The following is a 72,089-nucleotide window of genomic DNA, read 5'->3' on the forward strand; positions in this document are numbered from 1 at the left end:
AAGAACATAACAATAAAAAAAACATTACTATATTATGAAGACGGAAATTAGTGACCAAAACATGCAGAATAGATTGTAAAATGGGTTAAAAAACACACACACAAAACATTTATTACAGACTACAATAATTGGATCTCTATAAAATGTTTACATTTAATAATAAATCACTTTCCAGCTCCATTTTACATGCTACTGATAAGAAAAAGTTATATAAAATAAAATATGAGAATGACTTTTGCTTTTTAAGGTAAATCCCTTTTAAATTACCCAATTCTCCTTTTTGACTGATTGCTCTTCAATGTGAATACAGCCAGGCTATTAATACAAACTTTCCTAAATTTCTCAGCCATTATTAGACTATATTATTTTACTTTTATGACAACTTATGGTATATATTTTCAAATGCCACTTTCTGGTGATTTAAAAGGTTGAATGTATAGTCAGTATAAACATTAACTGAGTCTAGAATGTGCTTGTACACTCACTTCATTAGGAACACTACTGAAACGTAATGCGTTCTAATGTAACAGTCCAGGACAAAAGCTTTGCTTCATGAGGATTATGGTGTTCAGTATTTCTTTAAAATAACTGTAAAAGCCGCTGACTTGACTGTGTTTTCATTTTGGAGGCTGTGGTTTGTAGTACTATTGAAATGTATTGTCTTATACCGACACGTGTTTTTATTATTTTGACAACCCTATTTTAGTCAGTGGGCTAGGCTGAATAACAGAAACACTTCATACAGTTTATCGGCTCCATAAACTACATCCTCCAAAATGTTCATACAGTTGAATTACTATGTTTCCTACGCTGTGTCAACATAAACTGAATATTATAACAGTCATGAAGTTAAGATTTAGTGGAGGACTCTTTTATTTGAATGCATTAGTTTTCACTACAGTACCAACTGTTTTATCAAGTGTGTGTATCCATACTAAGAAGTGAGTATTGAAGTATTTGAAGACTGAAAAAAGACAATAATGAGAACTGTATTATTTTGTCAATTTGTCCAAGATCAGAGTTAAATTTGACACTTGATATTTTTTCGGTAAATCAGTTATTACACAGCAGGTGAAACGTTTCTCCAGACTGAGAGACTGCTGTGAATTGAGTAATGGAGGAATATTAAACATATAGAAAAAGGTTGTCTCAGGAATAGCAGCAATCTCTGAATAGTTGTTTAACACTCCATAAGTCTATAATGGCTTAACGGCAAGAAAGTAAATCTTGATAAGCGAGACTTTACATAGTTTAACATCTGACATGTGATTTCATTTAGGTGAACTTAAATCCTAGTCATCATAATCAGCTCTTCAAGAATGCCTTGTACAGTTTGACGTGTGGGTGACAGACAAGAAATGTACATTTTAAATTGTATAAATTATGAAAGAAATTATATAATAAATATAAAAGACATTTAGTCAAAATAGCTAACATTTCTTGTACTTGATAGTACACAAACATAATATTGAATAGATTGATTTCTAGTAGTTTGTTTGTGGAAATAATATCAGCTCCCAGTAAATGGGAACTCCAGATAATACACATATTTAGGTTTGAATAAAAGGATAGCCTCTGTATTGAATACTGCTCATAAAAGTATTCAGGTAAATGAAAATACTGAACTTGTCTAGAAAATGCTTCATTACAACTTAACTTTATTTTACTCAAGTGGGCTGTTATCAGAAAAAAATTGTTGTTATGGAGCATGACTGCTGTCAAAATGTCATGTATATTACTGTATTATTATTACTGATGCTCGATCTTATGCTTATTGTAAAGCATTGCCTGATTTTTTATAAACAAATCACATGGTTTGTGTTTGAACTCTTTATTGCAAAATAATATTTGTTGCAATAAAGAGTTCTTCATTTAACTATTAAAAAGTAATATGACATATAGAGCAGCTGAAAATGTAACACTGAAGTAAATCAAAATACATACAGTAAATAATGATATTTTTAGTTCAGGTGAAATTTGGCCCACATCTGCACTTTGACCTGTGTTTCCATGGCAACGAGAACGCGTCACTCACAGGACTCAACCACAGGCGCCGGTGGTTCGGTTTCCGGTTCTGATTTTCCCTGCGAGGACAAACGGCTTCAGCGGCGACACTGAACATATTTACCACTTGACAGCCCTCCAAAAACGTGGCCTCCGTTTTGTGTTTTGGTCTCCGCTACCTGCGGTTTAACTGAAAATATGTGTGACGGCTGCGTGTGAATGGATCATGCCGAGCGGAGTAGCGGCAGCAGCAGCCAGCCAGTGTTAGCTAGTGGAGTCAAAATGGCGTCTTCTTGTCCACTCAACGCTCGTTTAATCCATCTGTGATTAGCCAGATAGCTTCATTCAGCAACCCGTGACTAATTTATAGTGTTTCGATTTCACACGCTGGTAACGTTGGTGTATATTCCAGCGTCATGTCGGACTCGGAGGAGGACAGCCAGGACAAGCAGCTTAAAATGGTAGTGATTGGAGACGGAGCGAGTGGGAAGGTGAGACCATTCCAGACATACACTAAACTATGTAAACGCATACACAGCGTTAGTGAAGAAGACATTCGAGTGGGGCATTTACACGGCAGCACTGTGTGTTTTTATTAGGTGCACGACGGTTCAGTCAGTTTCCTTCTGTTAACGGTGCTCCTGCTGACATTGCTCTGTCTTCCTAGTCACCATGGCGACCGACGCTAATGTAGCTAAGTCGGCTATTAGCTAAAAACACCGCTAGGTTGCACCGCTGCTAGCAAACACAACAGCACAACACAATGGAGGAAAATTAAAGTCAGATTTGTAGCTTCGTATTATAACATAGGCAGTTAAAGTCTGTCTTAACCTTCTCTGCCATCCTTTAACGTAATTTTCTTTGTCATGTGCTGCAGACATTTAAATGAAATATCCACACTGAAATTGGACCCATATAATGTTAGTTTGTCCCTGAAATACAAACATAAGAGAAAGTAATTTGCTTGTAGTGCTATGTTTTTGTTGTCGTTTGTAATGTGCTGTCTGCTGTTAAGTTACGAGTTTCATATACACTTTCATATATTTTTTAATGGTTCTTTTTAGTTGATACAACATGGGATTGATTTCATCACCATTATAATTTGCCAATTATTTTGTCTGCTGATCAGCTGAGATGACATTTTCAAATGTCTTGTTTTGTTTGACATTTGGACAAACAAACAATCGGAAGCCGAGATAAGCGAACGGGCTGGTCATCTCTTTTTATGGCCTGTTACACAGACCTGCAGCTTCACTTTGTTGACAGTGACTATGATTTTTAATTTTTATTTTTATTTTTTTATTGCTCATCTGAACTTAATACGTTTATAAGGGTATTAATGACAGCCGGTGAGACAGGAAGAGGTTGACAGCATGTTAACATGAATGATTACGACCGGGAGAAAAACGTGGGACAATTAGTCCTACTTTGTGTAGGTCAAAATGATGAATTTATTATTATTAGTGGGCTATTAAATGCATAACCTTTGCGTTTAGATTTGGATGATCCTTTTTTTTTTGCCTAGTTCTTACAGTTCCGTATGTTTGTGACCTGTTATTCAACAGGTTGTTTGGTTATATCACTCGAGAAATACACTTTTGAGAAAAAGAAAAGACCTATCACGGACAGAGGATAATCATTTTGTAATTTTTGTATTGCAAGTTGTAGGAAACCCGATGCCAGCATTATACAGTGAGAGTCCTGCAAATGTGACAAATGTGGACAGAAAACGCGGTGCTGTGCTACTTTAAGTTCTGACATTACATTTACTCTAGCTAAGAAAGGATTTTATTTGCATGCAACAAATGACTGCTACACTAGTAAATAATGCACAGCTCTTTTCAACACAAATAACATCATACAAAAAAATCTGTGATGAGAAAAATTATTGACACAGGACATGTGGTTATGTTTTTCTTACAAGACGAAGCCACCTAAAGCCGTGAGTGGTGAAATGTACATGTCAGTTTTATTAATAATACAAGGAAATATTGAAGCAAAACACCAGATATTAGCGGAATAACGTTTCTAAAACAGCACCATGCCCTGAAACATAGGCAGAGCAATCTAAATAGGGCTTTTCTAAATTAGGAGTAAATGCAATTTTTCTGCAAGTAACTCTTATTCTGTTCTTCCAAAAGGAGCTTTTTTATCAATGTTGAGTCAATCGTACAAATCCATCAGCTTTTTTGACGAAGTACAACCATTAGTTTAGATTCTGTCTCAAAGATAGCGTAATGGATTTAAATCTGACACAAATCCATTGTTCTAAACCTATTAAATCAAACCAGTCCTTAATCCACATTGCATGTGTTATTGATTGACTTGTAGGCTACGTGCCTGTGTAACTGAAACTGTAGAAAAAATGGTTGTTTGTGTTTGCATTCGGAGAGTCTAACTACTCATCCAAAGATGCCTGCTTAAATGAATATATATGAAACCCACGTTTTATGTCTATGGCATTGAAGTGCCCAAATTTAACAGACACACAGAAATTACACTTTTAAATCAAACACAACCGATCAAATATCCTTTTTTTTTAAATTTTCTTAAGTAAAATACTTAATTTCACTTTCTGAACAGTAAGTGAGGCTGTGATGATGAATTTCCACATTTGTAATACGCTTTGGGGTTTCTGCTACTGCTCAGTGGGCAGACGTACTGCACTGTACAGCATTATACGGAGAGTGACAGTTGATAAAGAAAGGCTACAGTTTGCTTAGCCCGGCTCCTGCAGCTGGTGGTTGTTTTCCTTCAGTATACCCCTCTTCTCCTGGCCAAGGACCCCATATGCATTTGGTTCCAGAGGGAGGCCCCATTTAAGAAAATTGCATCTGGACAGCCCATATGAGAAATGTTGCTGTTTTCTCAATTGATAGAATATAATACGTGATATTTCTGTTGTATGTATGTCTGAGGTGTGAACAAAAATAGCTTTTGCCAGTGCATTGTCTCTCCTGGCTATGTCGACACAAGCTTTAGCACTGCTTTTATTCCGGGTTTCCTTTCAAAACTACTGGACTGAATCATATTCATTACAATCATTCTAAAGACTTGGAATAAGAAGGTCTGACTTACATCAACAACAGTGGAATTTTTCCTAGTTACACCAAACAATCATTTGCAGCAAAGCAAGGAGGTTGTCATGACAATACAGCCATGTTTCTTCTTCACTGCATCTCGAATACCCGAGTGAATGCGAGTGTAAGGCAGGGATGTCAAGTGCTTTTCAGCTACACATCCCCTCTTGTAACTAATCTCTGCTTCCTCTGGGAGAAAGAAAATGAATGTAGCAGTAATGGTGAGACCCAATGAGAAAAATGAATGTTCTCATTCTGGAAAGTCGACATTTTCTTTTTGGGGGTGGGTGTGCGTGTGCAGAGAACACACACAACTCAGTTCCCAGTAGATACGCTACATTAATAACCCTCCTCACGCTGCTGCCAGGTGTCAGCTCGTCACTGTCTGAATGACTTACCTGCTTGTCTGTTTTGGGCAAAAAACAGGATTCCCCCCTCCCCCATTTTGAGTAGGCACCACTGACTGACATCTTGAATGCCGTTTCCCCCCTTATTAATGTCAATTTGCTGAGCAAATTGCAATCGGATCAGTTTTTCTTGGACAGCCTTTTCAGTAGTATTTTTGCTTGTGGTTGGTTGTCCATTCAGAAATACAGGGAGATGTGGGAAGGCTTGTCCACCTGAGCGAGATGTTTTTAAAATATGGAATCTCACATTTAGCCAAGCTCTTAAGGCGCTGGGCCTTGCTCACACACAGGTCTATTTTTCAAGGCACTTGGTTTTTCCTCAATATTTGCTGTTCTCTGGCCCATAGGGTGAATAGGAGCTTTAGGTTCAGGCCCTGTACATCAATAGCACCTATATCTTAGCAAATCTTTACAGTCCAGCATCTTTTAACCAGAATAAGGAGCCAGTTTTGATACCATGCCTCTGCTCATATGAGTTGCATCACATGGTCATAGTCAGCTTGCCATATTTTTTCCCTCTCTTCCAGTTTCTTGTTTCAGTTGAACTTCCCTCATTTCCCGGCATCGGTATCAGTGGTGACCCTGTGCAGTTCTCTGTTGGAGTGTCAGGATTACGCCAACTTTTTACATTCCCTGTTTAGTTCCAATTGTACGTTGGAAAAAAAAAAAGGACTACGTTGAGGGAGGAGAGCCAAGCTACTGGAATGCCAAGACAAATGGCCAACGAGGCCAACGTGAGCATGTGGAATACATTTTTGCTGTCCGATCTTGTTATTCCTGTGTTGTCAGTGATTGTTTGGGCTACTTAAATGGCCTGATTTTCTCCTTGTTGCGTCAGTCACCTCTAGTAATTTTTCAGTCACTCTTGAGGCTGACATATGCTCTGTGGGGTGAGATTAAAAAACGTCTGTAGATTGTTGAACTTTTTGAGAATTAGAAAGATCAAATATGTGTAATTCACATGAAATTATTACATTTTAAAACCCAAGCTCGACTACAGATAAAGATTTTATATTAATGTCACATCCAGAATGACAAACTGAGTAAGTTAAGAAAACCAGCTCTTTTTTTTAGGTTTCCCTGTTTTATTCTAATTTGACAGAAATCCTGCTTTATTTTAAACATCATTTGGCGAAACTGAAACGTTCCGATCGTAAATGGAGGTAGATAAGAGCAGAGGCTCAAGTGAAAGCTTAGTGGATTGAAAGAAAGTATCTAGTTTTAAATCCTCTAACCCTCAACGATTGTCGAGTACCACATTAAAATGCATTTGCTGCCACACGAACACTCAGGGAATCCCATCGCTTCACTTTTCTGTTGTGTTTATGTAAGCACACTGCTCTAAAGATAGCTAATAGACATTCAGCACTTCATTTTTTTTCCTATCCTCATCCATCAAAATGAATTAAACTTGGCATGTCAAGCCTGTGCTTTGAATTCCCATGGATTTCAAGACAGCCCAACATGCTTTTTTTCTCTTCTCAAACACAACGGTGACAGTGATGGAGGCTTTATAATTTGTGGCAATTATTAGGTCTTCAGTCCGGAGACATGACACAGACTCCGACACCTGTTTTTGTAATTCGCGTTGATTTTCGCTGTCACACCCGCAACGGGCAAAGGAGGCAGACAATTACATCAGCAGCCATTCGAGTCAGTCACAAAGTATCTGAAAGAGCTTAAAAAAGGATTCGAATGATGAAACCAATGTGCACTTCAGTACTTGAATTTTTACTTGTGGCTGCATGGTGTTGTGAAAAAGAATCACACAGAAGTGTTGTGATATGATAAATGATAGCTCTGTATTTTTGTAGAAATTTTAGAAAATAAAAATATTGTTGATCTCTTAGTTTGGCATTTGGACAGTGTCTATGAAATCACATTTTTTATTGCTCACTGCCGAAATATCACTTTTTCAGGAAGTTATTTAATATACTGTGTATTTTCTCTGGAAGGACTTTTGCAGCATCCTGCATTTTGTGCTGGAGCATGGTGTGTATTTAACTTAGTTTTTATGTCTAGCATAAATGTGTATTTATTATATTAGACAAATAATATGCACTGAATGAATCATAATTAACACTTAACTGCTTTAAATGTGATACTTTTAGTCCTGCTGATCGCTGCAGAGGCACTCATTCTCCACATCTCTCCTTTTGTCTCCGTTTCAGACATCACTCGCCACCAGGTTTGCACAGGAGGCTTTTGGGAAGCAGTACAAACAAACCATCGGCCTAGATTTCTTTCTGAAGAGAATAAGCCTTCCAGGTGAGACATCTTCTTAATCTTTTGGGAGTACTTGCTTTTTCTGAGACACATGCAGACGTGTGTTGCACAAGTGCGTATCGGCACTCTGCAGATTTTTAAAGTCAATAAATTCTGAACATATGTATTTGCCAACATAATACATAGACCGATTTAGTGGTCATATTAGCTTTAATTTTACATATGTGTTTTGAAAAAAGAACATTAATAGAATCAAACTCTAACAAGAGGCCTCTTGTTCACCACCACTTTCTCTTATATTTGTATTTCTCATTTTTTCTTGTCCTGCCTTTTCCAGAGTTTATCCTTCAGGTTAACTCAGGAGATGAATGTGTCCTTTCTGGTAGCTCCTCATTGTAGAGCGTCTGTCACTTCTCAGGATTATTCACTCTGAATGTTCTTCTTTCCAGAGCAAACAGCACACAAGGCCAATGGACAGGTTACGTCCAAACAGGCGAGCCTTGCTCATAATCCTGTGGGCATAGCACAGAGTAAATACATTAACATTTTATATCCATATATTGCTGATCTCCAAGTTCAACCGTTCTTTGTCCTGCACCGCATAAAACTCTGATGTTGTTATTTGTTTATCTTCAACCTGCGGAAAAAAGCTGCGCTCTGTGTCGCCCACTAGATACGTAAAATAAATGTTTATTGACTAATGCTATATTTAGACGAAAGCACTCCATTTTTACTTCCTACCATGTGAAATGGGGATTTTCAGCATTTTAAAAGGCATTTCTCAAACTCTGCCAAAGCCAAAGTTCCAGAAATCTGCAAAGTGGCTCCATTCTTTCATTACTAATAAAACAACATTAAGCAAGGGCAAATTAAGTGCTAAAAGTAAAAGTTATGCTGATTTGTGAGTTGGCCCTAGGATTCTATTTTGATTTTGTGTCAGGTTCAGCTTATGAGACTTAGGAGAACTAAACCCCCAAAAATGTTGTGGTGGAGTGAGGATGAAAAAATCTAACCATAAGCACAGACTGGGTTCAACTCCTTAATACAAACTCGAGCGAGTGCAGTTAATCGTGTGACTTCTCTTTCCAGTAAGTTTCTTTCCTGAAATAGCCACTGATCTTTTCAGTGTGAAACTGTGAGCTTTGTTTAAATATAGTGTACATGTGTCTTTATCAGTGAGGCAGCAACAACACTGGATCCAACACCAGAGTTGTTAAATGGCCCATTTTCTGGGGAATTGGGTGTTGATGAGCTGATGAAGAGGAGGGTGGCTCTGCGAGCTGGGTGGTCTTGAACTTTGTTAGGACCCCCACCCTGCCTTGTACTGGAGAGGTTGTGTGGTTCTCCGGGTCTCTATGGGGCTGTAAGGGTCTTTTGCAGCAGGGGGGAGAGTAGCCTATAGCCAGCGTTGGCCCCTCTCACCATGAAGGCCCGGCTTGTCAAACTTAATGTACATTTTCCAACGCAGGGAGAGGTGAGGCGAGGCCGACTGGCACACAACAGCCTCCTCTGTGTGTGCTTTTTATAACAATACCTCTTCCAGATGTCCCTGCCAAACCAGTGAGGTCCAGGCGCTGAAGGGGATTGACTAGAGGTGAAATTTACTTGATAAATTCTGTTAAACTCCATCTTTCAGAGGCTGTTGATCTGCATCAACTAAGCATCACTCTAAGAAGACAGTTATATTATCAACATGCTATTTTTTCTGACCATGCTATCAGTTTTAAGGTGTATCTGTTGGTCTTACAATTGCAGTTTCCAGTTTTTGCAAACCAGAAAAAATGTCAGCACTGTTGAGTCAGCGTGAATCTTTGAAACACAAATAAAGCTAGTGTCTGAGCGCGGTGGATGGGTGGGGATGGCTCTTTATGACACCAAAGAGCCGTTATTCATTACACTCCTCAATGTAGCTTTACATTGACACTGTATAGTCTAGATCTAGTGACTGTGAACCTCAGCGTTTCCTTCCTGTGCTTTAAAAAGGGGACTTATGAAGGGGTTGAGTCGTCCAGCCGTGTCCACAGCGTACGCTCTGCTCCAGTCCAGCGCAGGGCCTTCATCACACCAACATAAACTCTGCGCTGTCTGGTCCTCCCTCCTCCTTTTTTTTAAACTTTTTTTTCACCTACCCCTTTCATTTTCCAGAGGAAGAAAATATTTATTTGGATTTGTTTTTTTGTGCCTGTCTTTTTCTCTCTCCCTCTCATTCACTCATTCTTTCTCTTTCCAAGCAAAAGGACAGCAGTCCTCTTTTCCTCTTATTTTGTGTTTAATTATTGCTATTTTCCTTAACAGCACATAATTCTCCTCACTTTCCTTACTTGGCAGGATATGGCACAATGCAAACAGCTCTTCCCAGGCTAATAAGAAGTCATTTTTTTACTGCCAGGGTATTGAGAATGTTTAAATTAGAGGGTGAGCGTACCTATTCATCCCCCTCAATCTCTGGGCTGGATATTCTTGGATGCGAGGTGTAGGTAACCTGCCAGTTCAAGAGCGCTTTTCATGAAAGATTAATCGCTGATTTATTGTTTCCATTATGTATATCAACAAAGTTGACTTTTATTAGAGGAATCGGTCACCCAAAATACAGGCTCCAGTTACAGCTGAGCCATTATTTCCACAGGATTTTGAGCTTTGTGAAAACAAACAAGTTAACGATAAAAAAGAACAAAAAGCATCCGGATTGGAAAACCCACATATGCAGCATCAATACTTTTTACTTCATTTTTGCAGATTGTGTTAATTTAACTGAAAAACAGACAAAGCTTTTTTAGAAAAGAAAGTGGAAGTCTAAACTCTGAAACACCTATTCCCCATATTGTAGGGAGGATTTGTATGTTTGATTTGTTTTGTTGTCAATTTTAAATGTCTCCCCATTTTTTTCCTCTGTAGGCAACTTGAATGTGACCCTACAGGTGTGGGACATTGGAGGCCAAACATTAGGAGGGAAAATGCTGGATAAATATGTGTACGGAGCTCATGTAAGGACACACACACGCACCCAATAAATTATCTGTTGCTTCTTTTTATTCTGCCTAAATTAACATAGATATATATATATAGATCTCTGGTTTGTACTGCAGCTTTGCTCTTTCTAAGAAAAAAAATGGAAGAATTGGAAATTGGAAAATGTTATAGATGTTTGTCACAATGGGAATAATAAGTCACAAGAAGAGTTAGTTTTCAGTTTCCTAATACTTCAGTGTTTGTGACTGTTCATGCTTGTTGTCACTGCCAGGGCAGCTTCATTCAGCGTCAGCCACTCCCTCCTTCTGGGGCCAAATCATAATAAACTGTCATTTGGATTCACAGGGTGTAATGGGTCAGTGGAGCTTTAACATCATCATATCTTTACTTTTTATGCAGGTGTTGGATTTGAATGGTATGTGTTATACAGAACAAATGTTGACAGTATTGTATGCTATAGCTAAACTGTGTGAAATAAAAACATTCAGAAACTACTTTCTTCAACCATTTTGTGTATAAACTCAAAAAAAGTTTACATGATTGCCAAATAAAATATAAACTCTTTGCTTCCTTTTAATACTTGTCCGGCGGAAAATTCAACAATGTGGAGATTAAAATGACAGACAAGCTTTGTGCAAACACTGTTATTTGTACAAATTGTGCCAGCAACATAAGTGACCACATGTAGCTGTGTTGCTGTGGATGAGTGCCATCTGTCACCTCCAGGACGCCTCTTGTTTGAAGAAGCCTACTTCAAAACTATTCTAGTACACTGTAGAACAAGATCTAATATTTGGGCACATAAACAAAACTTGACAAATAGTAGTTGGAGGTTTTAATTTTCTATTTTGTGCATTTTTTTTAGCTATTTTTTTTAGGCCGGCTCTAAACTGCGTGCTCGTATACCCTCCATGTCTGCAGCCCTTTCCCATTACAACACTTGGCTTAGGAAGTTTGTCGTCAGCGGTGTATAGAACTTTCACACCTATTGTTGAGCACTACGCGTCCTGTAATCAATCATGGCTGTTCAGAGAGGCTCGCAGTAATTGTCAGGAGCGTGAGCTGTCGTCACCGAGCTTGCATGTTGTGACAGTGCGTGTCTGTCGAACAAAAAAGCAGCAGACACCCCTTCAGTCGTGTTGCATCATGCAGTTAAAGTTGATTTCGGCTCACGTTCAGTTCTTGCCCTTTAAACTACTAAAGCTGAAGTAGCGATGGTTGAGCTATGTGATTGTTATTTGTCTTGAATTATCCCAACAGTTCGGGTGTCTGTTTACTTTTTGATTAATTTATGTGGTGTTCATGTAAACAGGTCCTTCTGACCTGAGGGTTTGCTCAAATGGGGCTCTGGTATTGTTGCATGACTGCATACAGTTTTAAGGATTACCAGGGGAGGAGAAAAATGTCTCAAAGCAGACAGCCTTCATTCATTAGCTCAGACAGCAGATAACCAAACCTGACCTTTATTCTGCAATGAATTTGGAGAATGCTTACAAAACTGAGAATTATTTATGTGCAAACCCGCTATTTCCATCCACATGAATCCACAGAGCCTTACTTGAATTATAATGGTAACCCACCTCAGGGGTTATATTTGAGTGAGCGTGTCCCCTTATATATGAGACTGTCCCTGACTCTTCGAAGAGGAGCAGTGCCACCTACTGTTACCTTTCTCGCTCAGTCTTATTCATTAATGAATATGAGGTCAAAAATAAGCAGTGTACTCATGTCTACCATCTCCCAGTGGACGGGTGTGAATATGAGGTGCTCACATGAGAGGCTGATAACATTACCATTGTTTGTCTCAACTTTTTTCCATTTAGGGGGTTCTCCTTGTGTACGATATCACCAACTACCAGAGCTTTGAGAATCTGGAGGATTGGTTCAGCATGGTCAAAAAGGCCAACGAGGAATCGGATATTCAGCCAGTTGTCTCCTTGGTGGGCAACAAAAGTGAGTATTATATACATAGAAATACACATATCCTAAGAATAATTACAGTGCTTTTCATTAACTATAAAATTTGGGAATTGCTTTATTTTCCTGCTAATTCCATCTAGATGTATTTTCATTTTGCGTGTCTGGGTTTTGTGGAGGAGTGTGTTTGATGGTAGCAGATGTGATTGTTAGAGCACAGGAAAACTGATTGGCGTGATAAGGAAGATGATAAGCGTGTGTAAGGTTTTAGAGCGATGGGAATGCTGATGTTTGTGAACTCTTGGGAGGGACTGACAGTGATTTAATATCCCTGGGCCAGTGGACCCAGGTTACCTCTTATCTGCACCCCTCTCCCTCCCCGTCAGTACCCGTCTGCCTCCCCACCTTACCCTCAGTCTGAGCCTGCTCTCCTGTCCCGAGTAGCTGGTTAAGGTGAGGAATTCGATGTTAACCAGACGGCTCTGCTGCTATCAGCCCACACCCATCCCCCCATCTCCAAAATAAAGACCAATAATGATGACTCTTTTTAAACATCCCCTTGACAGATGTGGAGTCATGGCTGCCGCTGTGTTATTGTAAAGTGAGGCGTCAGTGTGTGTATGTAATGGTGACTGTCCACCTTCCCAGGCGATGATGAACGGTCAGCAGAGTGGTGTCTGCACACAGGAAGCTCTCGCTAATGTTACTCAATGGGGACCATAGGTCATGGTTTAATTCGCCTGTCTAGAGCGGATTCTCTTGTCTTCGCATCCGTTGCATCTTCTAATGCCTCGGCTTTAACGTTGGGCGCCTCTGTATTTAGGCTAGGTTTTGGGTGTGTGGCTGAGTGTGTGTACTGTAATATTTAAGTAGTGTACATCCCGCTGTCAGGCTCTGCGCTCCCCCCACTCGCTCAGTCACTCTCCCCCTAATGGCTCTATTGCTGAGAATGGTTCATGTGTGTTTTTTTTCTGTTCCTACAAGCTGAAAAAAGAAAAACAAAATCCCACACAGATTGCCCCACTAGGGCCATTCAATTACCCTGTGAGACTTTATGAATCCCTGAACCCTGCCGTGGACTCTCTGTTTTTCAGGGTGCCTGAAGTGAATCAGTCTAGATATCTAGCTGGAAATGTCTACAGCTACTTTAGCTTTTACTTTTTTATTTCCCCACTGAGTTCTTCAAACATGTTCAAATATTATAGCTTTTTTGTCCATCTTAAGTACTTGGCACACATTAACAATAGTGCTGAGCACATGAATACACTGCATTCTTGTGGGAGTTTATATTTCTTTTAAATGGTTCCCATGCTGTTGGTATGAGTGAGGCAACGTGTTTGTGACAACTGAAATAGAAGTATAGACATAACAAGGAGCTTATAAAAACACGACAGATTTATGTCTCTGTGAGGGCTTGTCTTAGGGGAGATTGTGGTGTTTCAATACTCAGACATTTTTAGTGTTTTTACATAAACTTAAGGTGAACACTGGTCACTGATGTCATGAACATAGTAGTACTTACTTTAGTTGACCTGTTACGGTATTTTGACGTCCCGTTTGTAACATAAATTGAAAGCTACAATCCAGTTGAATCGCGTAAACAGAACATGCATTTTCAGAATTATCCCGTGCCATCCTTCTAGTTTATTTTGAACACTGTCTTCTTTACCCAGTGTACAGTAATTGAGCCCCTGTTCCAGGCAGGTTCATTAATGATGCTGTCCCCTCCTTTCCTTACTGTGGCCTGACTGCCCTCCTGCGCCATGTCACTGCTGGGGAACAGCCTTTCCTTTCTTTGGCCTAGCATGGCCGGCTGAGGTTAAGTGTGCTTGTTAAGCATCAATATGCTGCACCCCCGTGCCCTCTGTGTGCTGCCCAGAGCCCTGTGTTAAATAATGGCACCACTTGTAACAATTCAGTGGAAGCCAATGAAATGTTTTATTGAGGGCATACATAAGTGCACACAATTATTTATGCAGTTGCACACACACGCAGACCTTCACATAGAAACATGCACTTAGTTTCTGGGAACACATGGGTAATGGAAGAATGCTTAACTCTTGGTCTGTCTAAACATACTATAACTGTTTATTACAGTGCAGCCTCATGTAATACTGTATGGTACACAGGAACCTCTCAAGAGAAACGTTGGCTTGTTGCACAGTCATCCTCTCCACCGCAGAGTGTTTCGTTTTTAGTAGAGTAATAAGTGCTGTGTGTTTTGAAAGGGCTCCAAATGATAAATTCTGTTGCTCTTTGCTTCAGCTGCATTTGGCCTATTAGTGACTTTTTGCCTTTTAAATCAGAAAGTGTCTGTAGTCTCCAACATAGAAATTATAGTACAGTATTAGAAACCCTAATCCATATTTTGAATCTTTTTGTTACGGACACGTATTATTTAAATAGGACAATATAAATGTTTTAAATGGTTTAGAATCAGCGCACATATTTCTTTGTAGACATTAAGCCTGTGTCATTTATCAAACAAATTTGTTTTTATTAAGTGGGTATCACAGGACCCCTGCCCGCTCCCCACCCATCACCCTTCCCTTTGCTAGTGCTCTTTCCCTCAGGAACTCCAGAGCATCCATCATGGGCTTGTACAGCCCTTATTTGGGTGACTTAAATGGGTTCAGTTCTCTTAACCCCTCCTCATCACTCATGGGTTTTCCTCAGAGGTTCTAACACTGTTCACTGTTGATCCACTCAGGCCTGCCATGGGAAACGTTCTCTTCTGCAGGGAGATAGAGTCCCTGCATGGAGACAATTTATACACTCAATTATGTCTTACCTGCCTTTCTCTTCTGCTCTTTCTCTCTCTCTCTCTTTCTTTTTCTCTTATTCCCCTTTCTTTCCTTTCCAAGCCCCTATCTTGAACCATCTCTCAAACATACTTGTGCATTCATTTTCATCCCTGTGCAAACACTGAGTCTTTCAATCACACACTTAAACCTACTCTTAAAGCTTATCTCTCGCATGCGTAGACTAACACCTCCGCCTTTACTTACAGTAATGTCTTTTCATTGGCTCTGTGGCTCTGTTGTGTTAAACAACATGCGTGTGTTTGCTTTCTACACGCTACGGCAGATCTCACCGCATACCGTTACCCGACGCACTTCTCTCTCCCCAGTTTTCCATCGAGCCATGTGAAAGTTAAAGCGAAACATGGATCTCCCCTAACTCTTGATTCTCATGAAGCATGTCCTTGCCACCAACATTGTCGGTCTTGAGTTGTTTGCCATCTTGGCTAGGCCTTGGCCGAAGCTAAAGCCTCCCCCTTTCCAGCTCTCTCACCCCTGTCACCTCCCTACACCCGTAAAGCTGCCATAGTTCCTGTCTGTTCAGTGTAGGCCTGCACATTTCTTAATAGAGAGATGCTCAGAAGCCCAGGAGTGCAGAGGAGCTCAATGCGCTTCTGTTTTTGGTTTAGCTCAAAAATGTTTTTCCTGGCTCAACCCACTCGTACTTAGGTCCTCTTACAACAAACTAAAAGGTCCTAATTGCCCCCAAGGGAAAGGTTTAGCCACAATAGACATGTGGTGGGACAAAAGCCCAGTACTCTTACCCCGGCACCCTCACCCCTCCCCAGATAGGAGGGATGAACACGTCAGCAGTGTCTGTTTTGCAGTGTGGGTAGCACGACCACAAGTTCAACGCTGTAAAACATTATATATACAGTATATAGACCCAGTAAGGCATGGTGTATGGTCGGATAGAGATCAGGAATGTTTACAGTTTACAGCAAATCCAGCGTTTCCTGTTTCTTTTTTTTTAAGGTAAAGGGTCAGACTAAATGTCTGTATCAAATTGTCTCACTAACCACACTGACTATAGCCTGCTGTCTATCTTTAAGTGTGGAAAAGAAGGGGAAATAGAGAAACAGAGAGGTGAATGAATTACAGCTGTACTGCATTGCGGCTGATAAGTCATTGTAAAATCACAGCTGCAGATGCTGTGATGTAGGGTTTGGTTTGGTCTATACTGGTGGCCTTTCCCACACAAAGCAATGCAACAAGTGCCAATCTGGTGCTTCTTGTTAAATGAAGTACACGCAGAGATTTAATTGTAACAACTTTTGACCCAGCTCTAGTCCCTGCATTCATCTCTCTTGACTCTCATGCCTGTTGAAACATGGAAGGTCCTCATTCATTTTAGTCATCCATAAAGCAAATATTGTTGCACATGCCATAGATGATCAGTCTTCGAATACCTTCTTGTGTGGTAAGTCATGGGCCATTTGAGTTGCACAGCACAGCTTAGCCACCTGACCAGAGTGCAGCCTGGAAGCCTCATCACACTCAGGCTATACTTTATTTCTTTGCTGCTCCACAACATTGATATGGAGGAATTCCTGGAAGGGGCCTTGCTGACACAGGACTGGGTAAATAACCAATTGATGTGGATCCACTGGCATATATTATAAATGTTTGTGAAATATCAACATAGTTTCCCTCCTTTTTTGCTAAATCTACTTTTTTGTGGTGTGAAATATTACATCACATGCTTCAGATTTTAACTTGGACGATGTTTGTTCAGGCAGTCATGAGCAGAACTCACTTTCCACGTTACGGATCGCTGCCGTAGCCTGAAGTTGAATATGTATGGCCAGTCTAACGCATCATTGCCCATAAGGAATACTTTATAATTATGAATAGACTTATAGTGATGCGACACATACAATTATGAAGGCTCCCCTGTGCTCTGTATAATTATTATAGCTCCTAGTTACGGTGCTGCTCACAGAGGCATGTATTACTGCTCTCCCATAAAAGTCCACTTAGTTTAACAGCGACAGGAGAGCTTGGAGGACATGGCCAGTGAAACCCCGGGCAGCGTCTTGTGCGGTCGGCTTAGAACTGGGCCTTTTGTTCACTTTTCATGAGTCCTGTGAGCCCGTTAACCCGACCTGCAAGGTACTCGGCCCCATGTTTTACTGTAGCATTGACAGCCCGGTTCTCCGTCTCTCTGCCTGCCTGCAGAGCTACTGCTGGACACTCTGTGTTTTACATTCCCCGACCGGGGGGAAGACCACATTGTTTTACTAGCCGCTGTGGAGTATCTGATTATGTTTTAAAGTGTGAATGCATGTGTGTATGTGAACGTGTGTGTTTTCATGTGCGCGTGCGTCTGCACATCGTTTCGCGAAGAACGATCAAATGACAAGATGAGCTGTGATCAATGAGCTGTCGACAGAACACTTCTGACCTAGTGGAAAGCGAGTCCCCTGACGGTCCTGGCCCGTTTCAGGCCACCGGGGCAGGGGCGCTGCTGCACAAAGAGCGCTCTGTCTCTGTCAGGATTCCCCCGAGGACTCCTGCACGGGCCCCGCTCACCTCGACAACACCCGGCTACTAACAGCGCTTCATCTGTCTGTACTCAGAAAAGTCGTGATAATATTATTACCTTGCCTTCAACCTTTAATAGACTGATAATTATTTCTAATTATTCTAGATTGCTGCAATATTATGCAACTAATTCTCAAATTATGTATTCCTGTACTGTAAGAGGCCGTTGAGGCCCAAAATATGTTTACAATCATTTTTAGTTTCAGGTACTTTTGCAATAAATTTAGATGTCCAGGTCTTTAGAAAATAATCAGTGCAAACTATAAATAATATCTATACTGTTATGGTCTAATGAAATGTGTATTAGTGCCATTACTTGACTTCTTAAGGATTACATAGTGTCTAAAGGGCAAAGAAAACTTATTTTGCAACAATTCTACATTATACTGTATTTCTGAAAAAAAAAAAAAAAAGAAAATGGGTACAAGCCAGTACTTTTTATATTTTTTTGCCTTTACATTGTGTTACATATTTATAACACAGGTCCAGAATTAACTTGCCCTTCATATTTCAAAACCCTCAGATTTTATGAGCTCTCTTTGAGTCGTGTAAGCCAGTTGGACCCAATAATTTAAACGCTTCACATAAATTCCACCAGTCATTTTGTTTTATTAGCCACTTGTGCTGTGAAAGTTAAATCAATGTCTAAATTAATCAGACAACCCACAGAATGATTTATTATACTTTTATTGACTTTTTTAGACTGGTAAAAGTTTCCCTGTATCTTGTACCAGAAGGTTTATGGGAAAATAAAATGCCACTCGCAATTAACATTACCTGTTCATTATTAGACTTTGAGGAAAAAAGTATTATGCTGCTTTTCCAGACTCCAGTAGTTCAATATTAACTGAGATGTTTAAGAGTTAAACTGTCCATCTACTTAATGTTATTTTTGTTATGCATTTAGTTTGTTTCTTTTTACTCGACTACGACCTTAAAGTTACCATGTAGAATTGTTGGCCACTAGTGGCGCTAGTGAACATTAATATAATGTGCATTTGTAAGAAGCGCAAATGTGATGCATTGTATATCAAGAATTCGTGATGGTATTGGGCATTAAAAGGCAATGGGGTTTTGCAAATATTATCAGGAGGGAAACACGTGTGACATGTTGAAAAGGCCTGTTGAGCTCTTTGCAAAGGAAACCTGATCAAAGCAGAAACTACAAGTTGCAAACAAAATGGCACAGAAGAGATAAAACAATCCATAAAACAGTTGTCTAAACTGCCTATTCTATTTTTAAATAAAATTTCTTTGAAAAGTATTAGGGATAGATAGAAGTAACTGTATATTTGTTCTGATTTGAGATAATGATCAAAGGAAAGTTATGTGGGTAGTACTCAGAGACTGCTCAAGATGTATAAGAAGGGTTCCTCATTCAGAAATGAGAACACTGTTCATTTGCCATTTAAAGCAACGGTTGAGGCTTGCAAAACCCTATTAAATGTCGGAGCTGCAGAATCGTTTTGGGATGTTTTTAAACTTAGCGGTGAATGGAGAACAATTTGCCATACGTCATTTCATTAGGAGCTGGACTTGGTTTGATAATCCTTGCCCTCAATATCGAGTCTGATTTGATTCATGGTCGTCAATGAGGGCAAACTGAGGCAAAACCTCTTAACAGGGTCTTAAAGGCACAGTGTGAGGTAATGTTGGAAGTGATAGGTTCTCCCCTGGGGTTGATTAGGCTCAACCCTGTAACTTTCGCTTAATGGGATATGACCCCTCAGAGCCCCAAGTCTCTGACAACGCACACACACCCGAGCATTGCTACCACACACAGACACACACTGTTCACACATTCCAGTCTCAGCCCTCACGTTCCCCAACGCGCCAACTGCTCTTTAGTTTTAAACGAGGCTGCCGGCAATTAACTGTGCAACGTCAAGCTTATTCTCTGGCTGTTACTAGTTGGATAAACTACTCCAATTGGTCCCCAGCAGCCGACTGAGTAGAACAGTAAGTAGGTGTCTCTGTTATCACAGCATGGTTTTAAAAAGCCCTCTGAGGATTACTCAGTGCGGAGTAGGATTTCAGGCTGGTTAGTCTGCGTAGACCTATTAGTTTTTTGTTTTGCCTCTGCAATATGTGTCAGTGAACTCCTAGAGAATCCATCTTTGAACTGTCACAATGTCCACATTTAGCCAGTTATTGTGTCAATGAAAATAATAAATCAGTGTTTGGAAGGAATGTTGCCAGTATCATTTGATTCATCCCCCCTTTAAAATATAAAAAAAAAAAGAAAAAGAAAAACATAAACGTTCATGGCGCTCATGGTCGCTAATAGTCGAAGTGGTGTTTAGCAGAGGTTGTGAAATGGGTCTGTTACTTCATAGTATGCCACATAAAACAATCCTTTGTGAAAACAAGAGAATAGAAAAGTCATAAAATCATCTGATTCAGACAACTGATTCATATTTTGGAACTGGTTATGGTTTCTGAATGTAGTTTGTCCAAGTAGTAAATCTTGAGGAATTTCTTCCTCAACTATAATTGTTTTCCTAAACAAAGCTGTTAATGTTGTTTTAAACTGTTAACAGAGCGTAAACTGTCCAGTCATATATAACGTCTCTTAATTTTAACTCTGTTCTTGTGTCTCAAGTTGCTACCTGTATTATGAACAATGACCAAGGCATGAACCAGGTAGTCTTGGTGTTGCTGTCAGCTGGTAACACAACAATCAGTGTCACTGGCCTTTGCCCCCAGAAGTAGTAAGGGCACTGGTTTAAAAGCATACTCTCCACAGATCCATCCACTAAGTTGGAGTTTTTAAGTGACATCAAAAACCTCTCCAAGTCTGTCTGGTTTCAGGATGATCAGGTCTGCCAGTGAGAGGATTCTTTCCATGAAGAAGTTGAACTGAAATCCCCATAGACACTAACTTGCGGAGAGGAACATCCATATTTTCTTCTCATTTGGTTGCGTTCCCATTTAATAGGTCACCGCAATAACAATCCAATTATTTACGGTAAAAGCCCAATTTATCCGCCAGATATTAATCTCTAACTGTTGTCTTGTAACTCACCGCAATGACAGGCAGACTTTTTAAATAAACACTGATGGTGACCAGAGCGAGGGAGGGCCATCGCTCTTGACGAGTGATGATCCACTCCACTATCTCTATGCGCTCAGAGGCCTAAACAGTTTATTTCGTGTTTGCAGTCACTTCCTAGGGGTTGTTAAGCTGATGTACAGTTTGACAGAAACAGAGGGAAACCAGATCATTGGAGGAAGATTGTTTTGACCTGATAAGTAGAAATGGGTACATTAGGGAGAAAAATGGAGCAAAACACTAAAACTTTGGGATTAGTCTTGTATTCAGTTTCCACAGACGGATCCCACATGATGAAAAATTATTTGCGTGAGAAAGTGGGCCCACCTACAGTACTATTATGTGACTAAAGGAGCTATGTATTTGAGTTTACATAATGTTAAAGTTTGCACAGTTGTCGTGGAATTAAATCATTTAATGAGCAAACATTTGAACTTTGAAATTTTGAACATCTATAATTCTGCAACAACTGAATCAAACTTAATGTTTGTGCCTTTATGCACAGGGGCTGCACATGGAGAGCAGCTAGTCAGAAGCATCTGCTGCTGTTTGCTGAAACCTCGTATGTCTATAATTCCACTATAATTGCTTTAATTTTTCAGTTCTGCATTTATTTCATACACATTAACCAACAATTTCAGGCACCTACAGTGCTTCTAGTGCCTTTAGGGATTGCACGTTAGGTACTCGTCCCTGAACGTTCTGAACCACTCCTACATTCACTTTAGAAATTTCAGTTTTCCAGTTTTATTGCTCCTGCGGCCTAGTTCCATACTTCCCCTCCACTTTGGGCACCAACCCTTATGCCCGATTTAGAAACCTCACTCCCTTGTACACCTTTTTTACTTAACAGTACCGTGCCTTCCCCAGCTCCTCAGCCACTATGTTAATGTTGGTTAATCTGACTGTGACACATGATTGATAACCTTTCCCAAGTGTGCAGGATCCAAAGGATTAGCAGTGTTTACTTCTAGTAGCATGCTGGGTACCTCCGCTGTTAATGACTGGAATTAATAACCTGCTGACGCCTATGAGACAGCTATGTTTATGTACGGGCAGAGACATGACAGTCTGCTCTGGACATTGAGTAGTTGTAAAAGTGTCTGCCCTTGCCCAGAAAGGTTTGTGTTTATATGTCACTTATGATGATGGTAATATTCGTGTTAGTCTAAACTGATTCTTTCTAAATGTATTTGTTTTGGCCTTTAACATTTTTGGGTCATACATCATATGACTGAGATATTAATAATACAGGATTAGGACAATGTTTACATTTCTTTCTCGCTATGTATCTGTCTCTTTCTCTGCTTCTGGTTTTATCCCCACCTCCCTCCTTCCCCTCCTTCTCGCTCTCTCTCCCACACACACACTAAGGGGCATGAGAACGGGGTAAATCCATGACAACTTCAATGAAACCTCACACAAAGACTAAAACTCGGGGGGACGAGAGAAATGCAATACCGTACAGTAGCCTGACCTCCTCCAGCTAACATAGACACGTATGCACCAGATACCGGGCGTGGCCACCTTCCTGCACAAAGCCAGAAATAAAGGACGAAGCTATTGCTTTCAGCAACAAGACCCCCAGGTGACCTTCCATATCAACCCCAGCATGACCCCATAATGAGGAAGGAGAGAAGCGAAGCTCTCGGTATCACTGCACAGGAGTCGAATGTACAGAGGCATCACGACAATAGCTGGGAAGGTGCTGTCATTGTGTGCTCACAGTAAATCAGAGTGTGGGTGACAATCCCAGATCTTGGGCCCTGGCGCCCACCTTAAAGACCCGACACTCTCATAAGTCAAACTGTTTTCTCCATCTACACTCTCATAGTGAGTGTAGCCTCAAGTCTTTGGTCATTCATGTATTGTTTCTTAAGCATTTCTCCACAGCTGGGCTGGTTTGTCTGTTTCAGGTCAAATAGAGGTTCATGGCTTCAGGGTACCTTTCTACTAGGCTTTCACTGAGAAATGTGTCGCATCCAGCTTCAATGCCAGCTGGTAATGGACGCTCTGGGCTACTAAATTTATCATATCTACTCTCAAACCCTCTGAAATGTCTCCCTCCATAAATTAAAAAAATCTGTTGTAACAAACCCTGTGCAGCTGGGTTTGAAAGCAACATAACAATTGAATTACGCTTTGTTTTCACAAGCCTTTATGTGCTCCCTCCTTGTACACTAGGCAGACACCTTCCATCTTAACTTGAGTGTAAACAGTTATCTTTTGTGTTTATGTTCTGATATGTAACAGTTAACCCTGAAAGTGTGCTGTATAACTACAATATAAATCTATCTATCCATCTTTTGTACGTTTTCTCACGTCACGCTGTGTTTCATCCACAGTCGACATGGAGCACATGAGGACAGTGAAGGCTGATAAACACCAGCGCTTCTGTCAAGAGAACGGCCTCATCAGCCAGTTTGTATCAGCCAAGACAGGGGATTCGGTTAGTACTATCTGATTTAATAAGTAACGATATAAACGTGGAGTAAATTTGATCATTCTTATCTTTGTTTATAATTCTTGTTACCTCTTTCTCCAGGTGTACCTTTGTTTCCAGAGAGTGGCTGCTGAGATTCTCGGTGTAAAGCTAAACAAAGCAGAAATAGAGCAGTCCCAGGTGAGCCATATACATGGTATCAAGGTTCTCTCAAGTCACCATCAAAATATCTATGCAGCAGCCTTTTTAGCCAGCATCATGTGCAGTGCTATGTCTGAACTTAAGGGAGGTCACAGGGAGTGTGTTAGGTCAATGTAGGTCGCCACACACTGTAAAGGACTTCTTGTTACGTAAACATGAGTTTGTTACGTCTGTGTCCTGTGATGGTATACTTGCCAGTGACACTGCCCATCTGTAAATAGACCCAGGTTGACCACATTAATGCGTGAAGTCAGGGGTTAAAGGTAAGCAGTTGTAGGGGTGAGGAGGTTAGGACTGGCTGTCTGATTTATTTGCTTTATCTCCCACCGTTAAGGGACAAAACAGGACCTCGCTCTTGCCAGCCAGGCCAAGGTGCCCAATGATGGCAGCTGTAGGATTTACAAGGTCACCTCCCACAGAAGCATTAATCCTCGGTCTGATATGACCGGCTGGAGCCACACTGGCTGGGTAGTGGTTGATGAGCTTGGGGGCTGCAGAGAGGTCAGGACCCCCAGAGAAGAGAGAGCATGTAGGGGAAGCAAGGGCCAAATTCTCAAGCTCTTCTCCCATCACCAACACTACTGTTGCTGACTAACTGAAAATGACCACAGATTAAATGAGCTGTCCATCTACTTTCTTCTTCCATCCCTCCCCAGATAGGTCTGTCAGTAAAGCAAAGTGGTTTAATCCAGCTAATCAAGTGTGGTGAGTGGCCGGATCTAGTTTGAACTTCATGAGGAAGTGCTTATGACAGAAACATGTAAAGCAGAGCACGGAAGATTTAGGAACAGCATTGTTTATTTTTTACCTTTTTTCTGAAGTGTCAAGTGGGAAGAAATAATGATAATTATTGAACACTTATGAAATGTGTAAAACTAATTTGTCTTGTCGGTAATAATATGGCAAAAAGAAGAGGTTTCTGGAAATCTGAAAAGGCCCAAGTAAACCAGTGCGGCCCAGAAATATCTGGCCTTAAATAAAAAAAAGAGTACATTTTTGGCTAATACAGAGGATATTTTCATCACTGTACTGAACAGAAAATGGAAGCTACGGGAAGCATTATGCCCCCTGCAAAAGTCCTAAAAATGAAAAAGCTTAGGAATCTTTGCTATCATTGAAATAGCTGCAGATAAAAAAAACTGTGGACAGATTAGTCTATGGAAATGTATTTTATTTGGTCAGTGTCCCATTTTTATAAAAATAAAACGAGAAAACAAACGTCAAAAAGGACAACGTTTGTAAAGTTGGAGATGTAAAAGGAATGACTGTCATGTACAGAGATGAGGGTCTGAGCAGGTCATGGCTTTGGGTTTAGCCATGGGGCGAGCAAAGCTTCATTATCAGCTGTCAGGTTTAGAGAGCTGAACATGAGGGTCACAACCCCCGACAGTATTATATCTGCCTGGCAGCCCTCTCCGTCATGGTCCTCTGTCTGCTGGATCAGATAGCGAGGCCACGGATCACTCACTGACTCCGACACCAGGCTTCGGCAGCTCGTTAATCAGACAGCCAACCAGCCAAGGGCCTGGTATTTAGCCATGTGGGCTGCTCAGCGGTTGTTATGCAGAGCCCAGCTTCCTTTCGCACCAACATCATCAAATGTTGGATCATTTGAATTTGAGTTAAGTAATCCTAAAATTTGTATCTGTCTGCAACAAATGCTTTTCAATTTGTAAAGCAGATGTGTACATTGTCATAAAAACATGATAAAGTGGTTTAAGGACCTGGAGGAACAAATGCAGTTTGATTAACTTTAGAGACACAAAATTAGAACACTAACAGAGATGTTTTTTGCACTTTTATAACAATAATAATTTATCAGTGGATAACATGAATGCTGGTCCCCAGCAGCTGAAAAGTTTTGGCTGAATAAACTTCCATCCACTTAAAGACGTCACATGATGTCTCAAAAAAAGACTTTGTTTTATAATTTATTGACATTTGATCAACTAAATGGTTATCAAAAAATAATGTGCTGACTAACCAATTAACACAAGCTGCTGGTTTAACTGTGTGCTAGCTGTGTCTGTATTTATACCTCTGCATGATTCATTGTCATTCGTTTGTTCGTTGTCATCCACTGTCTTTCTTTTACTTTATTTTGGTCTCCTTTCTTCTCATTATCAGCATGCTCTCTCATGCCTCTGTCTTTGTCTTTTTTTTTTTGTCTTTTTGTCCTCCATTCATTCTCTGTTCTGATGCACTGAACCCACTCAGAGGATTGTGAAGGCTGAACTCGTGGACTACCCACAGGATGAAGGCCCAATTAGACAAGAGAACAACCAGCAAAGCAAAATATGTTCGGTTCAATAGTTGGAAGTATGTCTCTATAGTTACTCAGATTTATTCAAGTAGATCTGTCATAAACCTGTTAGAATGCAGAAACTTTAATTTTCTAGTTGTAGCAACAAGTCACAAATCCGATAATGGTTCAAATAGTTCAGATAGAACCTCTAGAAAATGTAGAATACCTTCTTTGTCATAGTGTTACCATAGAGTTGACTCCAGTTTGACCTCCATCTTCCTCCTGACAGAATGGGGGAAAACAGTGCACAAACAATTTGACCTGTGACTTAAATAATAACATGGATTTTAAGCTAAAAATAATAAAGAAACGGTTCAACAGTTTACTCAAATGGATTATTTCTGTGAGTTACATGAGAAGAATGATACTACTCTCTGACCTATGATCTGCAGTTAGCAACCTATTAGCATTAATACTAATACTGGTGACTTCTTCTGGTTGCCTGGTAACCTCATGGTGATGATAAGTCAGAGCACCAAGCCAAGAAACAGTTCATTTTACGCAAATTAAATGAAATAGATACAATCATGTTCATTGTAGAGTTATGTAGATGGATTTTATTACTGTCTAAATGACCATGGGTAGCTGTTGCTCTCAGTTTCAAGTCTTTCTGGTAAGCTAACCAGATGCTGCCCGAGAAGTCATACTTACACTAAGGTACCAATCTTCTCATCTAAATCTGCAGGAATGAACACTCTTAAGGTTGTGGTGTGTTAGGCCTTATTTCACTGTAATAAACTCTCTGGAGCAGTTTGTAGGTCATTATGAGGCTTTATATAATCTGTTTCCTGGGTGGAGGTTACTGAAGTTTCTTTTTAAGTGAAGGGATTGTTGCGGAAGATTAATTGCCGTGTGTGTTCGTCTGTTTTTCCGTCTTTCAGCGCGTGGTGAAGGCGGACATTGTGAACTACAGTCAGGACACCGTGGCCAGGACAGTCAACCCCCCTCGCAGCTCCATGTGTGTGGTGCAGTGATCACCTCCAACACACACACGCACACACACACTCACACGCGCACATGCACACACCAATGCACACTCATACATAACGATGTAAAATTGTCTTCAGTCAGTATTCCTTTTACAGTGGGTGACTGGATGAAAAGTGTTCGGAGTGTGTTCTCTGTGTTCCTGTGTGTCAGTTGTATGGTTGAGATAAAGACCAGACTGTGCGGTTTTGAGGCCTTGGCCTGTAGTTTGGATATTGAGCAGGAATGATTTCTTTTGGTGGATCACCAAGAAGGAAACGGGACCTCAATTTTTTATTTTCAAGTTTACACGCAGCTATCATTTTCTTTCTGAAACTCATCTTAAATATACATATATTTTAAAAAAGAATTATAAAGCAATGGATTTATGCATTAGTATGAAGCTGGTATTTAAAAAAAAAAAAGGAAGACAGCTACTGTAATCAGTAACTATTTTTATATAGAAGCATATTTTCCTCTGCCATTCCTATTAGGGACATTTATTTCAAAGAGTCAGTATGTTTCTAAAGACAGCAATATTAACACCTGTTTAATATGTGTCTGTACTTACGACAAAGTGGCTTCATGGTGAGAGTTTATGGGACATAGACATGGACATGGACGTGAAACCAAACGCTCATTCATACCATTGTCTGAGATGTCCTTTTATGTCTGTGGTGCTCAACAGTCGAAGGGAACTAGGTGTTAAAAAGCTGTAGTGGAGTTAAATGAATCTCTGCTTTCTATTTGCCAATTAGGGGCTGTGGTATGGTCGTTGTACTGTTATTTTACTTAGAAATATTTTAGTTTTCAGTCTTAAAATAAAATACATTTTATATAATTTATTCTTCAGGTTATACCCAACAATAATTAACATCTTTCAAATACCATCTCTGTTCTTCAGGTGATTTAGATTTATATTTTCACATTATGTAACATTTCCAGGTTCATCAAGTTAGAGGAAAAATTCCATTGCTGTCTTGACGAAGTGTTGATGAAGCTGGACTCAAGCTGAGCTGAAATAACCAACATTTTATTAGATTTCTCTACATAGCCTTATCCAACTGTCCGTTATAGAACAGGAGTTTGCATTGAAGAATGCCTGTGATGCATAAAATGCTTCTTCAACTCATGTGTTTTTAGAAAAGACTGAAACATTACAACTAGTTTTATCAAAATAGCTTCTACGTGATAGTACATGTTGACATGGTGGGATTTATTGTGGTGTCCACCCAGCAAAATAGCCGCCGCCATGTGTGTAACATATGTTTTTGTACAATAAACCTCTGCTCTATTTGAATCTTTCACTGATTGCAAATCATCACAACGCATCCTGTAAATTCTGATCATGTAAACAAAATGTACTCTTTAAAAAAATGTGAGAATGTACAGTTGAAGGTAAATGTTTAGTTAAGAGATTATACAGCAACGCAGATTTGTGTTTCTAAATAAAAAAATGCTTCATGGAAAACAAGAATCGATTTGTGAACGTCATCTACAAATACAGAATATGTTTGTGATATCTTTTGCTCATTATTCAATTTCTACAGGTCTTTGAAGGTGTCAAAAGTACTTGCTGCTGTATACAACTAAGTTTAGATACAAAATATTTCTGTGTCCGACTGAACACTGTCGAGAGAAATTAAAAATTAAAAGTAGGCTCTTTACTACAAATCTGGAATTAAATGAGACAATGAGACTCGTGAGCCTTCAAATGGAATTTGTAATTTTGAGGTTATGACATGGAAGTTGTGTATACAAAATGGTTGGCGTTCAAGTGGTAATATCAGCCATAAGTTGTGAGTACACTGCTGCTAGGCACCTTTGGCGTCTGGAAGCCATAAAGTAAGTTACCGGGAGTTTAGCAAGTTAACAGCCAGGTTACCTTAATGTAGGAACTGTGCAGGCATTCTGAAAAGATGGAAGTATCAACATTGTCCAGATATACACTGTTCAGGCATAACATTATGACCACTGACGCGTGAAGTATATAACACCGACCATCTGTGACAATACAATGTTCTGTTTACTGCACCTAAAAGGGGACCTCTGGCCGCCTTAATTTCGTTGTACCACAATGACAAATAAAGACATTCCATTCTATTCTATTCTATTCTGCTGGGAAACTTTTGGACTTGCCATTCATGTGGATGTTACTTAGACATGTACCACCCACCTAGACCAGACCAGGCACCCCCACCCCATAGCAATGACACTCCTTGATGGCAGCAGCCATCCCCAGCAGGATGCAGCCTGACACAGACACACACACAAAAACGCTTTAGGAGCAACTCAAAAAACATGAAGAACAGCACAAGGTGTTGACCTGGCCTCCAAATTCACTAGATCCCAAACTGATCAAGTATCTGTGGGATGGTCCACAGAGGCCCCTCCCCTCAACCCATAGGACCCAAAGGCCCCCACTAACAACATTCTGTTGTCAGACACCACAGGACACCCTCAGAAGGCCCATGTCCATTCACTGATGAGTCACAACTGTTTTGGAGGCACAAGGGAGACCTACACAATATTAGGAAGGTGGTCATAATGTTATGCCTGATCGGTGTATTATAAAGAAGACACTTGTTTTACTTACAATCCACCTCCACCATGTCTGAGAATGTCGGCACACAGGATGATGTGCCTTGTTTTTATTGTTCTTGTTTTCTCCACTTGTCTTGATGAACAGTGTTATAATATCTATTATTAAATAATTCGAGGTTATAGCATTACTGCTGGTTTGTATGACTATATTTTTGTTACTATACAGCCAGCTTGTATTACTATGAAATAACCATAATGAATTGAATGGCATTCTGTGGCATTAAAATTTAATTTGTTGAACCCTGCAGAAACCTTGAATTAGCAAATGACATTAGCTTGAGAAGTATAGTTTTACCATAGCCCGAGCCCCGTGAGCGCGTGCAGTCATTAATCAACCTTTGTTGCTTGTTGCCACATTTGTCCCTTGGTGTCACTACAATTTTTCACTCCGTGCTGCAAACACAAACCAATAGGAACAGGCCCCGGAGGTGCTCACGTGAGCGGTGGATGATGGGAACTGGACTAATGCTAATGAGGACATTACAGATTAGAGATCCATGTGCTGAAATATAAGCATAAGGACAGAAACCTGACCGCCCCGGAGATCCCCCGTATAAAGACCAACCTAAGTCTCTGGTAGCTAATGAGCCACCTGGTCTTTGTTCAGTAAATCTTCACTGAAACGGGCCCTAAATCCACTCTGGACAGATGATACAAACGGCTTTATAAATGGCTGTAAGCTGTATTAATTAATCACCTAAATAGTCCAGCCTTTTGTTGCTGTCACACAACTGCAAGAGGGTTCTGGTTTAGCTTTTTCTCTGCTGAGTCAATGTCACTGAAACTGCTGACGTATTTACAAGGATTAAGTGCATTCGAAACCACTGATGCAAGCACCATAAAGGCCGTATCTTTATGAAGATATCTTTCACTTTACCTTCTCCTAGGTGTTGTTGAATGTGACTGTCTGTGTGTTGCAGAGCTACTACAAACAAGTCTTAATGGCAGGTGAGGCAGCCCAGCTGGGGTCATTCCATCACACGTGCATTGTTACGCTTGAGTGGACGTCTTAGGGATTGTCTCTGCTGAATTTTTGTCAAGAGCTGTCACCTAACGCTGACAGGCAAGACTTGCCCTTGGCTTCGCTGCTGTTTAGACAGGTGTTTTTGCAAAGAAAACAACTGCAGCCCATTTTCAGCTTAGACGCTCACTCGCAACAGCAGCATCCCCCTAAAGACGGAAGGAAAGAGTGTGACTGCGTGGATAATGCCTGAGAAGGGTGAGGCTTTTGACAGACTGGCGAAAGTCATGGACGATTTGCGTCAGAATGAATTTGTCTGCCTGTTTCCTCAGAAGCTCCATGTGAATCATTTTGTGTGTTAGTCGGTTTTGGTGTTTGCTCACTCTCCATTTGGGTACACATACCAGCAAAGATGTTGAAGTAAACAGACAAACTGTACCACGTATTTGTTAGCATTTCGTCGACCACTCTGACACATTAAATTTGCTCAGTACTTTGTAGACTTGGTCCTCCTTGAAACCAAAACACGTCTTCTCTTTGGAGGTCTCTTTCGCTCGAATTCCGTCGGCACAAGTCCTACTTTTTTGTGTTTCTCTTTCCTCCTACTTCTCTGCGTCTGTGTTTCTCATCGCTGAAACTCTGTGATGACAGTTTCAAAAAACCACACACGACAAGCTGGTAAGAGGGCCATAGTTGTGGGCTGTGCTCTTTTTTTGTGTGTGTGTGTGTGGGCAGAACGGGGCCAACACCCTCATGATTACCCACTCACCCTCTTCCGTTTTCCACCTGTGCAGAGTGCCAGACCCACAGCGTTCAGGGAGTAGGCAGGATTGAGTCAAGCCCGCTGATGAGCTCCAGTCCCCCCGGTCCCCACACTGGCTCCTATTCTCTGTAGCGGCGCACTGGGCCAGCCGGCAGCAACTGGAGTGACAGGCGAGGGCCAGAGCTGGCATCCTTATATTCAGAACCCTGAGGTGAGCCAGTAGTGCTTCGTTCCCAGGGCACTTCAGAGAGCTGCTCTCCTCTGTTATCTGTAGGTGTCCCTAAGTATGTGTGTGTGTGTGTGTTGGCAGATTGTGATCTGAGAGCTCCGCTCGTCTCTTTTGCAGCTCGTGTAGGCAGACGGGACTGTCCTGGTAGGTGCCGTGTGTCTGCTCCAGCCGAAAGGCACATGATTTATTTTAGGGGCAAGGATGTGGGCATTCAGAGGGGTCATATTTATAGCATGTTGCTCTGCTGAGAAGACCTGCCAGTAAAAGCAGAGATCCTGAGAAAAAAAGGCACGGGGGACAGAAAACTGAAAGTCTTTCTCTCTTTAGAGGGCATGGATGAATGCTATTTTCAGTGGGGTGTAATGAATAGCACTTAAAACTGAATGGCTCTTGTATCAGATTTTAGATGCAGAGAGGAGGAGCGTAATGAGAGCAATAACAAAGCAAGAGCCTATTTACAGGGCATTTGATATTCTTTCAGTCTGACAACAAAAAAACTTCAAAATTTAAATTAGGCGGCAATATCGGGTTTAGACAAGGAAACCACAACCTCTTAAAATGACTCTCAGATTAATTCCCCCTGGTTTGAAAAGTCACTTGAAATTGGAGTATCAAATAATTCCTGCCTTTAGGTGGCTCCGAAAGGTTTGTAATTCATGCACAAGGTAATGCAAAAAAAAATAAAAATAAAATCTTCTTAAAGCACTCCTTTATTTGAATGATACTGCATCTGTTTGTAGTGCCGGTTGTACATGCCTTAGGAAATAACGTCTGCATTACCTGCATCTGCATCGATGCATACAGGTTGACAACACAGTGACAAATATACTTGTCAAAGTAGAGATTAGTACCATAGCTGGAAGAAATCAATATTTAATCCAACCAAAAAGACCCAGATCATTATGGCCGCGCACAGTGAAAATGGAGCAGGGACTCTTCAGCTGGTGTCTTGACGCCTCAAGTGGCGTAACACAGTAAGTGGATAGTACCAAGTTCAGCAGTTTGGTCTTTCTGCTACTTCTAATGTGTTGTACACCAATATCAATACAACAAACAATATTTTGTTGATTCATTTGCTGATTTTTCTATTTGGTTCATAAAATGTTGGTAAAATTATAAAAATGTCTATCACAATACTCCATCTAATATGCAAGATGATGTTGTCATATTGTTTGTTCTGTCCAAAGCAAAGGACATCTGTCCTAAATACTGACAATTATTTTCAGCAGACTGACTATTTGATAAAGTAACTTTCCATTTCAGCTCCCTTGAAGGTACTGAACACTGTCAGTATCTAGTAGAGAAAGGCATTATGCTGCAAGCATGGATGTTTCTGTTGGAATCCAGCTGTAAATGGCGACTAATGCTGTTGTCCTCTGCAAAACAGCCAGACTCTTTTCAGAGCTGCCTTGTCAGTCTTCAGGTGGCGAGCATTTGAAATTCAGAATTTCTGTGGGGTAATCATGACAGAGCAGCCACCAAGGAGCATTAGTTTTAAACGGAGACATTAAACTCTCAACACCAGTCTCGCTGAGACACTGTGAGAGCGGCAGACACGCTACGTGCATGCACATCAAAACAAAACGTCCGTGTTGTCTCTTTACTGACGACCAGATGATGAATGAACGTGGCCTTTTCAGAGCTGATAACTGAGACCTCCTCTGACTCGCAGGCTGGTATAGATCATATGTTTGATAAAGGATCTGCTCTGTTAGAAGAAAACACAATGATATTGTGATGTAAAAATGACCGCAATGATCCAACACCTGAGCGCTTCCCCTCTCCACGGCACCTGAATCCAGTTGATGCCATCCTTCAACAAAGAGACGGTTACTGGGTGGGACCCGAGTTGGGTGTCACTACTTACCGCATCTGTTGGAGGTTAAATATACATAAAAGAGTTAATAAGCTCAGTGAAAACATAAGGAGGGAGGCAGATTACACAGTCATTACTCAACTCTGCTTCTCTCTGGCTGTTTTGCTTTGTGATTCCTCCCTCATTGTTCTCTAGAATACTTTGGATCCAAAACCTGATACGAGAACCATTCAGTTTTTTAAGTGCTATTCATTGCACGCCACAGAAAATAGCATTTATCCAAAGATGACACTTTGGGGGTTTTCAAAAGACTACTTAGGAGATGTTGCAGTGCTTTGAGACTCTGAGAAGTGTGAATAAACATGTAAATGTTCCACTGTGAAAGTATGGCTCTGTTTTAAACGAGTGCTTTTGTGGAACAAGAACGAATTGAGTGTCATTGCTAATTACAGAGGGCCTGCTCCTGCTGGATTTGTGGAAGTATGCTAATTCCATGTTGATCTCTGCCACAAATGATGTCCCATTTAACGTGCGACAGAGTGAAACCTTCACTCATATTTTGACTGGAAAGATCATTCAGCATGAAGCCTCAAAAATGAGCCTCTTGTTCAGGCCTCAGTGGAGAAACAATGGCATGTAATCCTGTTTACTGACATTCATGAGTGACTGCTTCAGGTGTTCGTTTCTCTACAGGGACAACCGCTCAGACCGGGAAAGTCTGCTTCAGCTGTGTGGTCTGTCTATCCTGCTTCTTTCCAAAGAACAAAAGACACAGGAATATAAATATTCCACCAGGTGTCTTTTGGAAATGACGCGCTTCATGATGTGCACAGACGGTGCATATCATCAGTGAACCTCTACAATGTCAACTTTTCAGGAATCAAGAGAAATTACTTATTTTTAGCTTGACCGCAACGCATATAATCCAGAGGGATTTAAAAGAGTTTCATATGGACAGAAATTGTTCTGAAGCCAAAGAAGAACAATAAATAGAACGCTACATTTATCTGAATCAAACGTGGCAAAGTTAAAGGTGATGAGATTTTGCACAGTGCTTGATAAATGAAGCACATTTATTTCTATTCGCAATTAAAAAAAATACATTGAACTATTATTCATGTCCAAAACAAGATGACACATTGAACCCCAACTTTTCACACCGTGATGAATTTATTTTGCATTGTGAGCATATTGTACAGGTGTCTTAAAGGTATGGACACACCAAATGGACATCAGTGAACTACAGCACAAAAGACCAAACATGATGCCATCGACTAGGCATGTCCCAATCGGTACTGGGTCGCTGTAGCGCCAAGACTTCTTCTTCTGTTTTAAAGAAGAAATTCACATCAGTACTACGAACGTGATTCACTGAAACAACAATAAACACTGAATGCTGCGTTTAAAAGAAAAGTTTTTTCAAGACAGCGCCAAGATGAAAAATATTACAGTTTATGGCGCTGGATGACCGGGCCATTTCTGTAGTAGAGACACAGGTTTTAACTTTGACATTAACCTGTCGGATAGGACTGTCAATACAGTTGCATTTTTGATCTAGGAGAATACAAGTAGGATAAGAAAAGCCTTAAATCTCCAGGACATCCCTGCGGGTCCTGTCGGGCCATTGTGAGAGCGTGTATTGTGTCCTACGTCGTTGCCACTAATAGGACCCACAATGGAGGCTTTTCAAATGGTTCAATATAGTAGTAATGGAATAAATAAACTGTAGACCAACCGGTTAGCATGATTTAGGAGAAGCCAGCTCTGTATGACGGTTCTTCCTGTTGTCTACTTTTGGATGATGGATACAGATTACTTCTACCTGCTGGTATGAAGAGTCATTTGCTTTCAGAACGTAGGTGCTACTAGGCTGTTCATGTGTTCAAGTGCAGCTTTTTGCTCCAGAAACCGAGAACATCACAGTTAGCCTTTGTTGCCAGTTGTCTGTATCCAAATGCCAACGTCAGGGGTCCAACTAATGGGAACAGTGCGGGACACATCGCCAAAACTGCTGTCACCGAAGCTAACCCACGGCTTGATACCAGCAAATTTTCCACTGTCAACTTGACCTGTGGGTGATGCTCAAAGGGTTACAGGTTCGGTGAATTGAAATGAAGTGAAAGTCAGCTCTATTTCAGTTTTGGCTTATTTAAAGGAGTGCTCAAATATGTCGTAAAAGTTCTGACTTGAGAGAGGCTGAAAAATTGTAGTCTTTTTGTAAATGTTGTGTCTCTTGATGCCCTTTCTTGTTGGCGTGGCGTGATCTGGTGATGTTGTAGGACTGATATCACGTAGTTTGACCTCAGTATAAGTGGATCCTCAGATAGATGTCAACCCTGAGTTAAAAATAAATAAATCCACGATCTTGTTTCAGGTGTCGGTTAGACAACGTAATACGATGCTGGAACTCCAGTTTGAGTGAGACATCTATGAGTTTTGAGCCTTATCAGATACCAAAACACTGCACACAGGGTTTGTGATACTGTGAGAGGATTACACAAGTCTGGAAAGTCATCATGGCAGCTGTCGTTTTATCTTTCGTCACATTGTTCACAGGGTAAACCGTGGTAGTACTTGATGTTACACACTCGGATTGTTTTTAATTAACCAACGTTAAACCTAACAAGATGAGCCAGATTCAACTTTTTTTCCTGACAGCCCTGCGTTTTTTTGAAAGACTTCTGCCTCACTACGTAAACGGAGCGATCCACTTTAAATGAATGAGAGGGCTGCTTTTTTTCTCATAGGGCTAATGTCAGTTTGAAGTCCACTTCAGAGCTGCATCCCTGCAGCTGGAAGGAATTCCATATCTTGCTGAAGGGCACCTCAGCAGGGTGGATTTTGGCTGTCAAGGGGAATTGAGCCCAGGCCTTATGGCTGAAGCACCGTGACACCAATCACAACACCTCCCTGCTGGTCCAGCCAACAACAATATAAAGGCAAACGAGCGACTGGCACGATACAGAGCAGCACCGAAATGTTTAAATCAAGGGATATTTCTTGAAAGGTTTGAAAGAAATGTGCTGCGACAGAGCTAGGGCCATTTCTTGGTGGTAGCAGACAATGTTCTCTCGCTTTATTGCCAGTAAGAACGCTCGCATGTTGGAAAATGTAACTGGCCTGCATTGAGAAGCACGAAAGAGCTGATATAATGTGAGGTGACGTTAGAATTCCTTTCTCTGTCCAACACAATGTGGGCAGTGTGGAAAAGTGTGGATGGTGTGATTTTTTTCAGAGTGTCCATCATGGCGTCACAAACCCCGCAGGTCTCACTTATAGTGCGCAGCACTGTTAATCAAAACCAGCCTGTTCTGGGGGCTCGGAGGTCATCAGCCAAGGAGAGGAAATTATTGATGGAAATAAAGGTGCTGGACTGCCCCAGAAGGCTCACCCCTACAAACATCGAGACAGGCTGCGTTATGAACAAGGCGGAGTTGTTCACATCTGATTTAAGGGCTGCTTTTGTCACGACTTGTGCCAAAGAAGGACTCATGCTTTTATTGGACGTTTCAGTCTATTTCCATTTCTTGACCTGCATTGAACGTCCACTGAAAGTTAATAAGTCTTTAATGTTTTCTTACTTTGAAAACTGCCTATGGACAGAGTGGAGCCTGTGATTTACTGACTTCAGCCGCCTGAGCTGCACATCAAGAGGTTTTCTTGTGTGTGTGTCCCGTATTATAACATATGAAATCACTTACAAGTAGCTACTAATTCACAGTGCTCTGTCAGAGCGTTTTTAATCGAGGCCCGGGGTCATTACTGGATGTGATGACATTGCGTGTGTGTGTGCGAGGTACAGCGGGCCGCCATAATTTGGAAAGACAAGTGGCGTAGAGAAAAGTGTCACAAAAGAAGAAAGGGACCCGTGGGGGTCAAGTTCCCATGTGCAGGCTGTTGTGTGAAGTGTCTGGTGATTGCCAGGCTGTTCTGAGGATGCCGCTGGACAGGGAGGTGAGAGGCAGGTTAATTACTATTCTGAGAGGGAAGGGTGAGATGCTTTACATAGCCCTTTGTGGCCCGTGGTCTTGGGTTTCCAGCACGGAGAGGTGTGAGCAAAGGGTGCTGGCGAAGATGGCAAAGGGTGACGCTGCACGGGCCAAGTCCGTCCGAAAGTCGCCGCATCGATCAGTGATGACAGGAGCTGCGAGCTTCGTGTGAAAAAAATCATACCATCATACTCTCAGCCATACTGTTCATCAAACTGAGTTTCCATTTCTGTTTGCCATTTTTTCCCCCAACATTACACACTATACACTATCTATCAAGTTGATGTCACTTTAGCTGAAGCTGTAGTTGCGGTTCTGCCTTAAAATGTTTGTCATGTCAGTAAAACATCCTGTCCGTTAGTTTAAATCACAGATTATTGGGGGTTGCCTGAATGAAGAAATGTGATTCCCCGTCTAGAGACAGTCTACAATGCAGAGTTTTTGCAAATGGACAGTCGAGGATCATTGGTTCCCACATGATCTGTGCTGCAGTGGAACATGTGGTTGATTATACACATGACCTGTCTTCAAATGTAAGTCACACACATAGTTTAATGATTGTAATTTGTTCCTGTAAATAATGTTTGCATGCTGCTTTAAATCTTAGCAGGCTGTTAAAATGCAAGTTAAAATGTAATTTAAGTTATTGGAGGACAGTGTTGCATATAAAATGTGGGGCCTATGTACATTTGTTTTATTGTAAGGTTACATGGATGGAGTTTTTAAAAGATTTAAATCAGCCAAAATCAGGGTACAATCGCTGTACATAACATGTAACTGAAACTAAACTTTTACCACTATTACCACCTTTTAAGTTCATGTGACATTTGTTGATTTGCACGTGAAACACGAGTTAAGTGATGTTAGAAATTATTTGGAGATAACAAAGAAGAACAACAACAGACAGAGTGAACCAAAGCTGCAGAGTTGCGTGATAATTCTCTTGTAAATCATCTAAAAAAATTAAAATAAAAGGTTGATAAAAGATGCTTTAATCTCACATTCAAAGAATAGATTACAGTAAATATTACATCAACGTGTTGTGGCCTTGGAATAAAACTCATCGAAAACGTAGTGGAGCAAGTCCGTCAATAAAGAGGTGAATAAAAGTGAGTAAAAATTAAGTGTCACCACTTGTGATTATATTTCATAGGAAATTGTGTCTTTGTATTCGTAAGTGAGAAAGTAAGAAACACCTGCATTCACTGCATTTAAGACGCATGGCAGCATTTCCTCCCTTTAAGTACTCCAGCAACACTTGTAGTTTATGGAACAACCTTTTAATTTGACATATTTTGGCTTGTGGCTTTCATCAGGGTCATCATAAAAGTAATATGTTTCATGCAATGCAGTATACGTAAGCTGCAATGCTTCAGTCTAATAATAAAGTTGTTTCATATACTACAAGTGTGACTGGATTGTCAACTAATTCATACCTCTTTCCCTCCTCCTTGCTTTTTGAAAGTAGGTGAAGTGGTGCCAGGGGTCCCACTGCTACAGCGCTCTCCCTCTCAGTTTTTGCACCAGTAGCACAAATTGTCATTTTCCTCACCGTTTTTCTTTTTTCTCTCTCTGTACGTCTCACTCACTTGCGCGCACACACGGAAATATCATTAATACAATCCAAATGGTTTCTTTTGGATATTTACTTTATTCCTTATTTTTGCCCCTGGCCTCATGAATCCCTTCATTATTTTTCCAGTGGAAGGCCAACGGGAGGAAACACTTGATTTACAGTCCCAGAAAGCAGCTCCAGCCTGTCTCTGCAGGTAGATTAACAAAGGCATAAGTGCTGATATTTACTTTTTGCCATTGCAGTTCCATTACAGGTCTGTATGTCTTGAGACCACTACGCCATGTCTCGGTTTATTTTCTTGCCCCTGAACACAGTGCAGTGTTTTTTGGAGTTCATTAAGTAAATGAACAGGTGTTTCCCCCCCTTAACTCTTCATACACAGCTAATGAGCCAAGTTAAGTGTGTTTAAATTATTAGGCAATTAGGGACGGGAAATGTAGAGAACGCTGAACACAGGAAGACATTAGCCGTGTGTACACGCACTGCTAACTCATACAATGTGGAGTTTTCTTAGGGAAACTCAGTTTTGTGTGTGTGCGTGTGTGTGTTTTGAGTTCTACGTATATCATTAGTGATTATGAAAAATGGCAAACTTGACAATAATGTTTGTTCTGCACAAAATTGGCCGCAGCGTCATTCACTTTAATTAACTCTTTTACTGATGTAGTGCTAATGAATAGAAAAATAAGCTGGTGGGTGCTCTCATTAAGGCTTTTGGTCATTTGTAGAGCAGAAGTTAAGGAACAATAAACACATTTGTCCAAAACGTAATATTAGATTTTTCTTGTTAAAATACCACGATTTCTCAGTGGATATTGGAGGCACAGAGCATTATTGTTTGTAACTGATGACGTATAATATTGTACTAATGATATTAGATACCAGGACACTTAGCCTTTGAGTTAGTCTCTATGGAAATCATACATATGTATATGTGAATAAACAACATATTTAGTTTGAAAAAACAAACAAATTAATAACAATGCAAGTTTAAAGGAACCAATACATTTTTAGTTAAGCTCGTGGCAACAACGGTTGATGAACCCTGTATGTGGGCAGTCACCCATAGGATTTCTGAAGACCAGTTTTGAAGCTTAGCATGAGATGCTCAGGTCGTCACCATCTTGACATTTTTAGCTAACAGTTTGTCGCTAGTGGACGTTCCAGCCTCTGGTAAGTAAACCTCTAACCTAAATGTTTCAGAAACCTCGTTCAGAAAGTCATGGACCATGTTTCCTCGTAGTAAACTTTTTGGGGAACTCTCAGTATCAGTCACTCCCACTGGTTGTAGTTCAACTTCGTATCCGCCCCCTTTGTGTCAGCACAGATTTTTTTTGCGTATCATTGCCACAACCCTCTGAATTTCATTAGCAGTCCATGCTCTATTGTTGTCACATCGCTGCTAGTCTCATCCTGTGTGTGCTCCCTGAAAGGCTCTAAATTATGAATAACTGAACCAACTAAACAGGCTGAGTTGTAAGAAAACTGTTGTACCAGGCTGTTAACAAGTTCATTTCTGATGTGCATTTAACATGAATGTCTAGGCGGATTTGACTCACGTTTGGGGACAGCCTCAAGTGGACATTTAAGGAACTGCAGTTTTTGGCATTTCAGTGGTTTCTACAATCTTTGACGCTGGAAAAAAATATAGAAGCTTTTTGGTGGATTGATGTGACACCTCTTGATCCCCAGAAGATGAATCCTTTAGGGATCTTCTGATATTTCTTCTACAATTCAGCACCAGCAGTTTATAGTGACATGTTTTCCAAGCTATTTTGATAGATTGATTTTTGTTTGCTGTTAAAAAAACTAAACGAAACAAACAAACAAAAAAAAAAAACGGTTAAACTAGTGCCATTTGAAGGTTATTTGTAATCAAGTATAACCAAAACAATTCCCAACAGCCTCAGGTGTACTTTATGTTTAGTGCTTATTAACAAATTTGAGCAACTGACCAGTTAAACCTAAGCATGTTAGCATTGTCATTTTCATATTGTTAGCCTGGTGATGCTAGCATTTTGCTAATGTGGGTTTCTAACATGAAACTAAAATGAGCTTTCATTGTAAAAGAAAATATATATTATTAATATTAAATTATTGATTTTGATCATTTTCATTATGTTAATTAAATACTAATCACTTTTGATTTCCTCACAGGCAACTAATACATGAAATCCAAGCCGCATCCTAAAATTGCTTTGTAAATGTGCTCAGCCGGTAACACAAGACATTTTCCACCAAGCACTTCACTCAGCCAATTTAGTTCAAAGAAACACAAACAAAACATTTGACGTTCACGCAGACCATGCTTGCTCCTCTCAATAATTCACCGCGGTCACAGTTGGCATATGAAAAAGAGAAACTGTGTAGCGCTCTGGGAGGAAAAACCTGATCTGTCTCCTAACAAGGGGGAAGTGTGAATATGACAAAGCCTTCCCATCTGACACCCAACCCAACAAACAGCCATCTGTCATCATTATAAGTGGCACCTGATGTGCTGCTTAAGAGGCACCTTGAATCTTTTATGCTCCTCCGCCAATTAAGCTGGGCCAATTATCCTCTGAATTATTGAGTCAAATTTAGAAACAGGCCAATAGCAGGGTTTCACAGTCAAAGGTGGCTCTGATGAAGAAGCTGCGCAGTGCTATCCAAAGTGTCTTCTCTGTGTTACTAATTTATATATTTTGATGAGCTAATATTGTCTTCGTGTCAGCTCGCTGCCAATGTCTTCCCCCTCCAGCGACGCCAGCTCTTTGGTTATTCATATTCCTCGGCCTCCAACAATAGGAACCTCTTCAAACTCCATAACAGATAATCCTCTCTCCGCAAAAGTCACCTGTCTCAGGTGTATCGAGGGAGAATGTCAGCTGAAACATTATCGTCGCGATGGACCCTGTGAAAAATATTTTCTTCCTTTTTGTTCGTTGACAGGACTTAACACCACTTACAGGCCTTCTGACAGCTCCGGGAGTTGTATTTTCCACCATTATATTCAGGGGTGTGGAAATTAAAGCATGCAACAGGAGATTTGATGACACGTAATATTCATTTTAAAAGGAGTCATTAATATCTGTGGTATCCTGTGACTAATCCCAAAACTGGCACAAAGGAGCAGGGCGGTGAGTTTTCTGTATCCGTCTCATCGTCCGCCTTCCTTCTTCCTCTTCACCAGAACAAAACTCACAAGAGAGAAATTAATCTCCACTGGGAGAAATCCAGTGAAACAAGTTCACTATTGTCTGCAACAAATTTCAAATTCAAAGGTTTAGAAATGTTAAATAAACTGCTCTGTAGTGCTTTCTTCTGGCAGACAAGCATTGATTAAACTGCTGCAACTTCCACCACTTATACTTGACATCAGCTAATGCTTGTCTCATGTGATTAAGTGTTTCATGAGCGTAGAAAAATACAAAGTCATGAGCAGAATTAAAAAGAAAAAGTGAGAGGGAGGACATAGATTACGTGTTTGCATTGATTTAAACTAGCAGATAAACACAGAATCGAAGTGAAACCAGAACTTCCTGGGTCTGCTTTATGAGTAAGAAATCAGCATTAGTAAGAACAGAGCTTTTCTTATCAGTATGGTGTCTGGCTCACATCATATATCTAGATAAGTCTAATATTTTTTGTCTGCTGTATATGCATGTTTTCTCACTGTAGGCTTATGACAAACTCCATTTTCCAAAAGCACTAGGGCTAAACATTACAAGGTCTCAGGGTAGAGAGAAGTGAAATCTGCAGAACATATTAGACGTAAGAGATTCTGGACACTAGAAGAGAGTGTGAGTTTTATGGATATTTATAATTATGTGAACACCTGCAGCAGTTGCATCTTTGGGCAAGCTGTAGTTTTTTTGCCTGTGCTAACAGTTAGTCATTGTTCAACTTTGTTGAAAGGTGCAATGATCTTGGTTTGTTATAGCAAGTGTTTCTAAAATACTGATTAAAGAAATGCTAGATGAAGGATGGAAGCTAGAACTATTGTTTGTATTGTTGTACTATTGTTCTTGCACTATTGTGAGGCGCAGTCATGACGTCATGACTGCACCTCACAATAGTGCAAGACTCACATGTATAGTGCATTGTAAAAGTGCTTTTGGGACATTTATTCCTTATTAAAGATCATACATTTGAGAAGTGACAAGAAATTAAGGGTTTTCCAGAGTTTTCCAGCTCGAGTCCAACCAAGGCCGTCGTCTTCCAGTGATTTGAAGTAGCGAACAAACTATGGTTAGGGTTAGGGGTTAGTGCACCGGTGTCTGCATTAGTGCAGACAATGTGTAGCTAAAAGTATGACATCTACAGTGAAAACAAAAATAGAAAAAGGAACTACATGGGACTTTAAATCACAGATTCTTTATGTTCTATTGTGTTCATTATCACTTATTTTCTGTTTCCTTCTCTATCTATAAACTTTGACTGGGTTTATAATTAGGTCTCTTTTTTTGTGGGTAGCATGAAATACGAGAAATCTCCTGAAACCTTCCCAGCATTTTCTCACATGGTGTAGTTGCCATTGCATCTTCTGGCACAACCAACCACCGCAGAGTTTACTGCCCCCCCTCGTCAGCCGATCCGACAGAAGCAACCCACCAGCTGTGAAAAGTGTTACCCATCCAGGTTTTCCTGTGCCGCCGCTGGTGCTGACTGACAGCGGGTTTAATATTTGATGAGGGACTTTGGGATGAACCAAAGGCTGGTCCCTCAGAGTGTGTGTGTGTGTGTGTGTGTGTGTGTGTGTGATGCAGGGAACACCCAAACCCTCCGCTATTGTTATCCCCCCTGTGCTGCCCAGCTATTCATGGAGTGGAGGATAGGGTTCTAATCTGCACCTTCACTCTGAGAGTTTCACCGATGAGAGAAACACAATGAAGTCAGAATAACAAAGGTCGCTGTGCCCTTCTCATCAATATCATGTGAGCACCTCCATAACGGGGCTCCAGAGTGATGGACAGATTAAAGAGAACTGTTCTGTGAGTATAAATTAATATGCTTACCGCTCACATTTATATACCCATAAAATGAAAACAAAACCTAAAATGTTATCTACACAGTGAGAATCAATAATCAGTTCTGCAGACAAACAACCTGCATGTGGCCAAAAATCAGTCATTTAGTTTGGGGATTTAAACCAGCTGTATTAAAGAAAATCCAACCACAGTAAAAATATCATCAATGAATACAAAGTATTTTGCAGTATAAGCCACATATTTGTGTGATATATTCTAATTTATGTGAATGATATTAAAAACGAGAGAAAAAAAGATGAGTAATATATTAAGCATAGAATATTATGCATGGACGTACTTGAACATTCACAAGAATGTTTTAGAATTTTAATGTAAGATATTAAAATAGCATACACAATAAAAGGCAGAAATATTATATTATTTTTCTGTTATTATTTTATTTGACTAGTTTTGCATTTCATGTGTTCAAATTGGAGATTAAAAACTAAACACTAAATTTAAATTCTCCTCTGTTCTCCTCGGTTTCAGCCAGAGAACCATTTGATAACTTACAAGAGTTTTATGCAGCAATAATAATGTTACAGTTAGAGATTAAAGTTTAGGGATCAGTTTGTAGCTTTTTTGGTGTCATGTCTTCGGTCGGAGATTTGTTACATGGACTTCAAGGCGTTACCTCAATCCGCCCCTCAACCATCACCACCACCCACCTTGGGGACCCCTGACCTCTGACACAATGTCAGTGTCACTCTAGGCCCGTCTTGAGCTCTCGAACTCACAGCTCAAAGTAACAAGTTCACGCTCTGCTTTAAAGCCTGCTGAAAGGAATTTGGGGAGAACTTGCCAACTGAAAGAAAACGAGGCATGTTTGCTAGAAAATGGCCAAAAAAGTAGATTACAACATATTTTTCACAATTGCTTCATGCAATATTTTCAACATCACACCATGACGATACACCGGAGGGAAATCTTCTGACTAAAGTTGTGAAACTGTTTGCATTTGCAGGACTGTGGCTTCCAATATTGTGTCCTTTTTAAGAGAGTTTTTATTGCAGCCATGTTGACAAGACGGACCAGGGCCTTGGAAATAAATATTTAATCTGTGTTCAATTGTCCAGAAACATCCCAAGTTTCCTAATTTATAATTCATTATAATGCAGAGGCAGTGGGATGCCATAGCAATTAAGGCAATTAAGAAAATGATATACAGGTTTGTTTTTATTATTTTAACATAAAAATGGCACAGCAGACAGATTTGAAAGTGTGTTGTTAATGGTTTACGGTTTTACATTTTGGGCAGGGCTGTTATCTTAAAGAGACGCGTCCTCCTGGTTAAAGCCGAGCTAATTCATAGTGATGGTGATGAACCTGAGCTCAAATGCTGAAATATACAGTATCATGTGTCCTGCAGGTGTCTCTCTGTGGCTCAGCGTGAATCCGTGGGATTTACTGCAGGTCTTAGAGGGGCACTCTCTTCATACCACCTCTGGCGGTGTGCCTGAAGGAATCAACAGCTCCGGCTTTTTTAATGACCGTCAGGACGTCCATGAGGGAATTTCTGGCAGGTTGGAAAGAAACACTGAAACTGATCTGCCTCCTTTTTGCCGTTTTCTTCTCAGCTCTTAATCCATAAACCATCTCTGAACAGGCCCATCTGGCAGCTGGTCGGCTCCTCGTCAGCTCCCTCTCTGCTGCCGACAGACGGCTGTGGGTCTTTCCCTCTCTGTCTGTGATTTCACTTTTCACGTCTCATCTTTTTAGGGGTTTTCTTGGTCGTCATTTTCTCCTCTCATGTTTTCTTCTCATCTCTGTCATGTTGTCATTCAAACACACTGGCTAAATAATGGGTTTGTTTATCTAAAGCTAATGATGATACCAATAACGGCTCAACTTGAGCTGCAGTGATTACTTGGCTGACAGAAATGTATGTCCTTACGTCCACTGTCTCCTTTTCTTTGTCATAAGATAATAAATTGAAAAATCTCTATTTGCAGATCAGAGAATGAATTAATAACTGACAAAGTTAGTTGCTGCTCTGTCCCCAAGCAAAAATCTGACAAAATCACCTGCAGGTTGTTGCCTTTTGCAGCAGCAACAGGTTGTAAAGATTTTGTAACCTTATTGGTTAAGGTTGTTAATCAAATAATTATTCATTGTAGGAGATTTAAATGTGAAAACACAAGCCAGAGCCAGTCTCATATATCAGGACTATTGTTTGGACCTATATTACGTCACTGCATGCTTTAACTATATTATAACGGCCTATAATTTGAACACTGACATGAATTTTTTGGCCATAAAATGTACATAATGTCTCGTTCCCAGCTAATGTTAATTACAAAACAGAGAGAAAATGTCACCTATTGATAAAATGTAGCTCTAAGCTCAAACAAAAATCCAAAACCTTCTGTTGCTGCTGATTACGTCATAATCATTATTACTGCAAATTTCCCCACTGAGGGATCAATAAAGGATTATCTTAATTATAAACTAAGATTGTGCAGTTGATAATGCAGTGTTAATCTGCAACAAAGAGATATTAAGATTTAATGCTGATAACCATGCCATGGCATTTAAGGGGTCACAGTAAAAGTGTGTAAAATTGTAAACTTTTAAAATCCACCATTTATCTTTTATGCTTCTCAAATATTTTCCTCAGCGAGACAAATAAAACAAGACAAATATAGCCGATATCCTGACGACAGTAAGTCTAACAACAAACCCTGCATATGAATCCAGACAGAGAGCAATTACTTGAATGTGACCTGATCATTTGACAGTCAACACTAGCACCTGATAGGTGAGTTCCTAACAGCTGCATGCCGGTGATAAAATAATCAGCTCACAGCACGTCTTTTGATGGCACTCAGTTACCTCATGAGGATTTTTCTCCCTCCTCTTCTCCCAGGAAACACACTAGAGTCCTGCTGCTTTCTCCTCAGCGACCTCTCGAAGCCACAACACAAACAACGGCAGTCATATCGGGCCCCAGCTGCCGACACGTCTGCTCAGCAGCGTATTTATTTAAACCTGCCGCTGGTCCTGGCGGTCCTACGCGGGCCTCGCCGGGGGCCTCCCCGGCTTGTTTGAGAATCCATTCACACCTGCGCATTAAATTACTGACACTAATGTTACTAGTAATGCTTGGACCAGCTCCCATTTTTGAACCTATAAACCGGCAGGAGCTGGGAATTACTGGACATGCTGGGGGTGAAACACGGTGACCGATTCAGGCATGATACAGGGAGTGTTTTGTTAGATAAGCACAAGCCTGTCTGTCCCGTTTTTATTTTCAGGCTTCACAAATGTTTGTGTCTGGCCGAGCTTTTGTCACTTCAGTGTGATTGAATAATATCAGGTGATGTCATACATACACGGGTGTTGGCAGTTGGGTTAATATGTATATTTTCATTGTCAGTGGGTGAGGATAGCGTCTGAGTTTGGCTCCTTAAAGACCCGCGCTCTGACAGTAAAACAGGAGACACTGTCGCCTCAGGGTGGGGGTAGGTGACACGTTGTTTGAATGTTCCCTGAGTTGCTAAGGACTCAATGGCTTTTGAACTTGAGAGGTGTGGAGGCATGAACACCTGCGCGGCCCCCCTCTCAGGATACCTTTCACCTTGTCTCACTCTGCGGCACTCAGTGAGGGTCCGAGAAGAAAAGAGGTGCGCGGCAGAGAAAGGAAAGTATCCAGAGACGTCTCCCGGGTTGTCAGTGCGGGGTCAGAGGTCAGAGGTCAGCAGCGGAGGGGGTATGTCAGGTGTTAAGTGGAGCAGACAAGCCAATGGAGAGCTTGTTAAATGCTTACCTGGCGACCTGCTAACCTGCGGCCAGGTGGGAACACAAAGCGCCCGGCTTTAGTACAGGATTACCCAAACAGGATGGAGATCAGAGGAGACAAGCCCGATATGATGAAAGGTGTTTTTAATAAAGTCAGGAGCCAGAGCTGGAATTATAATCAATTTAACGAGTCTTTTTGAAAACTTTATATACCAAAAAAGTCCAAATAATTTCCCTTGGCTTGCATGATTTGATGCAGTTGCATGACTGCACTCCAGATTTTAGTTACTCCAAGTTTAGAAACAAATTTTGTACATTGACTTTGCTTTATTTTATACAGCTACAGTTGCTTTTTACTACTTTCTGTACTTTACTACTATTTAAGTTTTCTTCACTAGTTAAGTTTTACTTTATTTGAGGAAAAATTTGCGTTTGCTTTGCATTTCTGAGCTTATTGTATATTATGTGTGAAACAATTTTAATTTTATTTTTTCTAATTTGGTTGGTTGGATACCCAAAAAAGTAAACCTAATTACAAATTATTAATAAAAATGATCTCTTATCAGGACACTCGTAATTATCTTGTGGTCCTTTAGAGGGAGCTCGACCCCGTGATTGGGAACCAGTCTACCAAACTCTACATGAAGTACCAAATAAACTATTAAAACTAGCTCCACCTCAGTGTTCAGTGTACAGAGAACTATTTGTCCACATTATAAGTGCATTTTTCAATATTTAAAGAACTATAAACTGAGTTTATTTCTGCAAACGTTACTTAAGCCAGCCTGAAGTTTTCCCATGCACAACATTTTAGTGGGGGAATTTCATTCTGCAGGCATTAAGCCCAACAAAGATCTAGAGCCAATCAAAGAGTGAAGGTAGTTATACACATCGTCTGAGCCGTTGAGTTTATTTGACGCTTGTTTAGGACAAATTGACTGCCGTCTGAGAAGTGAGACCTATAATCTAGCAAAATAACTAAAGGATGAATAGCTACCAGCGATTTAAGCATTGACAAGTATACGCTACATAATTTGTTGCTCTGCTTGGTTGTAGGACTATTCAATAGCATATAGAATTTTTTTTTTCTTCTGAACACGCCCCGTAATAAAATCCAAATAGCTATGTTGATGCAGGACTGTAACTGTATGTCTCTTTAGTCAATGGTCCTTTGACTCTATGGCACTGGAAAAACTATTTGACAAAAACACTATGAGCTCTAGCAAAGTGTTATGAACATTAATTGTTTGATTAACAGTAAAAACACATTTCTCAATATTTACAACATTGAAACTAAAGAATACACAATAAAGAGATGATAAGCATGGGTAACAGAAGTCTAAAACTGCAGTCAGAACATCTTTAAAGTACACTTTGTTAAGACAAGAATCAATTTCTCCTACTTAATGCAGACAAATAAGGAGCTATCACGTTAGGCCTGTTTTGTTTTAAACTTGATTCATTAGGACATTATGGATTCTTCTATTATTGATTCTTTCAGAGTTTCCTGTCGGTCTTTATTTCTACAATAATAACCTGTTGAATGAATGGTTTGTGATGCTCCCGAAGCAGACAAAAGTGAAAAAAAATGTCAAACAATAAAAGAGATTTTCTGTACAGATTCAGGACGGTGATAAGTGTTGAATCACTGGTTCTTCATTGGTCTTTCTCCAAACACATATTGTTAGATGTGACAGGTTGTTCTCCAGTTTCCTTTACATGATGTTCTCTGAGCAGCGTGAGCTTAAATCACAAAGGCATTACATTAAAAGGTTAAACGTGGCATCGCTGCACTAATCTGCAGCATCGGTGACATGCGATCATCTGAGCAAACAGTCCAGGACCAATTTAATTAGAATGCAGATTACCACAGAGAGATGCTGGTCGTGCAGCGTCCAATACCGGGATGTTAATAACTGAAAATCTGACTGCACCCAATGAAAAGGCTTATTTGCTTTAGTGCTGCGTGTGTCTGGGTAAGCCGACGGACAAGGATAGACAACGTTAATGATGATCTGTGACAGACGGCTGAGGAGCGAGGAAGGGTGAGGGAGGGTGAGTAGGGCTAGGGGGGAGTCCTCTTCAGCGAGGTGAGCATTGTGTGGAGCTGGCATTCATCTCTCTGTCCAGCTGTCTATTATTTATTAATGTCTATTCACGATGTCTATTGTGCTGCAGGCTCGGCATGGAAACACACACTGTTGAAGTGAGAAGGTAACACTTCAGTGTGGCTCAGGGAGGATACAGTGAAACTGTGAGTGGGTGCAGATCCACAAGGAGATTATCCTCAAAGGAAGATGACAACCTGCCTTCTTAATTTTGGCTCCTTAAAATCAAAATCTGAATATATATATATCACAATAATAATCCAGTAATGTAGGTCGATATACATATGGAGCTGTTCGTGCAGCCAACTCATCAAACCAGTTGGTTCAGTCTCTTCTCCACTTATTAAACCACTTTGACAATTACACCTGGGTCAATAAAAAATAATCTGTGCAAACAGATGTTATGTCATTTGTTATTATTTTCTGCAGACTGTCTGATAATTGTCACGGAAACATGCACCAGATAGAAGCGTCTGTGATGGTCCATTTAATAGTCATGTCTGACAAACAACTTAAAATACCTTTTGTTGTTTTTCAGGCCTAAAATTATGCAAACAACAACTTTTATATGACCTACTAACTGGGAGTGAATATAAACAACAAGCTACATATTACAACAGATGATACTTTAATAAATCAATTATTGTCAAACCTGTTGCTTGTCTCTGCTTCTTTCTTTTCACCTTAATTTTGTACTCATGCAGTTTTCTTATTTGGTTATTAATATCCCTATATTGATATGTGTTCGGGAGCTAAAAAATCACAAGTTCACCTCACATTATACTATAAGACAGGATCACCAAATAAAGTTTCAGAAGTTAAGATTATGGCTAACAAAACTGATGACGATGGTTAAAGGCAAAGTCTTCACTTCACACAATGCAATATATGTAAATATACAAATAAGAGCACCTAAAGTAAATACATGTATAATTCCATGAGAGCATTCAACAATTGAAAAATATGTTGAATAAGGATATTTATAACAAATAAAAGCATTCGTGATTATGATTAGTGGTAGTTCCTGTCTATTTAACCGAGTTTTGTGTGTTGCATTGTTTTATTGTTCTTATTGTCTTTGTTTTACGTGCATGTTTTTTAAACTGCAAAATGTTGTGCCTACGTCCGTCACAGTCATTCTGTCAAATTAAATTACTTATTGTTTAATATTTTTGTTTATATAATTATTTAATAGTTGACAACGTTTTGAGAAATAATTAGTAAAACTGTGTCTGTAATATGAATTACTAAAATATCGCCAAGCATGATGGTCAATGGTTGCTTAGTAGCATAGTCACGAAGTAGCTCGTAATGTAGTATCGTAGCTAACTAACTAACACGGCCGCACAGACAAAAAGAAAAACTAAACGTTTCGGATTTATTTGGTAAAACAAAAGCACAATGGATGAGTAGCGGTTCTGGGAAATAGTTCTGCCGCCCAGCAACACTTCAACATCGCCTTCAATGATTGATAATAGCATGTTAGCTGCTCAACGCTCGCGGTCAAGAACTGTGCTAACGCCGCCCGGCAGCGCGACATGGCTAGCTGCTTCCTCAGGGGCCTTTCCTGCCAGTTTGTTTGTTGAAACTTTTAATTGTGAACCAGTTTAGTTTAATAAATATCACGGAGGAAACTCACCTGTGCACGTTGGATTATCATATGGAGAGTTGGAGTGCTTTGGACATCGATGGAAAACTTCGTCTCAACTCAAGCCATGTTTGGACAAACAAAACTGGAACAACCAAGCTGAAAGTAAGGTATGTTATGAGCAGTTTAAAACAATTAGCACTGATAAGTTTGCTGAAAGAAATGTATTTTTAGAAATTCTTTGCAATTTGTGTTGAAATAGCCTCAGAAAGGTAGTAATTCAAATGTATGACCCTGTTGGAAGATGTTTGTGGTGTTGTTAAACTGGAATGAATTAAACACAAAAGTATTTCTGTTGTTTAGTCTAGCCTGATGACTAAAGCGGTGTCAAAATAATAGAAACATGTGTGGGTACAACACAATTCAATAATGCTAGCAAAGACCGCCTCCAACATGAAAACACAGTCGAAAACACAGTCGAATCAACAACTCTCTTAGTTGTTGAAAGCTATTTGAAACAAATGCTGACCACCATAACCTTCATGAAGGTAAGGTTCCATGCAGGACTGTTAAATTAGAATGCATCTGTTTTCACTAGTGTACCTAATGAACTGGTGGTTTTCTAGCTATGATCTGGTAGCTGTCAGATTAAATATGTTTGATATTTAGTACCTGAAGTGCTACTACCGCGTTGTGCCACCAATTTTGTGTATTCTGGTCTTGTTGTTAGTATTTGTTAGTTTTATATACGGTAGCGAACTCTTGGGACGTAATTCACCTTAATTGGTGGTTGGTGTTAGCTAACCCCAGTGTTGGTTGGATGAGGTTTGGTGTTTTTGTTGCTGTAAGCCAACAGGGTTGTGTTGTTGTAGCGATGCTGTCGCTCACTTACTAGTCCGGAGAATTAAACGACCCAGGTCTTAAGTGGTTGAAAGTAGGAATTGTCCATCTCTGCTTTCCTACCATTTCTACACCACAGTCATTGCTTACTCTGCTTCTTCGCTCATTTCATTAAGAAAATGAACCCCCAGGAAAAGGGGGCACATTAACAGAAACAACATCAACCACATCTTGCGAAAACTGCAACTCCATTTACAAAACCATTTTATATCTTGCTCCTTTAAATGTGGTTTCCTCAGCTCTGAGTTACTGGGTTCATCCCCACCATTCTTATCTACAATATACAGTATCTCCTTCAGGATAAAATAAGCAATGGACATTATTGTAATTACTTGAGAATAATCAGATGGCTTGTTTTGCACGTTAATTGTATCTTAAGATACAGAAAACTTGCAAAATTTCAAGAGAATATTTGAGATTTTTGTTTAAAAATGTTTTCAATAATTGATCAGTTTTCAAAGTATTTGACTGTAAGTTTCAGCTCTAATAAGCAGCATCAATACAGTTTTGTCATCCATATGATTAGATTTATTTATTGTTAATTGTTAACATTGAATGGTACACAGGTGTGTCACAGGTCATCTGGTTCAGGTTTGGTTTGCTGTCCTGTCCCGTTTCCCCTAAATGTTACCAACCCTCTGATCCATACTCACGGGGGGGGTTTACTAAGTGAGCAGCTATTGTTCATGTGATTGTGGCCCCTGGTCTTTAAGTTCTTCAAACCAGGAAATGTTTAAACAGGGCTAATTAGCCGATATTCCCTTCAGTGCGTGGCTCTGGCAGGTCTTGTCTGTGGCTGATCTGACAGGAGTCGTGCCCTCTGGGGTGCGGCGTATCAATTATGGGGCCTTTCAGAGTTTGCCGTTTTGGAAACATTAGACAAGTTCAATCCCGGGTTTGGCCTTCGCTGCTTTTGTGCAGGACTTTGACTTTGAAATCAGGCAAACAGTCGTGCTGACTTTAGGAATGTTTTAGTGGATTTTTGTTTTCTTTTTTTTTTTTCCTAGTTGTAGTGGGCATCAGCGTGTATTATGTTACATGAGAATATGAAGGACAAAGGAGAACAACTGTAGGACTGTACAGATATAGTTAAAGCACACTTTGGTTCATTCAGATGGTGCCAGTAATATCCCCTTCTCCTTGTGTTTCCATCACTTCACATTACAGTGACTTACATTTATTTCCTGTAGACTATACTCAGACTATAAACCAGTCTTTGTGCTACAATAGAATGATTATTGGGACAGAAACACAACTCCCCACAGACAGTGCTGCTTCTCTTCTGTAAACACAGCTCCCCCTGGCTGTTTTTCCTTATCATTGTACACACAGAATATTTAATAAGAATAAGCATAATAAGAAAAACCTTTATTTGTCCCACAATGGGGAAATTGCAGTTTGCAACAGCATGCAGAAATGGCAGAGATATAATAAATAATAGATATATTACACATATTAGGAAGGAAACCTAACCCTTTAACATTGTCAATCAAATTCCTAATTTCATTCTTGCTTTTATGGCATCCAGATCTTAAATTAATTAATGTACTGGACCTGAAATTGACTAAAAGCGACAATTAAGATGGATAACTGTAAAGTAAAATAAATGGAACTAGAAATCTCATTATGGCTTTTTTTTTTTTTCCCAAATATTGCATAAATGATAAAACCTAAAAGGGAAAGAGGTGTGTCTTTTTCCAGGGAGTGGTTGCATAGATGTAACTTATATATATTGTTTTTTTGTCATAAAATTTGATTTTCAATACTGTCATTTATTTGATTTATTGCTTTGGGCTGAAGTTCATACAAATTCATTGCTTACTTTTATAGAAATAAAAGGTAACATATAATACAATTGGGGGAATAGTTTTGGATGCTGTAGCACATTTCCTCAGCAAATCAAAATGTTTTGTTGTGTCTCTCTTTCTCCACTGCCTGACATCTCTGTAATATTGACATGAAATACTAGACATGTTTTAAGAAACTAGCTTTACCTTTTCTTCTTAAAAGTCCACAATCTGTTGATATGCAAAACTATCTTCATCTGAAAATCTTCACTGCTAGAAACAAAGTGTTCCACACTGAAAAGTCCGTTATCAGTTTGTGCGATGTGGAAATTGTGAATTTGTGAAATTTATGATATGTATCTCTCAAACCAGGAAATTGTGCTCATATTAAATTCAAATACAAGGTATGTTAATATGAAACTGCATGAAGCTCAAACATCCATGAAAGCAACAATAAGCAAAATATTAGCTTCAAGTAAAGGTGCTAGCCTTTCAAAAATACATCTCAATTTTCAGTTTATTGACTTTTTCGAGTAAAACCTGGTGACACAAACTGCCTTGAGTTTGAAATAAAATCAGCAGTGCTGTGAACATGACGCAGCTCCAGTGATTTTTTTTTTGCATGAAAAAAGACATTGTGCTGGAGTTTTTCCAATTGTAATTTGTCCTTGTGAAAAAAGTGTGCCTCAAATTATCTAAAATGTAAGACAAACAAAAGTCAGACATGTGTCACCTTTTTTTAGCCAATTATCATTAATAAGAGCCGCATTTCGAGGGAGAGGCTCAAACAAAAACACTCGGTGCTTCTCCTCTGTGATGAAATTAAGTTGTCATTGGAGCGTCTGCCTAAATCCTGCACGCTTACAACGAGGGGGGAAAAAACGACAGAGTTCAGAGTGCCATGTAACATTCAATTACAATTAAACAGACGGGTCTCTATTAGTCGGTGTTCATTTCAGGGTTGGAGGTCAGGACCCGGTCCTCAGGCAGGTGCTTACGTTGGACTCGATTTTAAAAAAGTATGACCAAACAAGAAGATTAAGCCCAATGCAACACACCTGGCGGACACATCGTCCTTTTACTGGAGTTTGTCTGTCACACAAAAACACACACACAGTCTCACACACACACACACACACACACTGGAGTGGAAATTTAAGCTGACAGTCAACATCTCAAATAAATATATTTCTCCGTCTTTTTGTTTTAAGATATTAAAGTAATTTCTATAATTGTTTGAAACAAGTCCACTTTTCCTAATTCCCATCTGCGTCCTTGACAACGGGGTCACATTCGAGCCCTCTCTTGGCAGCTGTGCCAGATGGTGAAGAGAGAAAAGGGAGGAAGAATGACTGGATGAAAAAAAGCGGAGAGAGAGAGGACTCCTGTCAATGTCAAATAGAGAATTAGAGTTATTTCCCCCCCCTTTGAGTTGACTTTAGCGTCAGCAGCGTCAAAAAGACAAGCCGGTACCCTCAGGTAATAAAGTGGCTGAGTGAAGGGCTGGAATAAATCCCTACTTGTTTGAACTCCTAATTGTTGCAGAGCCTTTTGGCAAATCAGGGGGTGTTAGAGGAAAGGCCTTGTCTAAACAGAGAGGAATAAAACAACCATCATCACCAACTTTGGAAGAACGGGAGTCAAGACAAATAACGCTGATAAAGAGATCGACGAAAGATGGCCACAGAGAGTTGTTTGTTGCCTTTAGATGTGAGCAGTTGTAATTCTGTCTCTGACGAGGTTTATGTGCACTTAGATATAAGGCACACACACTTAAATATAATCTTTTACAGTGGCTGAGAGAGCTCAGTGCACTGCAGCTCACTAGAACACATGGTGATAGACAAAAGCAAGTTGAAAAAATGTCAAATACCTGCATAAACACAGCAAATACAGAAATGTAATGCAACAACAGCAAGGCCCCTGCAAATACTTCTGTTGTCATTTGTGCTACTTCCACTGGGTTGCTGTATTTGCTCGTGTGAGTATTGTGCACGTGCATTGTGAAGTTGGTGTAGAAGTTTTCTTAATTTGCTTGTGTTTTCTCTATTTGAATGTGCCTTCTTAAGTTACAGTGCTCTCTGGAACACTGTATAATCGAGAGTTGAGTTACTTGAGTGTGTTTTAGGTAAATACTGTACTGTACTGAATAGAGTGCCATTCTCTGATTAATAACCAGCTGTTTTGGAAACTCGTCTTACCACGCCGTGTTGTGTCATTTCCATATCTGTATTTTATATTTTATTTGCATTGATGGGAAGTAACAAGTGCATTTACACAGGCATAGTAATTGAGTTGAGTCACATTTTGTGGTTGATATTGTTATTTACAGTCATAAAGTTTTATCTAGCTTCTTACTTGCTTTGATTTACTCCTCACTGAAGGGTTGTGGTTCGCTAAAGCTGAAACTAATACATGGTGAACAAAACATTATGCTTATCGTGAAATCTTTATAGTTTTTGTCATAATACTAAAGGATTGGATTTTCCTACTTGGACACTGTAAGTACAGTCCTCTACATAAGTAATGATAGATGGACATTTCACTGTCCTATTAAGATAGATTTTGTCTGTAGAAATCCAGACAAACTGTCACTTTGTTGTGTAACAGATTAACAGATAAGTTATGCAGTGTTTCACTAGATCCCAAATATGTATTGAAAGATAGTCCCTAACAATTACACGATCTAGTCCTCTTTGTGTAATCTTTTGCTGTTTTGGAAACTTGTGACAAAATAATGTGCCATTCTTATATATGTATATTATATTGTAGTAATTGTGGTGAGAAGTAACTGAATACATTTACCACAGGTGCAGTAATTAAGTGAAGTTCAGTTGAGCCACTCCTTTGTTGAGTTTAAATGCTAAATATATAACAGAAATGAGCATGTCTTACGACTCATTAAATCACTCTTTAAAGCTTAAACAAGTAGCATCTATACAACTGACAAAAATAAAATGAAATTAAAATAAAATTATTTTATTTAAGTACACTCTACAGGACTTTTACATATTTACACACAGGCATTGCTTCTTTACTTGGATGAAGAATCTTATGCTACATGTTAGCATTTGTATAAGCCATGTATTGTCTGGTTGCCCAGTTTATAATATTTTCTTGGACAAACAAATTGTTATCTGCAGTTCATAAAGTTTTACATTGCTTTCTCCAGACTTTGAATTATCGCTTACTGTAGGATTGTGATTTACCAAAAGTGTTTTAATTAGTTTTATATACACAATAATATATTATACAGTGGACTGAAATACATGCTGAAATCTCTGATCATCTAAATATCACAAGACTACAGTGTTGGTGTCGTGACACTAAAGGATTTGATTCTTGATTGAGTGGAGCAGCTCCATAAAAATTTTAACAGTAGATGAAAAATTCTCTGTTCTCCCAACATACAGATATCTATAGATATAGATATATAGATATCTATAAAATTAAAAGTCAGCTTTAGCAGCAGAAGCATCAACATACCAGTCTTCTGCTTCTTCTACTTTTGGAGGACACTGCATATGTCGAGCACATTTCATCATTAAGAATCTTAATATAGCTTAATCTTTGCTCCTGAGACACACAAGTCTGAGCACAATGAAAAGAGTGCGCTGACACTTTTCTCTAACATTTATCAACTATGAATGAGCTTCATTTTAAAAGCCAAACCCAGATGTCGTGTGTCATGGTGCGCTGCTGCAGTGACGAGATGACATTGGGAATATTCTGCGTAGAAATCCTCCACTGTAATGTAACAGCCAGTTATATTTTGAATACGTTGTCATGAATAATACAGCGTCTGTCAAATGATGCATTGTCATGTGAGGCTGCGTGCAATTTAGAATAATTGGCCAGTGACTTAATAGTCAACCACCTGATTGCGGTTGTGGAAAATCTGTCTGGGAACTAAATGTATAAATAATTCAGACTAATTCTGTTTGTGGTGAATTAATAAAAAATGAAAAGATAATAGAGGGTGGGAAAATATAGCCACCTAACAGCTTTAGACAGGACTTTATAGCATATGTTTGAAAGTTGCTCACTCTTTAAAAAAAAAAAAAAAAAGGTAACTGTCTTTTTATTCTTGACTGGTCCACACTAAGAGGCACCTTCAGAGGCAACACTTGGGGACATTACAAGAAAGGGGATATAATGATGTAAGTAGGTGTCAGAAAATATTCCATAAATAAACAGTGTGTGGCTAACTGGAAACAGTCTCCACACACACACTGTTAAAATCAGGCTCCTCAGACGCTGAGGCTGTTTGACTCGGCCCTCAGGAGAAGCAAACCAGAATAGCTCGCCCTCTCTCCTGTGACAAAACACTTGAAAGGTAACATAATAGGGGCACGTTTGCAGAGGCAGAGCAGACTACATAGTCGTCCCCCACTTTGAGATGTTTTTCAGCAGCCTTCTCCGCTGGCGTCCTCTCACCCAGCTGCCGCTCGCTGCTCCACGAGTTAAATCTGGTTCTTATCTCGCAGAAAGTCAAATATAACCAAACAAGTGCAGGGGAAAAAGTGGGCACCAGTCTGCGCGTGTTCAGTCCCAGTAGAAGCATGAAAAATAAGCAAGCGGCGAGCTGACGACATCTGCAGCTCCTCTGGGGACTCCTGAAAAGGTCTAACCACTCCTGCAGGGTCTGCAGAGTCAAACTTGGGAAGAGGAGCTTCAGCAAATCGTTTTCTTTGTTTTGGTTAGAAACTGACAAAATGAAAGTACACAGCTTATTTCTGCATTTTACTTTTTTGTTTTTGGCAAGTGTTGGAGAGTGATACAAAGCCAGGTGTCCATTTCCACTGAATAGAAATGTATGAGGATGACAGTAAAATAAGGCAAAACCAAATGATTAGTTTCATTACAGATCATTTTGTTGCTTCAGTCGGTTCTTTGATGTTCTTCTGGTTATTTTCCTAATACAACCAGCTCAATATAAGTCAATATAAAAAATACTTACTTTCTCGCTCTACTACCACCTATCAAAAAAAGACATTAAAGACAAAAAATCCTCGCTAAATGTGTATTCATCTATGAATACACTATTAACACCTGTTTGGGTAATATTAGCTGTATGGTGCATGTATATTTGTGACCAGTTTTTGAACCAGTGTGTTTGAAGAAACTGTATTTCAGCTGCAACGTCACCAACTTCCAAGTTGCTTGGCAGAGTAAAAGAAATATGAAGTGGCCAAGTCTCCAGCAACCCTTTTAGTATATAGCACCGCTTTATTATTACTGAGGCCCGTTACTTCAGCAACTCACAACTAGCAGAAAAAGACCAGTGAGACCCTGCTACACCTGTGTAGTCCTTACTTGCTCCCAAAACTTGTTGCATTAAGCTCCGATCGGGGCGATCTGATCACATAAAAGACAGGTGTGAACACCCTCAGGACGGATTGAGATCGCATTTGAGAGATCCAATCCCTAACCACATATGAAGGTGGTCTGGTCACATGTGTCCGCATGTGTCTGCATTCCTCTGGTAGTGTGAATGCAATGCATCCTGAGTTGCCTACAATCAACAGGGGTGCTCCTGTGCCAACAAATTTTGCCTCATTCATTTAGAAAAAAACACATGACGGCTATTATAAATGATCGCCTGAAAAGGAAAAAACATCGTAAGTGATGTCTGTTCACTAGTAATGAGAGTCTTTTAAAATATTCTGTCCATGTTAGCTGTTAACTAAAAATAAAATAAATCTAAGTAAGAATTTACAAATGAAAGTATTTAATATGAGTACACGAGTGTCATCCTGTGTTAATTACTGATGCGGTCATGTTGATGTATGAGGAGTATTTCCTCTTTTACCGATGTCTTTATTTACCTTTATTACTGGAGATTACGGTGTGTGTATAGAAACTTTCAGGGTTGGAGTTATTATCTGAGTTCTGTGCAGACACACACATGTACCAAAAGCTGGGCTCTTATGATCAGATAGCTCAGATCAGATCTTAATGCAAGGTCCGGACATGTCCTAAGTGTTGCTGGAGTCTTGACCTCTTCAGACCAGTGAATTTGGGACTGACCAGCAGTGTGGATAGATAGCCTTGATGTTACAAAAAGAACCAGAAAAAAAAACCAAAGGAGCTGTAAATGTAAAGTATTATAAAGTTTAGTTTGTCATTACATTTAAAACAAACAAAGAAACAAAAAAATTTAAACTAGACAATATTAAGAAATCTCCAGAGTCCTAAAGTGATAGTTTGTCTGAAGGTTTTTTTTTGTTGTCTAATTTTTATTTAACTTTATATCTTAGATGCGTTCAAATAAAATCACTGAGCAGAAAGATGGCGACTTTTCCACTGTCCCCCAATACACATTCACACATACACAGTTGCCAACCCTGCGACTTGTCATACTCCATTACAGATGCAATCAGCCGACGTCCTCTACTCGGCAGCTGGCAAAAGTCTCCTCCATTCATCACTGCATCTCTTCTCCTCGTAGACCTTTTCCCTATTATTAGTGTTAATACAAGGCCAGAGGACATGGAGGGAAACAGGCCTGGCAGTGCTTAAATAGCCCAAATGTCAGACTATGACATGCTGCCAGCTGCCGGCGGCTTTGATATGCCGGGGGCTGGATGATGCTTATTTGATCGTTTCATTAGAAAATTTGGTCTAGGTGTCAAAGAGGTTCCCTATGTCTGTGCTGCAGCTATTAGGCTCAATTATAGCTGCCAGAAAGAGGGAGAACTGAGCCGGCTCTGTGCGCTGCATTCAGAGTGGCCTTAAAGAGCCACTGAGAGGGTCACAGAAATTGCTATTCATAACACTTAATGGCTTATGAATTAAGTTTTCCTTCTAATTATTCATAATCACACATGCGTACTGAACAAAAAAAAAGGCAATAACATGTTTGGCTTTGGAGAGTTCGGGGGCAAGCATGCTGGATTTATCAGGTTTTCTTGGGGGTTGGCCTTTTTTTGTTTAAAATGTATTTAAAAGGTGACAAATAATATTTGCAGCTTGTCATTAAACCTCAAACAACTGATTGATGCAGAAAGAGGCTGCTCTCTGTTTCAGCTTTGTGTTTCGGTTATACCACAGTTGACACCTATGAGAGTGACTGACAAAGACACTGAGCTCTTTAAGGTCTTGGTCTGTGCCGATCAATTAATCTGCAGCAGTTGACTAATCAGTTTATCTCTCTACCTGATGAGCCACTAGCGAGCCAAGTGTAGCAGTGTGTACAGTATCTTGAACCGAACGCTTTACTCATTGCAGCATCCGTGCAACCAGTTCATATCTGTTTGGGCTAACCTGTGTGTTTTCAGGCAGAGTAAACACAGCCTTGCAGGTGATTCTAACCTTATATTATTATGCTTCAGTGGTCGAACTGTCATGTAACATCATCAGTTTGTATCATAAGATTCCACATGTACGCTTTAGTCAGATATGTGTATCTATGACAGATGTATGTTTATCTTGCTGTTCTCTTCTCTTCTCTCTTTGCTGTTCTCTTCTCTCTTTCTTCTGTCTGTACCCGGCTGGCCTTAGGCAGATGGGTCCCCCCATATGAGCTGGGTTCTGCTCGAGGTTTCTTCCTGTTAAAAGGGAGTTTTTCCTTGCCACCGTTGCCTTCAGGCTTGCTCTGGGGGTTTCAGGCCGGGTTTTTGTAAAGCGTCTTGAGACGATTTGTATTGTTATTGACGCTATATAAATAAAATTGAATTGAATTGAATTGGTCATGCATAAATTTGTAGCACAAAAAAACAGCAGTTTTTTTTTTTTTTTGACAAAAACAGCAAAAAAAATAATCCTTTAGTTTATCCCACTGTGAATGAAAATATAGAAACATTTCCTCTTTTGGTTGAACAGGCAGACATAATCTATGAGGATGACTTTATTTTGATGGACCACAGTTCAAAAAGGCTTGAAGGCCACTTTATTAGTTGACCCCTGATAAACCAATAATTCACAACAAATCTGAAAACCAATTAATCCTTAATTGATATTTTTTTTAATTTTTTAATTTTTTTATAAACAGAAATGCCAAAAACATCCCAGTTTTTCAGCTGGATCAGCAACTTTGCTTTGTGATAGATTACATTTATTTGAGCGTTTGAACTTTTAAACACGAGACAGAGCAATTATTTGAGAAAAATAATGGCCAGAATAATCAGTAATGACAATCATAAATTGCAGCCCTATTTATGACAAATTATGAATAAACACAATTAAAACAGACTGTAACACAAATATATATGAATAGAAAGAAAAGCTGGATAATCTGTCCTCTGAGTTTACACTATTTATGATCTGCGCAAGCCGGAGGAATAACAGTCAGGGCCATATTACCTTTTCAATGTCAATTTTCTAAATTGCATGTATGACGTATGTGCACATACATGCAGCTCTTTTCGTTTTTTTGGACCCACTTACAGATTAGATGTAATAGACGTGCCGGGAAATGTGCCGCTAAAAGAATGTCGACCACATGTTCAAAAATAAATAGACCTGTGAGAATTGAAACAAGCACTCATAAGGTTAATCAAACCTAATTTCTTCATGGTTTCTATGCTTTGGTCTGCCAGCATTTTCCCTGTCGTTTTATTTTTCTAGATTTCTCTCTGTGCAACAGTAATCCAGGCATAACTAGGCCCTGCCACACTAAATTAGCAGCACACAGACGAAGAACAGAGTGAGAGTGTGCGTTTCTCACCTTCTGCATAACACTTTAGGAGAAAAGCTGCATACCAGCGGCGTGTGGGGAAATTAGCTAATTAGAAACCGGAGTGCCGGCTAGCCTCGAATTATATAAAATACTTTTCTTCTTATGCTGCGTTTCTGTGGTCATTGTGGTGGAGAACCCTCTCCTTGTTCGTGATTAAGTGACTGGTCAGAACAAAAGAAATTAAAGGTTAAGGGTAAGAAAAAGAAGAAGTGAGGTCTGAGTCTTTTCCTTTCTGCTTTTTCTCTCTTCACTCATGGTGGCGTCTCTTGCATGGCGCAGACCCAAGCTGAAGGAGTGTTAAACCTCTCAGGCTGTGGGGGGAAGAAATGACAGGACTCCCTCAAGCTCCCCTCTGTTCTTCTAATGGACTCCTCCGTCGACATGGCAGGGTTAGAAACATCATAAGTTCATATTCCCCACATGAGACCTTTTTTTTCTTGCCTTTCCCCCATTTTGTGGTGTTGCCTTTCAGATTCCTCAATGGCTCCATCTCTTTTACCCAAAGAATCAGAGTCCTATCAGTGAAATCAAAGGCGATTACACAGCTCACTAGTCATTTAGGATCTCTGTGGCTGTGGTAAGTATGCGATGCAGGCCGCAGCCCCAAAGTCTCTGTTTATTCAGTGAAAGTGCTCTGTAATTTATTTAAAATAATCTATTTTAACAAATAAAGAGGTCATTGAGTGAGCGCGTTGCTGCAGGCGCACATTTAAATACCTCTTTAAGAGTCTGACTGGCTGACAGGCTGCTGAGCTGGCTGGACCCAGAGGACGCAGAGGCAGGCCTCCTGCTCTGTACAAAGTGATTCACCAAACTCTGAAGAGTGAGATCACGTGGCTAAAGAGAAAGTACTTGCCCTCTGTTGATCTTTGAGCTCTGATCAGCTCGATGAAGCCTAATTTTTTCCTCTTCTTCTTATTGAGATGTTTGATTCATATCCAAAGGGCTTGTTTGAAGAGGGGGTGGGCTTGTGAATCTTTTGGAGTTGGGAGTAAATATGACGGATGGGATTACAAGGAAACCCTCTCAGCAATTTTGAAGTGCTTGAAATAGAGCTGGTTTTTCCTGCATACCAGTGCATCTCCCCACTTGCTCTCTGTGGTGGCTTCACTAGCTCAGGTGCACTGTATCTCCGTTATGTCTGCCTGTCTGATGGGATCTGACTGCACCACAGAGCTGGACGCATCAAAGGAAGTCAAAGAGAGGAGGCCAGTCCAACTGTAAGAGGCCCAGTTATATAAATGGAGCCAAAGTACTTTGCTTTATTTGGACTTGTTTGGGCTTATTTGTTTGTACACCACACAGCTTCATACTTGGCAAGATGCAGAGCACAGTTTTTCCCCCCCTCTTTAAATACCTACGGTATGCAACTAGCCAAGTTATAAAATTACTTATTTCCATCTTTAAATCTTACACATTATGTTTTTCTCTGTTTCTTATTTTAGCCAACAATATCTTCATCAAAGACTCCGCTAATGTAATTTTATACAAGTTTTTCCATGCTATATTTTGGCAAAGCCGTCCTGGACTGTGAATGTAGCGCGCTGGCTGGCTTGCCGCTGAATCACATGCAGTCAGTGGACGTGTGAGGTTCAAGGGCTAACAAAGTGCCTAATTTTTGAGAATACATATATATATATATATATATATATATATACATACACCAAGGGGGGAATGAAGAAGACTGACATTTCACCAAACTTCTCTACAAAAACATCAGCGAACCATGACTGGCATCTGGTGCAATAAGTGGTTGGTGTGTAGTGAGCCTTTTCTGTTCTGGCCAAAGAAAACCCGGTTTAGTGTAACCGCCGTTTCCTTGAGCGGCCCAAAGTCAAAGAGAAAAAGCAGGAGAAAGGGTTTGAGGTTTTTGGAAGACATTGTCATTCCAGTATGGAGCTTTAATCTTATGCACTTAATCTTTATCAGAGATAAATGGAGATATTAGACTTTGTTGTCTTGACATCCTGTCTGTTGTCACTCATTTTCGGCTATCTACAAGTTCATCCTCTGCCGATCACGACAGATAAGGTCTATGTTACCCTCTGAACGGTGAATAGCTCCATCTGTATTGGCCGACTTTGTGGTTTGGGTCATGAGTCAGGGTTAGGCTGATGGATTACTTTACTAATGATTTTGGCCAGAGAGTGAGCTTGTTTTAAAAAGGCAGACATTGGGCGAGTCAGTTTGAGTTTCATATGATGTTATGGATTGGTGGAGTTGTGTGTAGAGCGCTTCTTCAACGGCCAAAATCGCTGCTTGATTATTTAATGTTCTTGGTTTACAAACCGGGCTTAATCTGCAGAGCAAAGAAACAAGAAATTCAATCGGCACAGCTAATTTTAAAGACCTAGAGTACGTTAGACCTTTTTCTCTTCCACAGCAAAATCTGCAGGATGAATGGTTGGTGCTTTCGCTGTAACATAATATACTGGCTCACATTTGAGATGTTTGCATGTACTGTACCACCAGAGGAAGATGTCCTCTGTGATTGAGCCCACCCAGACTGCAGTGTTGTGAAGGAGCGTGCCCCTTACCTCCCAATGGGGGCAACAAGGTCCTGTGTCCACATTTCAAGCAGGGCTGTCAGTCACACTAGGGGAGAAGGGTTCTGTCTTGGGGTCAGCACTTATGTTCTCCAGCTAAGAAAGCAAGGCTGGCTCTCAGAGGACAGGCGGCGGTTCAACACAGCATGCTTTGTGTTGCATCTATACAGGAGCTCGGGGATGAGCAGGAGAGATGTGGAGACTCACAGTGAAGACAATCAAAGGGATTCTTTGCTCTTTTCAGGAAAGGAGCTGCATGTAGATCTGGTAATAGCTTTAAATCAAATGCAGTATAACAGTTTTAGTAAAGTAAAAGGTTTGTTGGTCTGAAAGCGGGTACTACCAGGTCACAGTAAGGTCACAATTAATGAAGAGTTACCAGAACAATTTTGTAATATGTTTAGTAATTTAGAACAATTTCTGTCTGAAAGCTTTGCCAACAACTTCTTCGAACTGTAAGCAAAGTGGAAACAATGATGTAATGTGCATTGATAAACCACAGCTGTATTCAGGTGCAATATTTCAATATTGATAATAACCTAATCAGAAAAAGCCTTAAATATAAACAACTGTGTCGCCAGTATTTCTATTTGCATTCAGCATCTTGCTTTGCTCTTTTTGCCAGTAACAATTCAACCATTTATCTTCTAGGGAAGATGCTATGACATCTGGATTTAATTAACTTGTTTTGATGTTATACATTTTTAAGTTTCAAACTTGATAGATAATCGATATTAAAAATACTTGACTGATATTCTGGCTGCTTTGCGGCAGCAGAACTGTTGCTAAACTCTTAGAAACAGCCCGACATGGAGAAACATTCATTTGTAGTTGCATTTTTGTCCATCTGAATGTAAAAAGATCAATGTTCCCTTTTTTCTGAGCTCTGTTTTGGTCACCACCAACCTGAATGTCATTTTAGCGAGTGATTGTGGTCATTGGCTATCACCTTTTCCACTTAAAACAACTGATGAGCGAAATGAAATTGAAAGAAGATGACAGCTGCAAAACCAAAAAAAAGAGCCTAACGTGTGCCAAAACTGCAATATTGTGCGATGACTCTTGTATGTTTGTCACTTCATCTAATTACTTAATATTTAGAGCAGAATGCAAAATAATTTCTGTAATCCAACTGTAATTCATTTGTTTGTCATTAAATATAATTCTCAATTTGAAACTATTAGTTACACCTTATAGTGTTCATTATTAGTATTTGTATCTGATCATTTCAGGCAGGTTGCATCTCTTCACTCGCTTTGTTTTAACAATGGGCAGAGTGTCTGGAGCCAATTTGTCCATCTTTGAACTTCTAATTGAGTTAGCCAGAATCAGCATGCATAACAGTCCTTAAATGAGTCTCAAGGAGATTAAAGAAGAGAGTAAGACTGAAAGACGAAGTGCGGTGATTCAACACATGTTTAGGCCGGTGTCACCTCTTAATGTAATTTGGCCCATGGTCCTATGTACTTCTTCTGGTGTAGAGTTTCTTTTAAGTGGCTAATGCTCGTGGTGGGTGAGTACCCATGGGGGACAAGAGAGGTCAGTGTTTTGGGTGGAACGTGTGGAGAAAGTGTGGGGGATCTTCCTGTCATTCAGCACTCGTTTCTATGAGCCCTGTTGACCTTTAACCCCCCACGCAGGCATCGCTACAGTCTTCACCTCATCAACTCCCTATGTAAGAAAATGCTTAACTTTCACACCTCGCTTGATTTTTCTTTCTGTCTTCTGAGAAACGTGCCAAACCTGTCCTACATGAAAAAATAAAAATGAAATAAGGCACTTCAAGTAATGCTTTTAAAGCTTTCAGAGGAATAAATCTGAGAAGATTTATCTAATTGTTGGAGCAGTCGTTAAAGTAGTCCAAGTCCAGAACTGCAGTTTTTGGCATGTTGGTGTTGGCTATGTTTTTCAGCCTTGGAGGTTGCTACTTGGTTGTACATACCACCCTGTCAGAAATTTCGTGCTGGCTTTTGGATATACCAAACCGACATCAACGAATTAAGAGTAGCCGAGGACAACTGTGATGTTGCCTCACATCTCCTGTGTCTGAGCCAAAAAGTTGTACTTCAGCACACTGCAGAGACTATAGCCATCTGCCAACTGGCGACTAAGTATTGCACTTGCATGAAAGGAAGAAAGGCTTACTTTGAAAGGATGAAAGGCTTTTCTTATCTTACTTGCATTCTCCTAGATCACATGTGTACCTCGCAACTGTATTAAGTTATACAAATAAGGCTGTCAGATCAGAGCTAATGTATTGTCGAGAGAGTAGCTTGTACCTTGGCTCTGCAAACTTTAACAGACGGTGAAAACCTGTATTCTCTACTACAGAAATGGGCTGGTCATCTGCCATAAATGCCATACCGCCCTTCTGTAATATGTTTCAACGTGATGCCTTTGCTGGCAAATCAGATTGGTAGTACTGAATAACCACCACCTCGCCAAACATCCACATTGCATAGTTCACAAATTTCTCTCTGACTTCATTTTACTGAGTAAACTACTTCCACACAGTGGACATGTGTAATCCTCTTCCTCTTCTATTTTTGGCAGCTTTGATGCTGGCCAACCACCATTTAAATAGAAGAGGAAGAAGATATTTTGATGCTACAGGGACCTGGTTTTGGATAATGGCAAACCTAAAATAAATAACTACGAAAGATTGGGCTTGGCTAAAGCCTTAAACTGATCTGATCATTTTATTATAAATGCCTGGATCTGCCCTGATAATTACCTCCTGATAACGATCGGGTCATCCCTACTTTTAATGTTGAAGATAAAGATGAAAAACAAGAGGAGCCTTCTATGTGTGCTTCTTGACTTTGTCTTTTGTTTGCTTTCATTACATCCATTTCTTGTCAACTGGTTCGCTGAGGTGTTCAGTCAATCAGAGTGACCTCGCATCAACACACTTGTCCGACAATTCAACATGCTGAATCAGTGTTTCCCATTAATTAACGAGACTGTGGCGGCTCGCCACAGTCTCGTTTGTGCCCGCCACAGTCTCATTTGACCATAAAAAAAAAAAAATCATAAAAAAAATAAAATAAATAGATGATGATGATAATAATAAACAATATTTATTATTTTCTAATCACTGTCAGTCAGCCCATCCCGGTGTAGGCTACTCGGTCTCTCCAGCCCGCGAGTGAGCGCACTCGCACTCACATACACACACACATACACACGCATAGGTCGCGCTGCATTGTCTGGAGCTTTCCTGGCTGCACCTGGCGCTATCCAGTCATACATCTGAGGACAGCAGGACAGCATTTGAAGAGAATTTGAGAATTTTTTGAGAAGAGAAACGACGAGATGATCTATGGCAGGGGTGCTCATTACGTCGATTGCGATCGACCGGTAGATCGCGAAGGTAGTGCGGGTAGATCGTGTGGTGCCGAATTTTTTTTTTAGATGTTATTCTAAAACATTTATCTGTTGCAACTCAAAAACAAACAGCAAGACAAACGTTCATCTTCATTTATTTTTACTTTATATTTGCAACATGCCCACAGTTCAGCGGCACACATCCACAGCCACGCACAACTTAAACAACTCAAGACTACCGTCTTTCTTAAAGACACAGCGCTCCCCAGACCCTGCCACCACAGTCTCCTAAAATCCTGTGGGAAACACTGTGAATTGGCTAAAAGCTGCTGATGGGTACAACTAGTGCTAATGTTGCAGGACAAACAATAGCGTCACAGTTGCTCACCGACTGCATAATACCAGTAAATGGCCAACCACCGGATTTGGTGTGGCCCTAGGACCTCCATTTAAGACTGATGGACCAGTCTTCTGTTTTCAAAAACATGTGAAATGACAAAAGTTTCAGTAGCTGCAAGTCATTTCAAAATATTGACACTTTTAAAACAAAAAAAAAGAGACAAGATACCAGATACCAGACCTGTTAAGTTTGGCATAATTTTGTCTTCATCTGTCCTGAAATGTTTTTCCCTCCCTTATGGAGGAAAAAAAATAACCCAGACAGTCGGTTCACATTAGTCATCTGAGGTACACAGGAAAGGTTAAGATAATGTTCAAAGTGGAAAAAATTGAGTGGTTAACTTCACTCTGATCATATACAGGAGTGCCAACTATTGGTCACCGGGGGCGTCCAATGGCTGCCACTCAGAGCCTCTTTACTCCAAACTTTCCATCTAGTTTCTTCTTCTTCTCCCTCTTATAAGCACAGATGTAGTGGGAACCTTCAATCAGCTTCATGATGACACAAACTCTCCATTTTCATGCACCTCCGTCTCTGTCCATTGGGCCACCATACAGACACGTGCACATGCACTCACTTGAATGCAATTCGCTCAACTGGCAGACATCTGTTGATAATTATTGCCCAGTCTCAGTAGAGAACTTGTGATATTTAATATTTCCTCACCACTTGAACAAATAAGCTGTAATAACTGCAAGGTACTTGACCACAGGAGTAGAGGAGATGTGCAGCATGAAAGGAACTGTGTGCACTTTGGTTGAATCTGCGTTGTTTCCATACTGTTTTACCATCCGCATATACATCTATTTAAAAAAAAATCCACCACCCACCAAACTCCATACAACCCCAAAACCACCAGAACTTAAACAGTGAACAAACATTATAAATCACTGCTTAAAAGAAGATATAAATAGTTATGAATACGAACAAACACCACACACACACACACACACCCCCACACACACATTTTCATTCTCATACACACACTTGATGCGCTGCAGAGGTGTTGCAGAGCTGCAGAGCATCATGAGACATTCACAAAACACTCATTAACTTCTTTTACAAAGCTGCCTTTGTGACCTGCCAGATCCTTGGCTACTCTCCCTGCTCTCTCTCTCTAACACACACATGCGGACAGTTTCTAACCCAGTGCGAAAGTACATAAACACTAAATGGGATTAAAGTTTAAAGTGTTGTAGCTACCTGGGTATTTTTTTCAGGTATGCTTCCCTGAAATATGAAGTCCTCCTTGCTGCCTTTTTGAAAAAAAAAAACTACTTTTGGAGCTAATATGCCAAATAAAGTTTGACCTGTCTCCAAACCCACCACAGAGAAATATGCAACACAAGATTTTCAGTGCATTTCTGTATTATTAAGTCGTTTTTAATGGAGACTGTTAATGGAAAACAATAAAGAGCAGGATTCAAGCAGATAGCTGCATACCCTGACAGAACAATGAAAAAAATGTATTATTTCCCAGAGGTGCTCCAGTATCTTACTATGCGGTTAAAGTTTCTACAGTCCAAGATAGTTACATCAGGCTTGTTACAACTGTGACTGTGAAGCAGGCAGTTTTTGAAAGCTCCGTCGACTGAATTGAGACATGGAGGGAGTTTAATAGATGGATGTATTTGAATGCAAAATGCACTTTGGTTGGTTTAAAGAAGAAAACTCTGCAGAAAAGTGGGTAATTGACGGCTAAAGAAACCTCTAATGAAGCAAAACATTGGCTACATCACTTAGTAGAATTTCATTTCACATAATGGTGAAAACCATGAAAATAATCTTTTAGCTCTAATAAACCATAGTGAATCATTTAACTACATTTGAATCAGCAAATTCTGCACGAGCAGCAGCGTGACAAAGCTGCTTTTCCACAGTAATGAATTTACCACGAGGCACTCCTTCCTGCCCTCACATCAAAGTGAGCAACCTGCTCAGGTTTCATCAGCCAAGAGCACCAGCAGAGGCAGCGCAGCCTGTTTCACTTCCAGCAGATGAATACAGAGGCTTGGGGAAGAGGTCAGCAGCACACCAGGGGATTCCCTGACAGCAGCTTTGCCAAAGACCACCAAGGTGATTGGTAGATGAAATGACAGGCCACATTCTTATCCTCGCTTCTCAAGGGCAAAGAACCAGACAAGGTGCTGCATGAAGGAGGATATCACTGGCATGCTTCACTTCATCTCGGGGTTTGTTCTGTTTGTTCTGTTTGTCTGCGAGGAAGTGTGTGAAGACATCTTCATGCAGTCTCTCATCTACATTCAATACTCCCACTGTACTGAAATGAGTTGAAGAGAGGTTGGTGTAGGAGCTCCAAATATTTTATAAAGGCATACTTGTTAAATACAACTTGAGGGAAAACTGCAGCGCCGTCAAGAGACTCAAGAAGCAGGGAAACAACCTCCGTGATGGATGACAGAGAAATAAGTATCTGGGCTGGGGGGGAAACTTCTAATTACCAGAAGGGAGGCACATGCTCATTCATCCCAAGGGGGGGCTCTCAAAACCTCGGCCTATGAATTGAATAGTGTGGTGAGGGGTTTTGGGATGTACCAGAAGTGGCACCTTTGCCAACCGCACTGCACAAGCCGCCTCGACTTCTTTTTACCACATGCAATTTGTCCCTCCACATTTCGTGACCCATCACATAATCGGGCCCTTCTCGCTGCCTTGCACCAAAAAAGACAAAAATCTCCATACACCCCCACCTCCTCCCATTTATTGCCTTATAAAAAGACTTTTGGTGAGTTTTTGCATCTCTAAAACGAGCATGCTGGTTTTCCTCCCACATAGTGCTCCATTCATCATAGGCTGGTGTAGGGAGACCTACTGCTCTTACATTTCCTGTAACTGGAGTGGCTGAGGTCCAAAGGTTGGCATTAATATTAAAGAAAGTAGCAAAAATGAATTATTTCCTGACAGTCTCTCACCTTTGCCAACTTGTGTTTTTGTAATCAGTTATTTTTCAGCACTGGGGCGTCTGCATATGTCTTTGTTTAGTTACAAACCAATTTGTCACCTTTTATACTCCCAACTTCCTCTTAGGTCAAGAGGCCCCTGTGGCGCCCTAAATGCTCTCCACAAGCTTATGAGGCTTGGTGGTGAATCTGGTGCCTGTGAGGCATAACTCTCCCTGTCAAAACAGAGAG

General features: G+C 40.2%; 1 protein-coding gene across 2 annotated transcripts; it reads left to right on the plus strand.

The window, feature by feature from the left end:
* The first annotated feature begins 2,112 nt into the window (after nt 1-2,112).
* On the plus strand, nt 2,113-28,449 carry rab28 (RAB28, member RAS oncogene family). 2 transcript variants are annotated; one of them, XM_084550147.1, is made up of 7 exons: nt 2,113-2,495; nt 7,663-7,759; nt 10,613-10,701; nt 12,511-12,640; nt 23,347-23,450; nt 23,547-23,624; nt 26,832-28,449. In XM_084550147.1, the coding sequence occupies exons 1-7, from the start codon at nt 2,421-2,423 to the stop codon at nt 26,922-26,924; spliced, it is 666 nt and encodes a 221-aa protein (XP_084406273.1). In that variant the 5' UTR covers nt 2,113-2,420; the 3' UTR covers nt 26,925-28,449. The 2 variants fall into 2 exon arrangements, with proteins under 2 accessions (XP_084406273.1, XP_084406274.1); XM_084550148.1 differs by lacking the exon at nt 26,832-28,449 and adding an exon at nt 25,863-26,782.
* The last annotated feature ends 43,640 nt before the right edge of the window (nt 28,450-72,089 follow it).

The sequence above is a fragment of the Chelon labrosus genome (assembly GCF_963514085.1).
Source record: "Chelon labrosus genome assembly, chromosome: 8".
NCBI classification, from domain to species: Eukaryota; Metazoa; Chordata; class Actinopteri; order Mugiliformes; family Mugilidae; genus Chelon; species Chelon labrosus.

What these genes read in the sequence shown, in the direction of transcription:
- rab28 (XM_084550148.1), top strand. Translation starts at nt 2,421, where the DNA reads ATGTCGGACTCGGAGGAGGACAGCCAGGACAAGCAGCTTAAAATGGTA. An exon ending in CAGCCAAGACAGGGGATTCG is followed by an intron (nt 23,451 to 23,546) that starts GTTAGTACTATC and finishes CTCTTTCTCCAG; the next exon opens with GTGTACCTTTGTTTCCAGAG. An exon ending in CAGAAATAGAGCAGTCCCAG is followed by an intron (nt 23,625 to 25,862) that starts GTGAGCCATATA and finishes GAACCCACTCAG; the next exon opens with AGGATTGTGAAGGCTGAACT.